This window comes from Carassius carassius, chromosome 15 (assembly GCF_963082965.1).
Source record: "Carassius carassius chromosome 15, fCarCar2.1, whole genome shotgun sequence".
In the NCBI taxonomy this organism is placed as follows: domain Eukaryota; kingdom Metazoa; phylum Chordata; class Actinopteri; order Cypriniformes; family Cyprinidae; genus Carassius; species Carassius carassius.
Window position 1 is genome coordinate 28,340,972 of NC_081769.1, and position 61,006 is coordinate 28,401,977.

Sequence of the window (61,006 nt, forward strand, 5' to 3'; positions counted from 1 at the left end):
AATAAGCAGTTTGATTAATTTGACCAAGAACCATGACTAAACTTTTGTAATATGATTTATTACTGCAGTTACTAACTTCAGGTCAAGAATTTTGGCAAGAAGGACAGACCTTTGGTTAAGTGATGTTAAAATGATCATATAGTGTATTAAAGATCATATCACTAAAGTATTTGCTGTGTTTGTAGCAGATGGGCCTAAGCTTAGCGCAACAGGCCAAACTCTTCCAGGTAAACTCATTGTTGTCGTCTTGGGACACAGCAGCACACAAAGCTTTCCAGGGCTTATCTGGATGCCCTCTAGCCCACTTCGTGTAGCTCACACTGTATTGGGTGTCATTGCCTTTCTGCCAATACCACTCAGACATGGATTGACTGCGTCGCAGACCGATCCAGAAGTATCTGCGACTTCCGATGTTTCGCAAAAAGTTGGTCATCTGTTTTTGGACCATTTCACTGCTTGGTGTGCTCAGCTGGTAAAATATATTTAGGCAGTATTGATGGGATTGCTGCCATGTCATGACATTAGTAGTGGTCTTAAATTGTACAGAATCTGCCACACATCCATCACGATCTGTGAGCACACAAACACATGTTAACACATTTACAGTATGCACTGTGAATTTTGATGTATTGGCATTTTAATGTAACTTAAAGTAGGATGATGTAATGTATATTAGTCAGCTAATTTAAAATGTATTTATTCTTGGTCTTGCATGATTCATCTGTGTATGTTACATCGAAGATAATTTGTGATATACATTCATAAGAAAAAGTCAGGAACAGATTTTTAATTAAAATACATTTTCTGAGCAATTAATTTCCATTAAAATAACAAAGTTATTTGTTTACACTACTGTTCAAAATATATATTTTTACTTAAAATAACAGTTTTTTTAATTTAATGTATTTTAAAATGTCATTCATCCTTGTGATGGCAAAGCTGAATTTTCATCAGCCATTATTTCATTCTTCAGTTTCATTTGATCCTTCATAAATCATTCTAATATGCTCGGTATTTTTTTTTTAGTTTTTTTTTTTTTTTGCAAGAAACATTTCTTATGTAAAACTTACAATACTGTGGTACACTTTGTTTTTAATTTATTAAAGAATAGAAAATTTAAAAGTACAGCATTTATTTTCAATAGTTACTTTTCATAACATCTTTGCTGTACCAAACAAATATGGATTTCTTAAAATTATTTAATTGTTATAGTGTTTAACAGTATTATTATGCATCATAAATAAATATAATTCTATAAAACGCATTGCAAATTAATCCAATTTCATGTCATGTGCCATTAAGACATTCAATAATATATACAATTTTGCCAATCCAATCACAATTCAATCAACTCCTGATTTCATAAACCAAATAAAATTGAATTCTTCCAAAAATTGAAGTACAATAGGTTGTAACTTGTAAGTAGAATTTGATGTTGACTTTAACTTACTCTTGGATAAAAAAATATATATATAATTTTACCTGGGTCTTTGTTTAAAATGATAGCCGGGCTTCCATAAGGAATTCCACTCTCCATCTTTTCAAACCTGTACACTCCGATCCTGGAGGTTGGATGCCAGATGACATGCACACCATTAAGCGACACAGATATGGAAGAGTAGTTTGAATAGGGAATGGGTTTCCAGCCAGTGGAGTTCAGTAATTGGCCACCTATATACACATTGTCCATACTGGCTGTTTCAGCTATGATAACAGCCTCACCTTCTGTCGAGTTCATCTGAACCAGGTAACAAGCGGCGTACATGGTTTCTGGTATGAGCTCTAAGACGAGGCCTGGACTGATAAGTCTGATGGACACCTCATTTGATGCACTGATGAACTGAGATGCATTCTTAAGTTCTGGGAATGGAATTAGCTCTGAGGAATTGGACTGTTGAGTTTTTATATTTCTGCCATTCAGCCATACTTCCGCTGTGTTAGTCACTTGCAGCCAGGAGGTATTCAGGTTCTTCACCAATGGCACAACAAACGTGTCACCCCACAGCTTTTGGGGGAGAACGTTGCTCACCACCATATTGCAATCACATTCAGTAGTTTCTACACACGGGTGGGTTAACAGCACAGCTATGCTGGCCTTAGAGTACAGTTTAATGTCCGAACCGTTAGTTTGGAACTGGTAAAGTTCGTAAGGCCTGAGCATAATTTTAAATGCTTTTTGACCATCCGCGCTGATACTTTGGACTGTGATTAAGTTCACAGCATGCTCGGCATTGATAACGATCAGCCTGAACGAATTGTATCTCCAGTTGTCCGGAGCTAACTGATCTGACATATTGTAAAAGGACGCCATCATCTGATTGTAATTGATAAATGGGATTGAATACCATGTTCCGAGATTTCTTACAGGTTGAACGATGTTAGACTGCACGCTGTTGCTGCGTTTACTGAGCCAGTGCACCACAATATTTTCAGTGCTGTTGACTTTGACTACAAGAGGGGAGTTTGTGAACTGATATTGCTCAATGTGCTTGGGGAAATGCACAATTTTAGTCTGCCCAGACTGTAGCGTATCATTATATACGTTTTTGTAGTTGATGCTGATTGAGACGAGGGTGTGGTTGTAGAAAGCAGAAATTTGGAGCGTGTTTGAGGACTCCTGTGGATGGTAGTAGGCAATGTTTTCTGGGAATGCCGTGATGAAGTCTTTCCCATAGCTCTCCACTGACAGTCCTGTCAAATCATAAGTTTAAAATGAATTATTTTTTGTACAAATATAGATATTCTGATATAACATTCCCATGCACAGTTTCCTACAGTTTACTAGTTTCTAACGTATTTCTCTGCACTCTTTCATCTCAAGAAACTTCATTTTATTTGCAGTAAAATGGAGAGCAAAACAAAACAACAATGAAACCAGTAAAACTTATATATGTAGTGATTAAAAAAACTTTGTACATACGCTTGTGTGCAGTTGTGAGAGATGATTTACCAGAGCAAACCAAAGACATGAAGAGAAGAAGAAACAGCATCATGGTCACTCCGTGGTTCTCAGAAGAGACCAAGCTAGAAAATCAGATGGATAAATAAGACAATCTGATACATAAAAACTGGTCCTTTTTCCTCTTTTTTGTCTTTTATGACTCCTTTGCTGGGAAAAACTACCTGATATGGTTTGTTGATCTGGTTTAGGCTGGTCTGGTTTGTTTAGGCTGATTTTCAAAGGTTTCCATCGTTTTCCAGAGATAATAGTTAACAATTATAGCAGAGATAATAATTCTGTCTGAATTTTAAAGAGTTAATTAATACGTGTAATGTAAACTAAAATATATAAGAGTTTCATAAAGGATATATGAAGTGGTGCAGTTCTTTTGTGAAGATATTTCTTCCTGATTCAGTCATATTAATATAATTTACTTAAACAAAACTGATTAATGTCGATGTTACATCTGTAAGTTTTATAAAATTTTACATATAAAGAAGTCACAAAAATAACCAATGCATAATTGCTAAGTTTCTAAACTTTTTGAAAGAATCCAAGTCATAGTCAAACATTTTAATTAAAGCTCTTCCTAAATTTGTTATTCCAATACAATGTCAGACAGAAATTATTGCCATATAGTGCTTTTTCAACAACAGCAGACAGATCATAAACATTCTCATGTAATTGAGTAAAACTTATGACTTACCTGATGCTTCAAGACCACAGATCTTTCACTCTCTGAGCAAAATAATCTTCTTTTGTGTGTTTTTCCAGCAACTCAGGACTATTTTGCATTCAAAACTCATTTAGTGTCTCCATGCAAGTTTGCATAATGAGCTTTTGACATATGACTATTAGTCATAACACATGCTGTATAATCTCACAGCACAATCATCACTCAATTCCTCACTCCTCTACACTCATAAAAAAGGTACAAAAGCTGTCACTGGGTGGTACCTTTTCAAAAGGTATTAATGTGCCCATTTTAGTTACTACTTATTAGTTTAAGGTACCAAAATGCACCTTTTAGGGGTAAATAAGTTAACAGGTGTATTTTTGAAAAGATGCCGCCCTAGTGACAGTTCTCACGCCTTTTTTCTGACAATGAATTGCAAGTCACTTTGAATAAAAGCATCTGCTAAATGCATAAATGGAAATAGAAAGGAAATACAATGCACGCACGAGGTCTGAGGTGTGAAAGTTGGTTTATTTGGGCAAAAAAACTTTACCAGACAATGATATGCAGATTGTTTTAATGTATCCTAAAATCTTACTATTTTTTTTTTAAAGTATATATCTTTATTTTGGAAATATAAAGTGCTAATAACAATTATAAAGTATTGTTAGAAAAACAGTGTGGACATCTTTTTTTGGAGAAGTAGTTATACCCTGTGTGAGCAAAATCAGTAGGTTTTAGTCTAATGCGATTACATTAACAAGCATTTTCAGGAAAAAAGAATATACTCTCTAGGTGAAACATAACATGAGGGTTAATGAAGTTTGTATATTAGCAGTATGTAAATTCATGATGTACACAGCTATAAATTCTAAACTAAATTCTGGCAAGTGGTTTTCTTTGGCCATTCATTATTTTTTGGAACATTAGAATTACTATCCGTCTCATTTGACCACATCTGAGATTGGAACGTACAGGGGAAAGTACTGAGGCCTTGTGTAGCAGATAGACTTCAGTAGAGTACAGCAGTGTGTAGTTTCCCACTGGAAATCCATGCTTGGGTTTGGGACTACTGAAGCACACATGCCATTCGCAGCAACACCTGGCTCCCCAGTTCCCCACCGCGTATATGACAAGTTTTGTGAGCTGTTACCCTTCTGCCGGTACCAGTCTAAATTCAGCAGACTGCGACGCACGCCAATCCAGAACCTCTCATTCATACTGTCATTACTCAGGATGCTGGCCATCTCCTCATGATCCGCTTCATTGCTGGGACTGAATAGCTCATCACTTATGAGCTTACAGTACTGATGGGATTCAGGCCAGGTTTGAGGTGTGACGATGATATCAAACTTAGAAGGAACCAACGCACAGCCTAAAGAGTCTAAATGCACACAAACACAAGTGTACATTTTTAACAATAACGTTTCCTAAAAGGAAACCTTTTTTTATTTTTTGGTAGTGATGCCACAGAAGAACCGTTATGACAATTATTAAAATAATACTCTTAAAAATTCTGGTACTTCATTGAGATCCATGGAACCTTTCCATTGCACAAGGTTATTTATAAAAAGTTTCATTATACTATAAAATGTTCTTCACACTAAGGGGAGCCCAGAATGAATCTTATTGGTATCGCTGTGAAAACCAACTTTTGCAACATGTATTTTTTAAGAGTGAACCATTTTTCACTTTAGTGACGCCAATGCATCTTTATTTTTAAGAGTGTTTGCCAAACCCACAACAAAAATCTAATGTTTTCTTTAGCAGTGGTTTTGTAAGTTCATTTTGAAAGCTTTTTGTATAATACGGCCATAAATTGGAATCATTTTTCTCAATTTACTTCTCCAAATTCCAATATTAGCATATTTTACTTTAATTCCAAGAGAACACAATAAAAGCACACTAGTACACTTCAGGATAGTGTTAACTATGGCAGATTTTAACCAATAGATTTAACTTTGCTCTTACGACAAGTGCAGATCAGGACATGTTGTATTTTATTCATTAAAAGTTAAGTTAGCAAAAACAACGGTTTTTGTATTTTATGTTCTACTTTTTGCTGTTGAACTGTTTTACAGTTTTTGCTGAAAATCATTAATAGTTATATTGATGGGAGGTTTTTATTGTGAAACCTTGATTTGCTGTACTGAGACAGCATTCAATGAACTATGAACTTTTTCCTGTGCAATAACAGTGGTAAGATAACAATGTGTGTGTACAGAATAAAAATCCCCAATTAAAAAAAAACAAAAAAAATTGTCATAATTTACTCTGTCTGATTTTATTCCACGTTCTATATGACTTTCTTTCTTTGGACCATAATGAAAATCTTTATTTAGAAGAACTGTTTTTGTCCTTACAATGAATTTCAACATAGGACATATCAACACTGGATTACAATGACTTTCATTATATGGACAAAAAATACGAAAGCATTTTACAAAATATTTTAATGAAAGTCATAGAGGTTTGAAACAAAAAAGATTTCAAAAAACAGGTTTTCACAGCAAGGCCAACTATTTTGGGTTCCCTAACAAGCCTTCAAGTGAACAGATCTTAAAATATTAATTTCCTTAATGTGGAGAACATATTGCCACATGGAAAGTTTCCATGAATGGTAAAGGTTCTTTATGGAACCTTCAGTACCAATATAGAAACTAGTGTAAATGACAGATACTTGTGATGATGTTAGAATAACACACTACATAATACAAAAAAGAACAATTATTAGCGTAGCTGACATCACCATTACCAGATAGCTCACATTTCTTACCTGGCTTTTCACTTAAAGGTATAGCAGGACCACCATACATATGTGTGCTCATCTCAAACACATACACAGCGATCTTTGTGGATGGATGCCAGATGACGTGCGTGTCCTTAAGACGCACTATCACTGATGAGTACACCGAATTGGCGATGGTGCTCCATGCAGTGGATGAAATCAAATCACCATCCTTATACACACTATCCTTGTAGCTTGTCTCTGCTATGATTAAGGCCTTGGCATCTGTCGAGCTGACAGGTGCTAGGTAGCACGCAGAGAACATATATTGTGAGATCGGTTCAACGATGATGCCTGGACCGACAAGCTGAAGAGAAGCAGGAGAAGATGTAATGATGAACTGGGATTCAAACTGCAGAGATGGAAGGGCCAGGAGTTCTGAGGAATAGGCATTCACAGTACTCAATCCTAGATCCCCGCCACTGGCACTGGCTTTCACGGAGGATGTCACATGTAGCCAAAAGTTGCTGGTGCTGAGTATTGAGGGTACGACAAATCTGCTATCCTGCAGACTGTCGGGATAAAGTTGGTTCAGCACCATGTTGCATCTGCATTCTTCCGTTTCTACGCAAGGATGGGTCAGCATCACAGCCACTCTATCATCAGAATAAACCGCAGTTTCTGTACCGTCAGTTTGGAGCTGGAGAGCAGTGTAGGGATTGAGCGTGTAGGTCTCATTTCTAGCCAGTTTTACAATTGTGACATTTTTAATCAAATTTTCTCCATTGATAACAACCAGCCTGAAAGAGCTGTATCTCCCGCCGACGTTATCTGCCGACTGATAAAAAGTATTAAGCATCTGATTCAGTGAAGGGATGGTATACAACGTACCGTGGTTTTTCAGGGGCTGAACAACATTAGTTTGCACACTGTTTCCTTTCTTGCTGATTGACTGCACCACGATGAGCTCTGTGCTGCTTACTCTGACAGTCTGAGATGTAGAACCGAGGCGGTATTCCTCAATATCCAGTGTCACAGATACAGGCTTTCCTGCTAGCAGTGTGTCCGAGTATGTCAATACCTCTGAGACGAAGATGTCCACCTTGGTGTCGGGAAAGAGAGCAGTGATACTGAGAGTATTGAGTGGAGTATATGGGTAGTAGAAAGCTATGTTTTCTGGGAATACTGTGACGAAGTCTGTTCCATAGCTGTCCCAAGACTGACCTGTTAAATTATGGATATTGACTTCATGTGAGCAGAACATGTCTTTTATTAGACCTTGAGAGGACAAAAACAGCAACATATAAAGATTTTAGAAAGAACTAATGATGCATGTTTTACCTTGGCCAATCATTGACGTGATCAGAAGAATAGTCAACATGATTTCCATCCTGATTTTAGTCTGTGTTTTGAAAAAGAAAAAATCCATTTGACCCATGTTAAATAATGTTTTATATTTTGCAATATACAGTTCTCATTTTACACCATTTTACACCATTTTACATTTTAGAGCTTTGCAGATTTGTAAAACAGTTTGTGCGCTTCTTTTTATATCAGTATAAAAAAAATAGCAGTGAAAAAAAAATTATAAATATATATATAAATATATATATATGAAGGCAACATTTTGCATGTGTTATTGTTGTTTTACATTTCCTAAACTTAAATTACCAAGTTATCGTGAGCTTAAATCTGCCATCACAATGACAATTAAATTTAGAATGTTATGCTAAATTGTATCAACTTAAAAAGTTTCCATGCAAATTGTTCTCTGTATTTACATGGTTTTAAATCATGCAATTAATCTAATGAAATGTATAAAGCGCATGACAGGCCACAACAAATGAACACCTGAGAAAAAAAAAACTCATGCCAGCTCACAAGAGTAATTTGTAATTTTAAGACAAACAAACTTCACAATATCAAAACACACACACACAAACATTTAAATGTAAATGTAATGCTTACATTAATTTTGTTATACAGCAGTTTCTTCAGTATTCGTGAATATTGCTAAGCACTGATATTAACTACAGCCATCCTACTTTTAACTGCTTCATTAATATTAAACTAGATATTTTTCTCCCAGGCAGGGTATACAGCACACAATCATAACTTCTTATACAATACTATAGCAACATGTAGCTATTTCTGTTTTTATAATTATTTTCAAAAAAAACAAACTAAAACTTAGTTTTAATAATACATCATGTTGTGCACTTTAATACCAGATTTTTATTACGTGTAAATAAGTTAATATATATATATATATATATATATATATATATATATATATATATATATATATATATATATATATATATATATATATATATATATATATATATATATAAACTTATTTACACGTTCAGCAAGACGTTGTCATCCTTCATTGGATTAATGACTGTTGTCTAAAATCTATCTGAAAACTTCACATAAAGATATTCTTACCTCATAAGCGTATCACAGCCTTCTCACTGAACCACATCACATCGTGTCGTTTCATTTAAAGCATATTTGTCATTCAAAATGCACTCTTTTTACAACTTTGCATAAACTGCCTCAACCCTGCCTCCCAAAAAAAAAAAAAAAACCTTAGGCTATAGCATGAAGCAACCATTTTCGAAAAGGTATCGATAATAAAGAGCAGAGAACTGCAGCAGAGAAATCCGTTAGGTTTATAATTTGTACTTTTAACATTTAAACATCACAGTGAGTTAAACTGACCAAGTCAAGGTCACAGTTCACTAATTTACACAGTGTCAGAATTGGGCACAACACCGGGAACAGTTGCCAGGGGACATTACCCGTGAATTATCTTGCATCGTCTGTGAAAAGGGCTAGACATTAGAGGTATCCATGGCAGTGTTGTGCTTAAGGCCAAGGTTTCGCTTCCGTGTAAATGTCAGCCTCACATGACAGTTAGTTTCGTTTTCCAATATTATATTGCCAATAAAATCGACATCCTGTTTGCATACATGCAGCTCGCAGACGCCTCACACACATCCGTAAGATATTTTCAATCATTTTAATATGGTTTCTTAAGTTACTTAAACATATTAGGCTACTTATCTGACCACATTTGATAGCGGAGGAATTATGAATTTGTTTAAGCTGTTGTTGTTTGAATAAATTTACGTGCCTGGACCAACGTGCTACCTATCATTATCGTGACAGTGACTTTGTGTCAAGATTTTACTCGATATAATTTTTATATAATGCATATAATGATTTGATAAAATTTCATAGAATACGTTATTACAAAATAGTTTTATACATGACATAATTAAAACAATAAATTGATAAATACTGACAATATCTCAATAATTAAAAGATGATTTATTATGTTTTCAGAGCAAGTATAAACCAAAATACTGCTGCAAGTTAGTGACATAACAACTTTGTGAACATGGGAGTTCAAGGACTGAGGCTCTTCATTGAGAGCAGCAACAGAAATGATTTAAGAAGCTGGGCTATTAGAGACAGTCGACTAATAATCGATGGATCTAACTTATACTACACCCTGTACTTTGACTGCAATTTGGATCAGATGCATGGTGGAGACTATGATGCCTTTGAGGAGATGGTCATACTGTTCTTTGAGAACCTCAGAGACTGTGACATTCACCCTTACGTTGTACTTGATGGTGGTGCTGACCACACTGACAAAAAATGGGACCCTCTTAGGAAACGAAAACAGGAGAAAATAAATGCGGCCTTTGCCTTGTCAGCAGGGAAAAGAGCCAAGGTCCTTCCTATTCTCATCAAAAATGTCTTCACACAGCTCCTTCATAAGCTTGAGATACCAATTATTCAGTGTCTTGGAGAGGCTGATTGCGAAATCGCTGCTTTGGCGAAAGAATGGAATTGTCCAGTTTTGTCTAATGACAGTGACTTCTATTTATTCAACTTCACGGCAGGATTCCTGCCAATCACACATTTCCTTTGGAAAAACGTGGAAGTGAACAGACGCACAAACAGAAAATTCATCCAAGCCAAACACTTTACAGTGGGAAAATTCTGTGAATCCTTCAGAATGAACCCTAAGCTTCTCCCAGTCCTTGCTACCATCTTGGATAATGATTATGTGAAGCTGCACAATATCAAAAGCCTGGGTTGGGAGAAATACTCAATGCCTGAGACGGAGCACACCCAGATTCATGGTATGCTTAACTGGTTATCCCAGTTCCCAGGGCCAGATGAAGCTGTAAGTGCGTTGCTGGAACTAACAAGCAACGAAGAAAAAACCCTCATCCAAGAAAAACTTTCCCAGAGAATCAAAGAGTACAAGCTCATCTCTGGCTATCTTGCCCAGTTCTTCCAATCAAAGACGATTCCACAGACAGCTTCTACAGGTCCACTGCATGTTCTGCCCGAATGGACCTTGAGCCTCCTACTTGAGGGAAAGATGAGCTCCTCCATTATCGATGCACTGGTACATCAAAGGGTTTACTTGACAATCCAGGTTGAAGATTTCCAACTCCCCTGTAGCAGTGAAACCTCTCGTCCCATACGCCAAGTGATTTACGGGTTACTTTTATTGGGAGAAGAAGACACTGCAGATAAACTAGAGTTAGCCATTAAACCATTGACTGGCACAAGCAAGAATTTTGTAGAGGAGTATTGCAGACAACAGTTTAAACTAAGCAGACAGAAAGTTGAAGCCATAAAGACCAGGGTGATGGAAGGACTTCAATTGGAAACATTATGGAAGGTAATAAAGATGTCTAAGCTCTCATTTGAAGTGAAATGAAATTGTTTGTTTTACAGTATTTGTCATTCTAATGTTTCTAGGAACCACACAACGTGCGTCTTCAGGTGCTCCTGGAAACTTTGGGTGTGTCGTCGGAGATTTTAAGAGAGATTCAACCTGATCTACAGCTGCAACTTTTCGTGACACGTTACTGGCTAGTAAACGCACAGCCTCCGCCATCTCAAGTGCATCTTTGGGGGCTGCTGCTGGGAATGGTCTATGGCCAGTTCAGCAGTACACCTAAAAAACAAAGAGGTATTTAAGATATTGTACATCATTATCTTGTTAACAGAAGACGTTCCTTGTAGCTCGCACTAAATTAATAAAACAAACTCATGCACATGCAGTGTATGCCCCCATTGTTACATAATTGTGAACAAATGATTATATAAATGGCAAAAAATGTTGCTGAAGTATGTACAGTACTGTAACAAAGTGTGAATGTATGCTATTTTTTGGTCTGGGGATTTAGACATGCTGTTGAATCTTAAGAAGCTACAAACTGGTCGAAGAAGGATCTCTCTGGAGCATGAAACAGCTCATCTATACAGCCAGTGGCAGTCCTGCCTGAAGTGGAGTCTCTGTCTCAATCATTTACTGTGTTGTCCCGTATCTGAACCAGAGGTTGCACGGTACAACATCCATTTATTACTCACAAACTATCTTAAAAAGCTTTTACTGATTATTTGATAATAATTATCATTTTGATTTGCATCGATAACAATCGTGCTTCCTGTTTGTGACTTCCCACATGTAATTTAAAATGCTTGAAAATATAATGTATGATTCCAGTTTTAGTAAAAAAAAGAAAAAGAAAAAGAAAAAAAAATATATATATATACAACCACATTAATATTCAAATAAAAGTTATTTTTTTACATTCTGTTAATCAAAGAATGCATCAAAGAAACCATGATTGTTACCAAATTAGCATATTAGAATGATTTCTACAGATTTCTAAATTTGCTATATACAAAGTGTCCACTGGTGTTGTTGTACATGAATACTAAAAGTGTTGTTCTGGTGTTGTGTTTAGTTTGTACCGTGGAAAACTGGTGCACCAGTTTGTCAAAGAGCTCAGGAGAGGAATCACTCTGCACTCTCTGCTGGTGAGGGGCTCAAGCACCGAGCTGCTCTTCAAACAGCTGAAGGAGGCAATTGTGAGCTTGGTGGGTAAAGACTTCATCAAGAAAATGAGAACCGGGCTCGAGCACAGAGCTGCTGGGAAAACACAGAGAAACTACAAAGGCCAAAATCCACCTGTAGATGAACTGAACAGTTGCTTTGAACATCTGAAGTGCAAGGATATTGATGACTGTGAAGATGACGATGATATCAGTGGGAAGAGGAAGACCAAATCCAAGGATCAAAAGACTAAAAATACTGAGGTTTCCTGCACCATCCGTACCAGACACAAAGCTAAAGATCGCAATGCTGATCATCCCTCTAAAAATCCAAGAAAAGAGGCTTCGAGTATCCCTTAAAGGACAAGAAAAAGAAACATGTTTGAAAACTATTGCAATTATAATGGAAAGTGCTTGAATAATTGTTTTTTTTAAATGCATGTCACAACATACAACAAAATCATTATAAAATATTTGTGTTAAGGTGTTGGACTTTGGGAATTTGATGAATTGGACTATTCTGCAAAGTATTTTAAGTAAAATTAGATTTTATTAAAAATGAAAGGTGTATTAAAATTTAAATATTTCTCTATTTTAAGCTTTATTATGTGTGTATATAACCGGTTTCTATAATGCTGCATAACGTATTAATAGCTGTACCTACAATAGCCAGCATTACCCAAAAGAATACATTATACTAAAAAAAAAAAGGTACGTGTATTACATTTAAATTCTGTTTGCTGTGGTTTATTGCTTGATTTTTCATATCAAAATGTTAAATGTAACAATTATGCATTAAGCTATTATAAACATTAATGTCATTAATTTCAGTGATTGAATGAAATAAAAATTGAACTTGAAAATGTATGTAGTGCATGCATAGTTAATCAGATTTATCAACATCAGAGACACTTTTTTTTTTTGATTTGTAAAAATTTTATTGTACAATTGTGTTCTGAAATGACCACAACAGATTACTGGTTTCAGCTGTGCAAACCACAATAAAATAAATACAATCTTAAAAATAGAAAAAAAAATGTTTTACCTATCACCCTTCATTTTAACACTTTTATACTGTTTAATATATCAGTGTATTATAATGTTTGTTTTCAAAGCAACAGCAATGCCAGACAACAGAATGGGCAGAAAATGATTCTCACCAATTAATAAATATGGACAACGTGATCATAAAGAACCACTATCCGCAATACAAAGTACAAACATGTTTGCATTATTCGCATACTGCAAAAACTGATATATATAGTGTATCATCATTAGCTGTACCTTATTAACCAGATACAATTTTGGCAGATGGGAGTAAGACAATGCCCATGGGCTGCAATGAGGTTTTTTTGGCATTGGAGGTGGCAGGACTTCATCGAACATTTCTGTACACCCAACATGAGCATCTATTTAACGGAAAATCATTAAACCTTTAAAGGACTAAGCGTTCACCTAACCGAGCACCAAGCAGGTGAGAAAATAACACTTTAGGAAAAGCCAAAGTAAAGGGAAAAGGCAAAAGCATCTTATTTTAGATGGCCCTAATACCAGTGTATTAACATAAGAAAAGTAATAATATAATTTTGATACCATGTAAATACAGAGGAACTGATAAGTAATTGTACAAGCCAGTTGTATTAATCATCAGTCTAATATAAGAACTAATAGTGCGTGTACCATCATAAAATGGGACCCTGTAATCTCATAACACCATCATTCTGTCATCTTGTATCTTCAAATAGAAAGTCATTATAAAAAGCAGATTATGAAAAAGCTTTTGCAGTGTTTTGCTATAAATCAAAATCTAAACAGTGCCTGTTTTACCGTGTTATAAAATGAATCACGCATGTCTTCATTCACACTCTGAGTGGTCCTTTCCACAAAACAACCCTCCACTCGTGGTTTAATTCAAAATAAATGATTATTCAAGCATAATTTGGAATGCATTATCCACATTGTTTCACAAACCTCTAACAAGAAATGCTTTAACAAAATGAGATATAAACGACACAAAATCCTTTTAATAATTATAATAATAATCATAATACATCCCTAAATCATGAATTCTATACAGCCACTGTATGGACAGATACAGTATCTCATAAATAAAGTTCGCCCAGATGCTATGGGAAGCAGTACAGTCATAAAGCAGCACACCAAAGCATCTCCATGGGAAAGGGCACGTGTCAAGAGATGACATTTCATTCAGGACCAGGTCATCGATATACAGTCAGCTCCTGGTCTTGACCTTTAAAGGGTACTGTACATACAGGTCAGACCCGACTGATCACTTTGGATAGTTTTGTACGTTATGAGACCAGCCCGAGCGACATTCCAAACCACGTGCCCCAGCCCCACCCTCCATCTCCTGCACGGGACACAATGTGCGTCATACTTCATGGAAATCATCAGTGTCTGCCATCTTTTCTCCACCTCTGAGTCTCTCTAATTTCTTTATGACCTCTGATACCACGCACACAGAGGATGTGAGGCCCACCAGGAACAGCAGATCTGCACAGAGGGGATGGTGTATAAATCAGTGAGCAAATCACGTGACACGTGAAAATCCAAAACACAGTAACTGATGACAGTATGTTGTCAATAAAAATCTCATTTAATCAAGAATTTTACAATAATTTTATCAGCTCCACAAATTAAGTGAAAAAGTTTGAAGGTGGACATTAATTTCAGAATTCAGATTTGATATTTAAGTTTTGCTTTAATGACAGCAGCATTTGAGAATCCAGTTAGTTTGAGAAAAGCCTGATAAATATTCTTTAAGATTGTTGTTATTTGTATTATTTTTATTTACTAAACATATTTAAAATAATTTGTGTGTGTACGTGTGTGTAAAAACTTGAAAAATGTGCCTTGGCAACTAACTGAAATTAAATAAGCTGAATTGCTACAATAACTAAAACTGAAGTAAAATGTAAAATATATATTAAAAAAATCATAATAATAAAATGACAAAAGCACATAACAGAATTTCTCAAATTAAAATGAAAAATAAAAATACAAAAGATCCATAAATACTATTATATATTTTAATAATGCTAAAATATCACTCTATGGATGATTTGAGAATGTTCCAAAGAACAGATCTTGTGATTCAGTAGAAGATCTTTACAGATCTATACAAGGAGTTTGCATGATCAGTGTCACATATTTTCTTCCTTTTTTGTTTTAAAGGTCCCGTTCTTCATGATCCCATGTTTTAAACTTTAGTTAGTGTGTAATGTTGTTGTTATTAGAGTATAAATAATATCTGTAAAATTCTAAAGCTCAATGTTCAATGCCAAGCGGGATATTTTATTTAACAGAATTCGCCTACAACGAACGACCCGTTTGGACTACATCCCTCTAGTTTAATGTCGGATTCGCACAAAGATTATTCTTGAAAGATGGAGCTTTTCCCTCTTTGTCTGGAGAAGGCCTTGTTTATGGACCACAACCGGTAAGTGTATTTTATTAAGTTGGTGCGTTTAACAGTTTCTGTAACTTATTACACAAAGGGCAACGCTGTTTAGCTTTGTTAACTAGATGTTAGGGCTGTGCAAAAAATCGAATGCTATTTTCATGCGCATCTCGCCAGTAACAACACTCCTGTGATTATAAGTACATCTCCAGCACGTGCGTTCTTTTACTGTCTATGGTTCAGATCAGGATTGTCAGGTTTTCAAAACAAATCCTGCCCACTTGCTTCTTAAAACTAGTCCAATGGCTTTTCCAGGAGGGCAGCGTGCTCCCAGCTGGTGTTGAATCACAACACAGGAACCGCTGGCACAATCAGAACTCGTTACGTATTTCTGAAGGAGGGACTTTATAGAACAAGGAAGTCATCAGTGAAAACGTATGACAGTGAAAACAGAGGTATACATGTATATATGAATTGTGTGAAAAATACTGTTTTTTTTACACGCGAGACATGAACATGTTATATTGCACACTGTAAACACAATCAAAGCTTCAAAAAAGCACCTTTAAATCTACTGCATCTTCTGCATTTTACATAACATTTTTGGGCTCTGCTGTACATTGTGAAAAATGTTCTGTAATGATGTTTACTCTATTGTTCTGGTTGCATACCTAAAATGCTGAGGCTCTCAGTCTGAAAGACCTTCTGTAGCGGAGGGAAGTATATGACCAGGAGTTGGCCCATGATGGAGCCCAGAACTGCATAGCAGAACATCCTGTTACTGAATAAGCCCATCTCATACACCATCCGTGTCTGCAAGATGACAAAAACAGTGGACCTCGGATGAATCATTGACATTAAATCCAGGCTTAAACACTTATCAAAGACAGCATAACTTTTTAAACAACACGACTCATAAGTGCCCCTATTAAGGGTTATGGAAGGTACATTTTTTTGGTTCTGGGAGCCCCCAACAAGTTGACATGCACGCAAGGTTAAAAAAAAAAAAACACTTTCATTGTCTTATAATTTGCATTTATTTTTACCTTACTTACTCAATGAGTCCTAAACGATTCATTTTTCCAAACCTCTCCTTTGTGTGGCATTAATCTGCAGTGATTGGTCTCATTTTTATTTCATCATGCCAATAATTCCTGACAAAGCATTTTTTTTTAGGACAGTGCTGCCTTGTGTACTACTGCATTACCTGGGAAACCGTTATTTTTACCGCTCCAAAAGCAGACCCTAGTGGCAAAGAATGAATCTGCATTTACATTCAGACCAATGCGAAAAGACTAGCAAAGTGGATGGGCAATATGCTAACATTTTATGTTTACTTCAACATGAAACAGCTCAGGATGCATTTTAAAAATGGCTCATTTCAATGATTCAGTCAACTCTTTCTTTTGAGAGACAGTAACTTTATACATGGTGCACCTTCAGATTTAAAACTTTGCGGGATGTTTTCAATTACTTAGAGCTGTGTTACACACTGTATGAAAGGTCATTTTAAAAAATCCATAAAAGGGGCACTTTAAGATCCTGCTCTACCCATGGTCTTAATATGTCCCTTGAGAATATTAACATGAAACACGTATGTGCATTTTGTTCATTTTTGGTGTTGCTTATACCTGTGATCGGGAACTGAGAGCGTTGAACATATCGAAGAACACAAAACAGGTAAACGTCATGGTGGTGTCCCGTGGGGTGATCTCATTGTCCCGCAGCTAAAGAAAAAAAAAAGATGATTTATTAGACAAAGGAAGTGGTGGGGGGGGGACTAGGACATGCTTTTATGGTTCCTTGCAAAGTGTTTGGCAGTGTTTCTGCAGCTTTCAGGAAGCAATTATTTCATCAAATTTAATGTACTTCATTAACTACTTTATTTTCCAAAATGGTTTCGCTGCTACTTTACCCAGAAAAAAAAAATCATTTATTAATTTTACAGCTCTCGTTTTAAGTGTTTCTAACCAATTAGAGACTATGCAAGGTAATGGCACTTGTGTACCAAGGCTCCATGAAAAATTCATTCTCAAGCATACAAAAAATAAAAAAACACCAAATAGTTAATATACACACAGAATTGCATGATGCCTCTAAAACAAAAACAAGGCACAGTGCAAACAAATCGTTTAGTCATTTACCTAATAGTCTGTTTTGAATATATATGGAACACAAACAAAAAACAAAGCAGAACACAAATGTTCAAGAAGGCCTCGTCAGATGTACATTGCCTACCTCTCTCCAGAACACAAACAATGTGCCGCAAACAATGATGAAGGACGACACTAGGATTTTCACTATCAGACTGCGCGTGATGATGCTGTCTCGAACATTCCGTGGAGGTTTCCTGATCACGTCTGGGTCGACAGGCTCCACTCCCAAACTAATGGAAAACATTTAAGTTCATTCTTATTCTGAAATAAACAATGTAGGGCTGCAACTAACGATTATTTTGATAATCGATTAATCTGTCGATTATTTTTATGATTAATCGATTAATCGGTTCATGTACTTATATTTTAGTTTTTTCCATTTTTCCCCAAGTAAATTATTAATAAATGGTCTTTATCCTTCAGCATAGATTTTTAAGAGATTTTAACCATTTTGTCATATCCTCATCAAAAATATACCTGGAGTTGTTTTATTGTGTTAGTAATCCTTTGTCGAACTCTTCTGCAATCAGAACACTGACCCATACTCTAGCAAATTTCACAAGTAGATTTCAAATAATGTTTTCACCATGACAGTCCTTAGAGCTACTAAAGTAGTTTAACATCCCGAACAAAGCTTATTAAGGAATCTTTCAGAACATATTTTCACGAAGAATAAGGATAAAACAGAATAAAATTGCAGTGCATTGTATTTTATTATTTACTGGGAAACAGCTTTATAGCTTTTGCTGTGAAATTGTAAACAATCCTTCGAAAAAAGTGCCAATGGCATGAAACCTGAATGGAACTCACAATTGAAAGTAAAATCCATCAGAAGGTTGTCCAGAAAAAAAAATTGGACACACACAAAAAAACCTGCTGTGTGAAAAAGAGCAGTGAATACTTAGAAAAAAAAGTGCATTTCAAATATCTTTAAACATTTACCTCTCTCATTCAGTCATAATTAGGCTGCACGACTGAATTTTGAACTGGTAAACGACAAACTGATCACAGAACATGTTTGTAAAGCTTTAAATGTTAACTGTTAAAAAGCAATGTTATCAGCTTTTACGACTAAACATTTGCAAACAACATTGTACTGGAGAATCTGCACAAAGGAAAGTCTTAGGGGCCGTTCACAAATCGCGCCTAAAAACGCGTGGAAAACGCTAGGCGCACAGCTTTCTCCTTCTTTCCAAAGCGCTCGGGCAGAAGCGCCCCTGAGGCGTCTGCCTTTGCTAAGCAACCATGACGTGCTCTCTCCTTGAAGACGCGGAAATTTCAGCAAAGGATAAATGGATTTGCAGCTCAAAAAACCGCTTGCAGTAGCTCTGCTACTAAATTTATTTCAAAATGGAAATCCATATACAACTATGATCAGCTGTTCCTTTCATCTTGACTGAGCTTTTAACGTTAAGGGAAAGGATGAAGCTGATTGGTTAGTTCTTGTCACATGACCCGCGGTGCGCTTGCTGCATTCTGAAAAGTTGAAATGTTTTTAACTCGATGCGGTGCGGTGTTGGAAATAGCGAACTTGAGCGCGCAAAAGACGCGATATGTGAACGTCCCCTTAAACAGTTCAGTAGTGCAGAGTTTACAGGTTACTCTTCTTTTTTGAAGGCTCAAAGTTAAGTACTCCCACATCACGCTGAATGCTGCAGAGACGCTGTTCGGGAAGCACGTGACATAAAACAAGGCCAGCTATTGGCTATTCGCTACTTCTCCTGCTGTACTGGCTGAGTAAAACCTCCGGTGGCTCATTACTGCCACACTTTGGTCACCGCAGATTTGAAATATGCACGAAATGAGCCGCTTACGGCAAATAAAAGTTATTTAGCAACGAATCGATGACTAAATTAGTTGACAACTATTTTAATAATCGATTTTAATCGATTAAATCGATTAGTTGTTTCAGCTCTAAAACAATGTCCAATGTTCTTATACTAAAAATTGCAGTCCTGATTCAACTGCGGTGATAAATTAGTTAGTAATCAGTTTATTACCTCTGGGCTGGCGGCCCATCCATAATGATGTTGATCCAAAGGATTTGCATGGCATTCAGAGGGTTGGGGAAGTTCATGAGTGTTGCCAGGGAGATGAGGGTGAGGGCGGCAATACTCCTGAAGGAAGAGATCATTTCAACAGTATTTATAACCTGGATGAGTATCTTATTAAACATATATACATATTTATATTTATATATTAAGTAGAAATTATATAAAATGTATAAATTTGATCTTTTTGTTCATCAAAAATCCACAAAAAAAAATTAGGCAACATAACGGTTTTCTACATTAATCATAAGTAATTATTCTTGAGCTGCAAATCAGCATATTAGAATGATTTCTGAAGGATCACATGGCACGACTAGAAAGACTGGAGTATTGGCTGATGTAATTCAACCTTTTCATCATCACAGGAATAAATTACATTTTAAAATATATTAACATAAAATTATATTTGTAATAATATTTCACAATATTACCATTTTCACTGAATATTTAATCAAATTAATATAACCTTGATGATCACGAGACTGAAAGATCTTACCAACCCCAAACGTTGAACAGTAGTATATTCATAGAAATCAAACTAAAGCTATAAAAACTAAAGAAATAAAAACCATGGAGCACCACTGCCTCTGTCTGTGAGTCTCCACCAGAAAAATGTCAGAACAATAAAACAGCACAACCCATCTGGTTTCACATACACCACATATTAATGTAAAAAGAAAACGGTTTTCATTTCTGATAATGGGAGCATGCCAACTCACGTGCTCAGCTGAAAGCGCACAAAGTTCTCAATGTTGTTGTAAATCCCCTTTCCTTCTTCAATAGCAGACCTAGATTGAGAAACAAAGGCTTGAGGACATGTGTAAACTTGTCAGACAGCACATCAATAGTCCTCACGAGTCTGATAAAGCCAAAAAAGCCCAAGAAAGCATATGCTTACATGATAGTTTGAAAGTCATCGTCTACCAGGATCATGTCTGCTGCCTCTTTGCAGACATCAGTGCCAGTCTGACCCATTGCCACACCGATGTCTGCTGCCTTCAGTGCCACCGCATCATTGACACCGTCTCCCGTCATTGCAACAACAGCACCGATGTTCTGTAAGGACTGAAGCCAGAAAGAGCACTCTAAGAAACATGGTTATATGTGGAGTATGAACACAAACAATCAGTTTGCTGCACTCACCTTAACTATCTTTAACTTGTGTCTAGGGCTGGCTCTGTAGAATACCACTATCTGTGGAGACAAGTTAAAAATGAATTTCACGGCACCCACTCCTCATACCAGCTCTACACATTGGCAGATACAAATGAGAAAAGGTCTTGTGTTCACGATTCAATTACTGCATGAATCTATTTGAAACTGTTTTTACTATCACTCAAAAATTAAAAGGTACTACAAACCTCTTACCGGTACATGCCACAGTTATAAGACTGCCTACTAAAGATTTGTGGACTTGAAAACTGTCCAAACCTCTACTGTGAGTCTTTTGGATATTAGCTTAGAGTGTATGAAAGCAGGTTCATACCTTGGGCACTATCTGAGAGAGTTGCTGGATGTCCATCTGGTCGACTTCTTGTCCAGACAGAGATTGAGAACCTTTGGTATAGAGGCCTAGTCGACTTGCTGTGGTCAAGAGAGGCAACAGAATAAATTTGTGTGAGTAATTTAATCATTTATTTTAAAAAATAAGTAGATTCAGAATGCTTAATTTACAAACTAAAAAGTAAAAACTTAAAGGATCTTTTTTATATATTTATACGCTTCAAACCAGTGTTATTTTAGTATCACTGAAATACTATTATAGTATGCACTAATATTTTGAAATAGTTCTTATTTTTATATTTCCCATTTTATTTTTAAAGTTTGTCATTTTTTATTTGTTTAAGGTTTTTTTAAATGTCTACCGTATTTTTCAGACTATAAGTCGCACCTGAGTATAAGTCGCATCAGTCCAAAAATACGTCATGACGAGGAAAAAAACATATAAGTCGGACTGGACTATAAGTCGCATTTATTTAGAACCAAGCACCAAGAGAAAACATTACCGTCTAAAGCCGCGAGAGGGCGCTCTATGCTGCTCAGTGTAGAGTACAGGAGCACTGAGCAGCATAGAGCGCCCTCTCGCGGCTGTAGACGGTAATGTTTTCTCTTGGTTCATTTCAAATTAATTTTGATAAAAAAGTCACACCTGACTATAAGTCGCAGGACCAGCCAAACTATGAAAAAAAAGTGTGACTTACAGTCCGGACAATACGGTATATAGTTTTTCATTTTTATTTCAGTTTTTGCTTTTAGATAATCAATAAATATAGATTCTGATAACTAGTTGAAATTAAATATTTTTGTATTGTTTCAGTAAACTATACTAACCCTTATTCAAGCCAAATAGAAAAATGTTTTAATAAAAGTGATTCATTTTCAAAAATCATTTGTTCCATTAATTGATTCAAAACTGTGATTCCAAAAACATTCAAAATTCAAAAGCCATTTGTAATGTATGAAACTGCTTTAGTAAAAATTTAGACAAGCAAATATTAGTTATACTAGTAATATTTAAGTTTTTTTTTATTACGTGTCATTAAATTGCTGTGTCATAAAAAAATTACACATATTTCTTCTCTGTGTTCATTTACAGGAAAACAGTTCAAAATAGATTTACAATTTTTTAGATTTGACATTAATCGTTAAAGTATATTATACATGTAAAAAGAAATAGCAACTATTTTCCAGGCCTAAAATGTGAGTTGATTAAGAGTTGAAAATGTCTGTAAATGATATAAATTGTCGAAGATGGAGAGACGCGCACTGTGCCAGAAAAGGGATAACAAGCTAGAAAGGCATACCTATTGACACTGCAGTCTCTTGTGAATCCCCTGTGATCATCTTCACTGACACACCAGAGCTGATAAGCATCGCCACTGCCTCTTTAACTCCCGCTCTGGGAGGGTCGATGATGCCCACCAGCCCCAGGAAGGTAAGAGCACCCATCTCAGATCCAGAAGCAAACGCCAGCACTGCCAGAGGACAGGACAACATCATCAGCTGCAGCCAAAGTCTGCTTGATCTCAATATTATTACTGTGTCCTCTGTGAAATGCCTTTAATTAAAGGAAACTAACAGAGAGGAATGTCAATGTGTGAAAGCACTTTTTCTGCATCCTCAGAGACAACTTAATCTTATCAAAACAAGCCTAATGACATGTAGACAGCTGTAAACTGGGAAAGACTTGCCAGGGGCAACTAAGGAGGCACCATTAGAGCATTAAATATAATTTTGAAAACCATCTCATACGCAGCTATTACAAAAGGTTCAAACGGTCAAAAGAGGTGTTAAGAGCTAGGGTTGTAAACTGAACAGAATGAAGATTTGTATTTTTTATTTTCCCTAAATATCATTTTTTTCCCCTCCATTTAGTAATGCCCTTCAGAAGCTACAGAAATACGTTAACATGTTTCCCAGAAGACAAATTAAGTTCAGTTTACCCTGTTCTTCAAAATCCAATATAAAAGCTGAGACAATGTTTCAAGACTTTTGTTTCAACATCATGTATGACATTTATTAGAGAAACGAAAGTGCTGTACCTCTGAGACCCGCAGTGCCCATGTAGCTCTTCTGCTGCTGGAAGAGTTCTCTCTGCTGATGGGTCAAAGGCAGAGTGACCCCTTGACTGTTGTAGGAAGTACAGAAGCGGATGATCTGCTCATAGGCACCCTTCACAAAGAATGTGGCAGGTTTGTCCTGTCATTTAAATCAGAAGTAAGGAAAGATAATTAGTTAGATTTTTAAATCGCAGCAAAACTTCACAGCTTATTCTGACCAAGTACTGCCGAAATGACTAAACAAAAGGGCTATATTATTGATAAAGTGACCAGTTTTTTTAGACAACATTTAAGGAGTTTTGTTTTCCAGTGGACTGAAAAGCACTTGTGCACCCTGACACCCATAAACTGAAAGAAGCTAGACACTCAGATTGGATCTTAAGATTTCAAGAAAGCTCAGTATGAGTCTGAGAGTAGTGATAAATAGCCAGCCAAGAGAGAAAGCATTTGGGTGCTTTCTATCCATTTTAAGACGAGACATTTTTTGAGGGGAGCTGATTTGGTGCATGTGAATCAGTAGGATCAGCGATGTGAATGCGAATTTCAACGTGCGCTATTATAATGCTGCCAAGTCATTTTCAGCTCCAATTACAGTACCTTGCAGCAGCTATTTCTTCACATTTATGAAGAGTTGTCTACTATGTGGTCCAGCTTACCTGCTGGGTGCGATGGACGACACGGACAGCCATCCACTTCTGCTCTGAGGAGAAGGGCATTTCTTCCAGACGCACAAACTCCTGCTGCAGCCCCTCCAAACCCATCTACAAAGAACAGAAAACATGTGGTCACATACTCTGCTCACTTGAATCCTTCAAAGAAAATACAAACAGTCCGATCTAATCTCAAAGAGACCTATCAGTTCTGGCTCAATTAAATAACTACAAAACTGTATGGTTTATCATCATTCTTAAAAATATATTTTTTTGTGTTCCACAGAAGAAAAAAAGTAATGACAGCTGAGGTGAGTAAATGATGACAGTGTTTCTGGGTGAACTATCCCTTTAAGCAGTGCTTGCAGCATGTGACTGTTCTGAAATGCTTTTGGGCTGGCCCTGTGCAATTCTGTGTACAACACAGCAGTATTGTGGCAGTGAGTTTTGCGCAGACAAGAACCACCCACATTTTCTTATGAAAACATAAAAATCCAGTTCTTTTCATCCTTGGATTTGCATGATATTTCTCTCAGTTTAATCCCCATGTAAACGTCCCTGTGGAGAAAACAATGTTATTAGAGTACCAGATGTTAACACAACCGGGACCCTCAGGGGAGATGCTGTTGCCACAGTAACCTGCTCTATGGGGTGTGAAAGCGTGTCTGCTCATCTTAATTAGCATGAGCATGCAGAACCGATTCAAACACTGTCTGTTTGCCAAAATGAGGGTACATAAGGTGACAGACAGTACCATGCAGTCATCATTCCCACAGGCTGCTGCCTCTTGTTTGCACTAGTGGACAGAGCCACCAGGCACGTCCAACCACATTGCTTGGGTTTAGTTATGATACAATATTTGCATGTAGTACCACAAAAGATCAACAATTAGCAGCATATCATGCAGAACAGCAACATATTGTACCTTCATAGCCAGGGCGATGAGGGCACCTTCGGTAGGACGGCCCATCAAGGTATTGCTCCTGATTACAGCATCATTGCACACACAGCCAGCCTACAGGGTTTCAGACGCCAAAAGAAATGTGTCACACAATGACACCCGAACAGCTCTCCATTTCATAATAATTTCTGCTCAACCTCACCTCCACAATCTTGCTGATGGAGGTGTTGGAAAAGCCATGTACCACCTCTCCATCCATCAAAACCTCGCCAGAATTGTTGTACCCAACGCCAGTGACCTGTAAAAGAAGCCAAATCAGGTCAAGGAGATCTTAACACCTTAAATTCAAAAATGAAATGGCATTTAACTTAAATAGTGTGATGTATATGAGTGAAATAGGATATAAATGTAAGATGGGACTTCACAGGTATTTGGAGGTAAGGGGTGGAAAAATAAGATTTCTTGGTGATGTCAGCCAAGGGGAAGTTCTTTCCATGGATGTTATTAAATTTTGAGGAAAGATTACAAACTTTAACAAACACACAAGGCTTAAACACTGACGCTAGATGACTTTAGCAGTCTTTTGAAAGAGCTCTGTTTGCAGCCCACAGGGATGTGAAATAAAAAAGCATGATGTAATAGACCAGGGAGAAGCGACCTAGTAAGTTTAAAAAGTGAGAGACTCAATCTACTCCTCAGCTGACTGCTTTGAAGATTTATTAGAGCAGGCCGATGGAACAGCAATGAATTCAGGACTTCATCAGGCTTCTGAGACATTCCTCCTGTCCTCAGAGAGAAACCCAGAGGCTTCTCTTCAAATGTATAGGGATCATGAACTATCACAGCTATTAACACTTAAGAAGATGTATTTCTAATGTGGTGCTGGTTTCAGGACAAATGACACCTGACAGAGCAGATTCAACATTTCTTTATGATTTTGAAAGAAGTCACCAAGGCTGTGCATTTTTTTTAAATAAAAAAAATACAGTAAAATATGTAGTATTACAAAATATTATCACAAAATTAAAAAAGTTGTTTTCTATTTTCTGTATTTTTAAATTTAATTAATTCCTGTGATGCTAAAACTAAATTTTCAGCATTAGTACTCCAGTCTTAAGCGTCACATGATCCTTCTGATATCATTCTAATACACGGATTTGCTGCTGGAGAAACATTACTTACCGTATTATTATTTCTTGTTATAATATTATCTTATTATTATTAATAACAGATAATAATAGCAATAATATAACAGAGCACAAATTCCAAGCTGGGCCCTTACCTCAGCGTGCTGTCCATCAGAGGTAAACAGGTGAGTGGCTGTCATCTCATTTTTAGTGAGAGTACCTGTCTTATCGGAGCAGATCACATTACAGCAGCCTAGAGAGAAGGAGGTTAATAAACACAACCAAGAGATTCTGATTACCATTACATCATTCATATATATTTCATAAAACAGTTTCAGTCCTGGATGGTGATTGATTGTCCTGGACACATCCCCCTAAGCATTCTTGTTTTACCATCTGCAATTAGTCAAACACGAATCTACATTCAAATATTGTTTCGTAGATAAAACTCCTCTGCAATTTTTGCTGATTTTTGCCTCGTCGTGACCACGTTAACAATATATTGTATACACAAAGGTTTTATTCCTCTGTTTGGCATAAATTTGTTTCATAATTAGTAAAGAGCCAATAAGTCAAAGACATTTGAAAATGATTCTAAAAAATGTAAAAATGTTACAGCCACCCACAAGAACATTTGGATCTGATTTAATGTGTCTACTCTGCATTAAATTAGTGCATGTTCAGTGCGACTGTGGCTGGTCATTTGACTCTGTGGGCTGACTGATTCTCATATGACTCATTATGTAATGCCACTGAGGGGAAAAAGTACCAAAGTGACTTTTGTGTTCTGCTATGAGCTGTCCAACACGAAGAAACTACACAAGAATAGATAGATTAAAAGATTTAATAAATAGATTAAAAATCATTTATGGCATTCCCTGTATTCAGTTGATCAGTGATTTGTAAACATTCATTCTTTCTGATAGGGTAATAGATAGCATGAAAATTTTACATTTTATGAATGTAAATTTAGGACTGTGTAAGACTTTTTAAGAACAAGTAAAAAAAGTTTTTTTTTTCAATAAGTCATTGTGGTCTCTTCAAAGGGAAAAAAAAATAAAAAATAGATCTCAATTACTTGTTCACTTGACATTTTTTATTTTACAAATACATTTAAATTCAAATAAATAAATTTATGCATTTAGGAGACGCTTTTATCCAAAGCGACTTACAGTGCATTCAGGCTAACATTTTTTACCTAACGTGTTCCTTGGGAATCGAACCCACAACCTTTTGCGTTGCTAATGCAATGCTCTACCACTGAGCCACAGGAACACAGATGGCCTGAATACTTGAATATCTATGCTCTCAACCACCAGAACATAGAAATAACTTTTACTGCTCTGATCAAACCAATAAAGTGATGAATATTTGTCTTGTTTTCCAGCACAAATGTCAAAAGATTCTTAAATCAAGATACATTTACTCGAGAAGCAAAAATCACATACGATAAGAAGTCTTGCTGATCTGAGTTTATGATTAAAACAATAACTAATATCTGTCATTGGGGTCAGAAAAATTAACTTTAATCAAAAGAAAAAAGTTTTTAGTTTCAAACTTGGATGAATGCACATGATTTTTGGCCACTACAGTGTATTTTGAAACTATTAGAATAAAAGAGACTAATGCACACCAATGCAGTACAACTTAATATAAATAAATTTCAAAGTTTGACTACATTGGGTCACCACATGATGTTCAGTGCAAAGTATGGGTCACGTAGAAATGTAGAACATACTCAGCGTCTCCACTATAGGCAGTTTCTTAACGATTGCCCGTTTCTTCACCATCCTCATCACTCCCAGTGCCAAAGTCACAGTCACTACAATGGGAAGGCCTTCTGGGATAGCTGCCACAGCCAGGCTGAAGAGAAGAGCAATGATGAAAAACTTTAAAAGCCAAAACCTGCACTACGTGTCAAGTCACATGCCTCACGGTAACATCTGTCTCTGTGCTGGACTCACTGTTTAAAGACATACCTGACACCTATGGTGAACATGTCTAGAATGTACTTCCCCTGAAGCCATCCGACCATCATGATCACCCCTGAAATTGGAAATACATTAGTGCCATCACATAGAACGAATACAGGATATGACAGAACAGAGATTAGGGTTTGCATTTTTAATGAGATGGCATGCATCACTAACTCATGAAAGTGCAATGAATGTTAATTGGACAATCTTAACAAGATGTCTACCGATTATCCCGAAGGAATAAAGGGAGAGCTGTTTTCCCAGCAAATCCATGCTTTTCTGTAATGGGGTTTTAGGAGCCTGTTTAAATAACAAATAGAAAAAAAATTGTGTGAAGCAAAGATGTGTTTTTTTTTTTTAATAATGTCAATCCCTCTGATTTATGCTTGATTACCTCCTCTGCTTGCATCATCTTAAAAACTTCACCAAATTCAGAGTTTTCTCCAGTGCCTATGACAATGCCCTACAATTTAAAAGCAAAATCATTAAAAATGTGTGCAAATATCATTTGCTTTTCCAAAGAAAAAAATAGAAATCTTTGAATCAGAATCTTGAATCACATTTTCTAATTATGGGAAATTTAATAAATTATTTAAATCACTAAATAAATACTATTTTAATTTAGTAACATAAATAATGCATCAATATTCAATTATTACCCACTAAATGAAAAATAAAACAACAAATGAAATATCTCAGAGCTTGGACATCAGAAAAACAAACTGTGTGATTTGATTTTAAACTGTTTATATGTCCAAAAAATTATCATAATCATTTTTTTTATATCAGTCAATATCGATAATTATCGCAATAAATGTCAAAAGTTTAAAGGCAGATTTTTGCTCCGATGTCAAAGTTGTAAAAGCCCAACAGTTAATTGTGGTTTTAACTATTCCTTATAGTCAGAACATGACAAACAATTTGTTTTTAAATTCTTTACATTTTTGCCTAAACAATGATATGATAGAAATTAAAATGTCTTGGTTCTGCAAGTTCTAATGAGTAATATTGTTTAAAATAAAGAAACCGGTTTGTCCTGCCTGTAACATTTTTATCTCTTAGAAATACACATTTGATAGTAGCTTGAGTTAGGATGTAGATGTAGGTTTATGTTCATTATCAAAAACAAAATCTTTAAAAATATTTGGTGGTACCTTGTGGTCCAATTCATCAAATTGCAGTTACAAACATGTAATGGTACCTTGGCCTTCCCACTGGGCACCAGTGAAATGTTACCTTATTTACACATGTATCTATGAAAATGCTTTCAAAATTCTGTTATGCTAAAGAAAAACAAAACAAACAAGCAAGCAGTGGGGAGTATGTACAGTTTTATGAATGATGGCAGTTTGAAGTATGAAGTCTCTAAGAAATTCTGGGGGGGTAGATTGGGGTGCAGAACTAGTGAAGTATGAGATGTAACTGTACCTTGGCCTTCCCACAGCGCACAAGCGTACCCATGAAGGCAATATTACTGCGGGACATGATATCCCCATTGGTGGCAGCCGGCTGAGGGGCAGAGGTCTTGGTGCAGGGGGAGGTCTCTCCTGTCAAACTGGACTCATCAACTGACAGATCCATTGCCTGCAGGGCAGTGAAGGGTCAGCTTCACTAACAGGCCATTAGAACAATGCAGCTATTTCAGGTACATGCATTTCTACCACTAACTGTCATTCGATTGTGCAATCTGGTACATCTTCAAGCACATATTGTTTTTGACTGCAACAATGTAATACAGTTCACATGTACATCATTTTTTTACTCAAGTCCAACTCCGGTGCCTTTTAATAACACCCAAGAATACCTTTGTTTGGACATTCAGTTACAGTGAATATTCTGGATTAAGTGTTTGTTTAGGACATTAGTAAGGTTAATGGATTTACATGATGCTTAAATAATCCAAATATGACCAAATGATCAAGATTATTGTTGTGCATATAACTGCAGTCACTATGTGCATAGAACAAGAGAAAGCAAAAAGGAGAGATGTTACTATGTGTCTATCCATTCACACCTCAAACAGGCGCAGGTCAGCTGGGACTCTCTCTCCGACTGACAGACAGACGGTGTCCCCAGGCACAAGCTCTCGTGCCAGAAGGTGCTCCAGATGTCCTTCTCGAACACTAGAGCATAGGGAGAGTTGGAAAGAGGGAAACAGAGATACTGCTTGTTGAACAGTTTGAAAAGACTGAGGTCAGATAGCTTTGTTAATGTACTTCCAATAGTCTTGGCAATAAAATAAATGCTTGCTGCAGGAAAGTTTTGCCCAATTAGGAAGAGTGACTGAAAAAAGCAGGGTAACACATGGTGGTGCATGCTGATGGTGTTCTACAGGTGTTTGGGAACAGGGCTCAAGGATGTGGCACAGCCCAGTTTTGAAGTGCAGATACGAGACTTTGTGTGTTTGAAGTGGAAATTACACCTCCCATTCTCACTCTCTCCATATGTAGTGTGAAAGGATTCCTTTTATGTATTTGGTGGGTGTGAACCTCTGTAAAATACACCTAAGACGTCAAGACCTCACACCCACTGTCCTGACATCTTTTATCATTAATATAGTAAAAGAAAGAAAAAAGAAAGAAAGAAAGGCTTCCTCATCTATTTAAGGCAAGATATGATTATAGATAATATAACTAAGAAGCTATGATGTTTAAGATTCATTTTTTTTATAAACACTGAGGATTTCAGTGGAATAAAACTGTTTTCTTAGAAGATTACAAATATCACAGTCCAATAATTTGTTTTACAGACTGTAACAGATGAGGCACATATGGTGGGATCTTCATGTGGTGGTAAAAATGTGTATGTGTCACTAATGCATGTATGTATTAACCAACATCAAAAATAAATATTTTTTTTTTCCATAAATTATTTTATTGGAACATACACTACTGCTGAAAATTTAGGGATCAGGAGAAAATTTTGTATTTTTAAGCAAATTAATACAAATTTGATGAGCATAAGAGTCTTACTTTAAAAACATTTTTTTTAAAAAGTGACCACAAAAGATTAATAGTAGTGTATGTTTTTTTACAAAGTAGAATTGAGTTTGTGCAATTTATTTGCTAAGCCAGATTCTAATAGCCATTTGTTTTAGAAATCATAGAAATCTATTAAAGCTTTCAGAGCTGTAGAAGGAAAACTGCTTTCGAGTTTTGTAAATAATGCTCACCAATGGCATTCTGGAGGCACAAGTTTCCCCAGCTCCTCCAGGGATTTTTCTGAGCGGTATTCCTGAAATGAATCAGAACAGAGCCCAAAAACCTTCAAGTTCCCTAAAATATTTGGACATTAGCTTTGATTCTAAGGTCTATCACTTTAAATTACTGATGTCGCATCAGATAACGTCACATGAAGTAATTTCCTCAGTGTATGTTGGATTTACCTGTACAAAGGCAACTGTAACAACAATAATAATGGCCTGCAAAAAGAATGATACAAAAGTGTTAATGGACCAATTCAGTACTTCAAGGAAGTCAAATATCTGACAAGGGGAGTGAGCAGGAACTTACCACGGTGATACTGACGGCATCATCAAACTGACGCATCAACACACTAATGACAGCAGATGCAAGCAGCAAAAGGATGAGCGGGTCTTTAAACTGGAGACCAAAAGAGAGAGGATAATTCAGAGACTGCATAGGGATGCAATACTTCTCAGAAGTGTTCTTCTCAATGTGATGTTTGTGTTTATCTGCCTCAGGTCTTGAGGTAGAAAAATCAATGTTAGCTACACATGACGGCAACAATTACTGACCTCTGTGTCATGTAGTCTGCTTTTTCAGATACTGCAGACACACACGTGTCTTTACAGAAACCAAAGCCCAAACAGATTTACAATATTGGTCTTCTATGCTTTAGGACTAAGTAGCTGTTAATACTAAACTAATAAAATTTCATACACAAAATGGGCAGCTAATTTTTGCTATACAGACAAAAATATTTCAGCTTACTAGCAAAAATGACATTTTCTATTTGTTGCAGTAAATCAGTTAGCTTTTAAAAAAACATTTCTATGAATCTGTCCCAACAATGATTTAACAATGTGTGTTGCCACACACAAAAAAAGAAACAATTAAGGCCTGTTCAAACCAAGAACGATAACTATAAAGGATAACGATATTAGCGTCTACACCAGTGTGGAACGTCTGTTTATTCTCAGGGCATGCTCATCTGCAGCTTTAAATTCTAAATTTGTTTTTTTAAGCAAATAAATACAAATTTGATGAGCATAAGAGACTTTCTTTAAAAACATTTTTTGTTAAACTTCCTGTCCACAAAATTTGAATAGCAGTATATGTATTTTTCCCAAAGGTAGGTTTGAGATTGTGTAATTTATTTGTTATGCTAGATCCAATTTTAATAGCCATATTATATATATATGTATGTATATGTATATAAAAGTTGACCCTCTAACACTAGCACTCTCTATTTGATTTATTTTCTATATACTTTTTCTTTTAAATAACCTTGACCTGCTAATACCAGCTCTATTCTATTCTCTATTTTTTTTCTATCCTATCTAAATTTTATTTATAAAAAAAAAAAAAAAACTTGCTACATGTACTCTGTTACCCTATCCGGGCCTTGTCACAGCACTTACATATTGTTGCTCCTTTGTTTGTTTGATTGCTTCTATTGTCCTCAGTTGTAAGTTGTTTTGGATAAAAGCATCTGTTAAATGATTAAATGTAATGTAAATGTATGTATATTGTAACATGTATATAAAGCATGTATATTATATAAATAAATATGTATACCAGTGTGGAACTTCTATTAAGTTAGATTTGTACACCATTTATTGAGCAACTACATATCACATTTTGAAAATCTGTATATCATCATGAGGCTGAAAAATATTAGTATTAAAAATATTAAGCTTCATCACCAAGCCCTGTGAGAGGCATGTATCATGCAAAAAACATCAATGAGCTTCACAGTCGACTCAAACTCAAAAAAATTCTAAATATTCAGTTCAACACTAAATGGAACGCTTTTGGTGGAGTGACACTGTTTAGACAGGAAATTGTGTCACGCATGTAATTTGGCTTATTTCAAAGTCCCCAAGGTTACCTGCTACGAATGGCAACAGAAATTGCTAATGACACACTGGTTAAGCGGTAGAAAGTGAAGATTAAAAGATGGGAGTGTGGGTTACTTTCTTTGATTGGCCACATACAGAGAATGCAGAGCTTTAATCAATAGCAGGATCTGTCACCCGTGGATCGCTGCGTTTGCATACCCAGCAATTAACAGCAACGCACAAGATGAGCTCATCATTTCCTTTGAGTGAGCAATACAGCAGCTTTTTGAAAACCAAACCACGAATGCTGAGCATGTTACACAGCATAGGAAGGCAAAAAAAACAGTGTTTGACTTTGCTGTCTGCTAAAAGTGCTTTGACTTTCTCTCACGTCTACTGTGACACATCCGGATTTATGGCATGGCTTTGTGCTTAGGGCTGGTTGCACTGTGATAAAAATACCTTTGAGAATTTGAATAAATCTGGAGGAAAAAAGAAAAATGTAAGGAAGATTATTTTAAAGCGGCGCTGGTTGTCGTGCCTGACCAAAAAAAAAAAAAAAAACATCTCATGTTCTGGTTTGTAAAGCATGGGGCGTTAAACGGGGAGAAAGCGAGACAGAATGGAGGAGAACCAAACAGAAAAGAGAGATAGAGGGAGGTCAGAACATCCCAAAGCAAAAAGAGAATATGAAGTGACAGATTAAAGAAATAACAGCTTGTTGCTTTTAAAGCGACTCTGAAATGCAGTGATAGCTCAGACAGCCTTGTTCACAAACTTGAACACATTTTACCCAAACAAGTCTTTTCCAAACAACTGCCAACTGAGCGGTGGCTGCATGAGAAAATTGATGTAATCACAGGTGTTAAATAAGACGTGAAGAAGCCTTTTAATTATTGAGAAAAAAGATTAGCAGTAATGAGAAGAAAAGAACAGTCCTTTCTTACACAGAGAAATTATCTGCATTAACTACCCTGAGAGTTGTGACGTGACATGTTTGTGCTACAGATTTACTTTGTTATGACTTACAGCTAGAAATCTTTTACACAAGCTTTGCAGTTTTAGAGAAATGGCAATGCATCTCACTCAGGGAACCCACAAAGAATGAAGGCGACAAAGTGTGTCACCTCTAAAGAGGGCCCAGGTGAATGTGGGAAAAAATATATATCCTTCCAGTTATATTACTATATTTAGCCAATCAGCACAAACCTCCTGACCAAGGTGGACTGAAAATTTTCACAGAGGACAGTGACCTGTTATGGCTATATTGGAAGACAGAACTGGATGAACTGGATAATTTTACAGCTTTAAGACATATTCACAAAATAGTTATTTTTGGCGGAAGACTTTAAATAGAAACAATGCAACCTTAAGATTACGGACCCCTTCAAAACATGTGAAAAAAAACATTTTATGTTTGACACATTTGTAGGAAACTCACAAGAACATCTAGCATTTTTTTAATAATCACAATCTTCATTTGAGAAATCTGAGATATTGATTCTGAATCTGATTCTGACAACAAAAGAAGTCCAAATTTACCTGTGCATGCAGCCTCAACATAATGAGACAAAATGGCAAAGTAATGGCAAAAAAACACAACATAATGATATCTTTGTATTGAGGTTCCCTCAGAACTTACACGTAAAAACATACATGACGACCAGTGAATTCTGATTCACAACCAATGAATCTTATGAACCAGTTATTATCAGTAAATCAAAAACATACAGAACAAAGAATGAATCACACAAATTTTAATTATTTTCATCTCATTGATTCAAATTTTTTTTCATAATTTTATTACTGACTTGCAACTTGAATAATTATTAAGCAATGCTTACACCATGTCTACACCAGATGCAACAAAGCAACCCTTGCAAATCATTTGAACTGTCTGTCAGTAAGTCATAAAATAGGGATGTTCATTTAGGATATTTTTCCTAACCGACAACTCGTTAACCGATTATTAACCGTTAACTGACAAGTTTATTTTAAATTAGAATTGAATTAAATTAGAAAGGGTAAGTGTCTGGACCTGTTAAAAATACTAACATTTGTTTCCCTTAATTTTACATGTGCAAAAAGCAACAAACAACAGAACATGAGGATTCACATGGTCTTCATAGGCAAGGCAAGTTTATTTATATAGCACATTTCGTACACAATGGTAATTCAAAGTGCTTTACATAAAAGAAAGTAAAATAGTAATGAAGAAAATTAATAACAAGAATAAAACAAGGAATTTTAAAACTTTTAAAATTATTAAAACTGTACTTATTTAAAATGAATTTAAAACAGTAAGAAAATAATTTTACATAATATTAAATAAAAAAACAGTGAAAATATATATTGCAATCAGTTCGGACATTGCACAGTGCTCATTCAATAAATGCACAGCTAAACAGATGAGTTTTAAGTCTAGATTTAAATGTGACCAGTGTTTTAGCACATCTGATCTCTTCTGGAAGCTGATTCCAACTGCGGGCGGCATAGTAACTAAAGGAGGACTCTCCTTGTTTTGTGTGAACCCTTGGTATTTCTAACTGACTCGATCCTAGTGATCTGAGTGGTCTGTTAGGTTTATATTCAGTGAGCATATCTGCAATATATTTCGGTCCTAGGTCATTTAGTGACTTATATACAAGTAAAAGTACTTTAAAATCAATCCTAAATGTAACTGGAAGCCAGTGTAAGGACCTGAGGACTGGTGTGATATGCTCATATTTTCTGGTTCTAGTCAGAATCCTGGCAGCAGCGTTCTGGATGAGCTGCAGCTGTCTAATGGTCTATTTGGGAAGGCCGGTTGAGGAGCCCATTACAATAGTCCACCCTGCTGGTGATGAAGGCATGAACAAGTTTCTCCAAGTCTTGGCTGGAAACAAAAGATCTAATTCTTGCAATGTTTTATAAATGATAGTATGCCGATTTAGTTATTGCTTGGACATTACTATTGAAACTAAGGTCTGTCTCCAGAATCACACCAAGATTCCTGACTTTATTCTTAGTTGTTTGACCCCTAGAGTTAAGGTATGCATTCACCTTGAACACATCATCTTTGTTTCCAAATGCAATGACTTCAGTTTTTTCCTTGTTTAACTGAAGAACGTTCTGGCACATCCAACTATTAATTTCATCAATGCATTGGCAGAGGGAGTCAATTGGGCTGTAGTCATTTGGAGATAGGGCTAGGTAAATCTGGGTATCATCAGCATAGCTGTGATAGGCAATTTGGTTCTTTCTCATTATTTGACTTAGGGGAAGCATATACTGGCTAAACAAGAGCGGTGCAAGAATTGACCCTTGTGGGACTCCGCATGTCATGGACGTCCACTTAGACTTATGCTCTCCTAGACTCACATAATAACCTCTCCCTTCTAAGTATGACCTGAACCATTTGAGTACCATCCCAGAAAGCCCGACCCAGTTTTCCAGTCTCTCTAGTAGTATGTTATGATCGACAGTGTCAAACGCAGCACTGAGATCTAGCAATACCAGCACCGATATTTTGCCAGAGTCACAATTTAAGCGAATATCATTTATTATCTTAATGAGTGCTGTCTCTGTGCTGTGATGCGGTCGAAAACCAGATTGAAAATTGTCCAGGTATCCATTTGAGTGTAAGTATTTGTTCAGCTGATTAAAAACTACCTTTTCTATAATTTTACCTATAAAAGGAAGATTAGATATTGGTCTAAAATTGCTCAAAATGGTGTTATCAAGATTGCTCTTTTTCAGGAGGGGCTTAACAACTGCATTTTTTAAGGAGTTAGGAAATGTCCCAGAAAGAAGTGAGGCGTTCACCACTTCTAAAAGATCTGCTTCTAAGCAGTTAAACACATTTTTGAAAAAAGATGTGGGAAGTGTGTCAAGATAGCAGGTTGACGATTTTAGGTGCTGCACTATGTCTTCCAGAATTTTGCTATCAATTGCTTCAAAAAATCGACATAGTATCTTTTTTATATTGTGGCCTAATCTGTCTGACCTCTGCATTACTTGAGGATGTGCTTATCGCCTTCCTGATATTGATGATCTTCTCAGAAACGAAGGATGCAAACTCATTGCATTTGCTGTCTGAGAGCATTTCACTGGGAATCTGACTTGGGGGGTTTGTCAGTCTCTCAACAGTGGCAAAAAGAGTACGAGTGTTATTTAAGTTACTGTTTATAAGGTTTGAGAAGAAATTCTGTCTAGCTGTGGCTAGTTTCACATTAAAAGCATGAAGGCTGTCTTTGTAGATGCTATAGTGAATTTCAAGTTTTGTCTTCCGCCACATCCGCTCTGCTTTTCTGCATTGTCTTTTCATAGTCTGAACTGCTGTTTATCTTCTCCAAACTGATTTCTGTCTGTTTGTTTTCTTTCTGATTATTATTGGAGCAATATCATCAATAACATTCTTAAATTTTGAGTTGAATGAATCAAGGAGAGTATCAACAGAGTCTGCAGAAATGATTGGTGTTAAAGATATAGCCTCCATAAATAGTACACTTGTGTTCTCGTTAATACATCTCCTTCTGACAGAGACCGATCTAGATTCAGTTGTAGCAGACAACAAAATTTCAAAGAAAATACAGAAATGATCAGATAGTGCTATGTCCTTAATAACAATGGATGAAATTTTTAGACCCCTACTGATGATTAAGTCTAGAGTGTGTCCACCTTTGTGTGTGGGTCCATGCACATGCTGAGTCAAGTCAAAAGTGTTTAGAACACTATATCACATCACGCACTTGCAGCGCTTCTGCGAGCGAAGAAAAACAAATAGGCATGTACGAGAAATATATTTTTACTTGAAATATATTTTTACGCGAAAGGAAATGCACAAAGATTTGTTGGGGTCGGGGGGTCAAGTAATTGCACCGGAGCCGCACTCGTGCACAAAGATAAGCTTTGCAACTTTGATGATGCAGCCTGTTCATTATCATTATAAAATACAGTCAGTCAAACATATGGAAAAAAAAAACACTGCTCAGTTTAAATATGTAATAAAATCTGTGCTGTTAAGTGTCATCACTGTACCACCATGATGTTAAGCAAAACATTTCGTTTTACGTGGATGTTGGAATGTGTGTGAAGTAGGCTATTATAAATAATAATTTGGCATTCAAGTACATTGCAAATATACATGAGAGACCCAACATTGGTTTCAGTTTCGTTTTAGCCTAAATTAATTAGTTTTGGCTTGTCGTTTATATTGCTATAACTTCTTATAGGCTATTTTTTTATTCTTGTTCTTTTTTAAATAGGCTAATGTTAACTGAAAGGATTTGTTGTGGAGTGAGGGGAACTAAAATAGCAAAGCTATGTTTACAGTTTATTATAATGTTTGTAAACATTTTGTGTTGGCATTAGGCCTATTTCTGAATGAAGTAATAAAATGCGACTTATTAACAGGCTACGTGACGTGTTTTTTCTCTCTCTAAAAAAACACAATCTTTTATACGCATAGTGTAGCCTATTTTAACAATGCAGCAAACCTTTTTAAATATTTTGATAAATTGCTGAAAAGAATAAATTACTTTTTAAACCATTTAAATTATTGTATAATCAGCCAAAATTCTTGTATAAATAACTTGTTAAAATGAACATCCCTATCATAAACAGAACGAGGCAGCAGTTTACTGTCAGGGAATTGTTGTGTCATGTCATACCGTCCCTCATCCAGTGTAGACAGCATCACTGATTATAATGAGTTCTATAGTGTGCGGTGTATACACAGTGTAAGAGTTGATAAATTATTTAATTTGACCATATTTGTAATTTAATTTAAAGGGCCGTGTATCATTGTGGTAGTTTTTTGCAGTGGTACCAAAAATGTTAACATTTCATTTAAATTCCTATTGCCTGAAATTCTGAAATTACCAAGTTAAGAATCAAAGTTTTTTTTTTTTTTCCTTTTGTTAATGTTTTGGCTAACCAACCTACCTGACAGATATATTTTTTCCAGAGTGGTTCATCTTCACTAATGTCAAACTCGTTCCATCCGTGGTAGGTGCGACGTCTTGTAACCTCCTCCTGGGTGAGACCAAACTGCAGGTCAGCCTAACAAAGGGAGAGACGAAGAGAACGGTCAGAAAAAAAAAAACTCAGCTTTCCCAAAATAACACTCATCTGATGTGTAACCATGACAACTGACATTAACCAGTAACAAATAAGAATGCTGGAGCCATGGAAACAACTAATAAAGCCAGTGTCCTGGAACTTGAGCTTTGGTATGTCTACTGTTAGATAACGGTCCCCAACAATGCATTTCTGCTCCCTGCGTGAAGAAAGACCTTGAGACCAGAGCACTGTATCGTGAACTGGAGAGAGCTTTAATGACTTGATGACTGTAACTACAGACCTGCTGTCTGAGCAATATTAGGAATCGTGCTGAATACAACACAATTTGACCGCTTTGTATCACTTTACAACAAACTGGGAAGCCAAAAGGTCTCCTTTGCTTTCCATCTTCAGTTTACACTAAAAAAACATGGCAGCTTCTGTGGGTGCACAAATGAAAGATACATTGTTTTATTTTCTATTAATATACTACTACCAATGTTGTATTATTCATGGTTAAAGTGCTTCCAGGAGAATGTGGCTGAATGTTGATTACAGTGGATGAATAAAGGTCTTCTGGGAGCAGATGGTCATGTCAGTGTGGTGATGGACATGGCACTACAAGCTCTATCATCCACGCTGAGACTGCAAGAGCATCCCAGCACTCTCTAATCTTCCTGGTGTGATTCATCAAGGGACACTGCACGATATCCGCAGGGATGGGCTTTGAATTCCTCTGAGTCAAAGTATACAGTCTGTGCATTTGGTGCATGAGGAAATTGTTGTTTCGATAGGCTGTGGCTAGACACACAATGTGCTTTAAATAAGCAGAACATGATCCAGGATCAACATCCTGTTTTGCTCTGGAAACAATCAAAGTCCTATGCCTTGCCCTGTCACTAAATCAGGTGCCAATAATGCTTGATGAGACTGCTGATAAAGGGACAACAAAGGATGTCGACATTTAAAGTCAACACTCAATATTGTTCCAAGAAGTCCTTCCTTGAAGTTCCTAGAAGTTGCATTGCTCAGTTGTGGCATTCTGCAGCCAAATATTTATTTAGTATTAGTATAATGAATACTTCACACTGGTATCATATTATTTTGCAATAATGGCAGAATATCTCTTATGTCAAAATTGACTTTAATTTGAAAGTTCTAGAAAGATTTGCTGATGCATTTTACCAAGTTGTACTAATTCAACTATAAATGTAAGTAAAGACTGTCTTAGTTTAATGTGATCCCTTTTACATAGCTCATATAAATCATTGTGAAAAATGTCATGTAAACCAAAGAGGTCTTTTTGGCTTGCATTATAAAATTAATTGTAGATTTAATGATGTTGTGATATTAAATAAAGTAAAATAAAAGGTTCTTAAAATGTTCTTTCATCCCTACAAATCCCTCCCCAAAAGACAAACTGAACTTTTTTTTAGTCTCCTACTGGTTAAAACTGTGATCAATAATGATGAACATACTTCAATACATTTTTTATAAAAAGTCATGGCTCAACTTTTAAACTTGAGGTAATAATTCTATTTATATAGCGGTTACATGTACATGCTTATCTTTCAGGCTGTGATGTCTAAAACACTTGTGTATGGAACTACTCCCTTAAATAACTGATTAAGTTGCACAAAAACATTAAAGGCAACCAACAATAGTGGCAACTGTAGTATGATCAACAAAGCTTTTTGTACTCTATAACAGCGCAATTACTGAGAATGAATCAACAACCTTAAATGTGTCAACAAATCACAACAAAGTAGCGAACAATGATGCAGCAAAAATACATTTGCTCTGATAATTAAACAATAATCCATAAAATGCATCATTGCAGAGAGTTTTTGTTAATATGTTGTGCAGCTATTTAAGGTTGCCAATCAATTAAATATTTAAAGGGGTCATTGGATGCCTATTTTCCACAAGCTGATATGATTCTTTAGGGTCTGTAATATAGTTTGGTTAAAAGTTCTCAATGGTAGTGTAAAAAACACCTTTTTGTAGCAAGCCATTTTGTAGCATTTTCCTTTAAATGTTAATGAGCTTTGCTGACCCCGCCCCTCTCTTCCGAGCTGCTCTTTGAGGGACTGTTTACTTTAGCTGCAATTATAGTGAAAGTTGCTAATCAGCACAATTATTAGGAAAGGCGATTTGCAAAGATTCATTAAATAAACTTTATACTCACTTCTTGAAATATTGGATCATATTTATAATTTAAGCTTCTTAAATCTTAGCTTCTTTATCAGTCAGTCAAGCATAATATTATGGTATTAAGCACTATTAAACTTTTAGTTACACTTGAATCACTTAGGAGACATTCTTATCTACATTATCTCTGGTGGTGAAACAATGGCGGACTGATGACAGCTCACTCAGAGCAGGTCTAAGGTAAGATGCCAGTCCAATCTGTGGTGAACCACTACAGTCAATCAAGCTATCGAGGGAGGGGCCTGTCTGTGTGACATCAGAAAGATAGGAATCTGATTTCGAATCGATTTGAGAAAGGGGTAAAGATTTTAGTAAATAAAAAAATAAAAAAACACTGGGTGGATCTTTATCATTATAGGGTGGTTGTATACACACTGCCAACACACATTTCAGTTCAAACTACTTGTAAAAGTACATGTAGCATCCGATGACCCCTTGAACTAAATTTAATTATGTTTTTTTTAATTAACACATTTCCAATGAAAGCTCAGTCAGTGTATAGCGAGTGACTATAGCCTTGACTACGCACACTGGCGAGTAAAATCTATGAATTTATTAGCCAATGGCTAACAATAGACATAATTTAGTCGCCCAGAGTAAAATTTAGTCGCAAATGTTAGTGATTTACTCGCAATGTAGAGGGTTAATGAATTAACTATAGAGCCTTAATGTAAAGTGTGACTGAACAATAAAGAATCAAGACATTTTCAAACAATATCTAGGGCATGTTTTCATGCAGATTAAAATATAAACAAAAACTTTTAAAATAGCCTATTAAGTCTAAACATTTAAATATGTAGCATTGTGATGAAGACCATAGCAATACAAAAATCTGAATGGATGTTTATACCTTTCAGAAACAAAGTAGTGCAGCTTCTTTGTTTACGGGTTTCTGGGGAAATGGTTGCATTTCTGCTGTCCAGCGTCATTTGCATTATTGTGATATATCACATTACCGAACAATACCGGCACATGTCTATGTGTGACTTGAATAAAGCCTACCTGCAGTGCACAGGCAACCTCGTTCACAGGTAGTTCACTGGCTTTTTTTGAAGTCAGTACTGGAACCATGGTCTCATTTTCACAGTGGGGTTGACACTCTGCAAGCTGAAAAAAGAAAACAACAAAAATGTATTTATTTTAAACAGATTAAAACAAAACATCACCAGAGGAGAATGTTAGAATCCTGGCTAAAACTGATAACCCCTGTGATTTAAAAAGGTTACAACGTTGGAGATAATTTAAATCCAAGATTACTAATCTCTCCTCAAAAAAAAAAAAAAAGTTTTACAGGCTCAGAGAGATTGACCCATTCAAGTGCTGCACATGGAAACAATAAACAAATCTAGGCAAAGCACATGAATCATTTTGACCAGAACAACCAGTCATAGGACAGCTCCCGTAAAATCATTTGACACTTTCTCAATTTGCAAAGACAATCAGATATAAAAGATGCATTAGAGCAATCCATAGCTGTGCCTCGGTCTGACTGGAGGAAGATTGTCCGACAGTGATGATGGAGCCCAGCGGATGGATTGGAAAGCATTAGGAAACAGAATGACATTAAACTCTAGATGGTCATGAACATCAGGTTAAGCTTCACAAACAAACATACAGGCTTCATTATACACTGTGTTCCAAATTATTATGCAAGTAACATAACATATCAATAGGATTTCGGTACAATAAAGAGTCAGCTTTTTGTTTGTGTTGTTTTTCACATCATTTCAGCTAACTAGTATCAATCTCAGACAGGTTTGTTCAACACTTCTTAAGTAAATGGAAACCCTACTTAGATTGTTCCACATTATTATCCAAGTCACAGTTCTTTTGAAATATGGTGAGACAGAAAGATCTTTCTGAAGATAGAAAGTATAAAGCAATGCAATGTCTTGCAAAAGGCATCTCAAGATCTCAAGATCCTCTTCATACAGACTGGCAGTTGTGTGTAAAGCTGCGTTTCAGTCACTGCAAACCAAACCTCACAAAGAAACACATTTTCAAACGGTTTAGCAGCATGGTATTTATGCAGCATGGGATAGTGTGTTGCCCTGCATGAAAAACCTTTTATTTCCGAGATCACTATTCTTCATTTTATACCACAGTAGAAAATGGTCAGTTATGAACTTTGACACCCTAAAATGACCTTCCTCCCACTGTCTCCTTGCTGATGTTGCAGTCTCATTGGAATAGGATGGCCATTCATCAACTATCAGAAATCCATTTTATCTGGACCATCCATTGTACTGCAGCATTCGTTAATGAATTAAAACTATTTAAAAACATGTCTTTGTGCATTTCTACAGCCACTGTGCAGGTTTCTCTCTTGGCACTTTTCCACTGCATGGTAGGGATGGGTACGTTCACTTTTGGGGGGTTTTCCACTGGGTACAGTACATGGTACTTTTTTTAGTAGCATTTTTCAAGCCAACTTATAATGGCCAGGAACTACTTTTGCTGCCAGTTTGTTTTCTAATTTCTAAGTTTCGGCCAATGATTTACATTTACTGTAACTTGTGACTGTGAGAACAGAAGTTGAAATGAAATGTAGATATATTCTCAGTAGGCCTGGGCGGTAATACGGTAATATGGTATACTGCAGGATCTAAAAACAGCAACGGTATCAGTTTCAATACAGTCATAAAAAACAATGCACTTATATAGGAGACAAGGATTAAATATTAAATATATTTAATGCCTAAAAATGTGTATGTGTGGTTGTCATCACCTGGCAGCGTGGAGGAGAAAGAGAGAGAGGGGGAAAGATGGTGAATCGTGCACTGAGTGACCAAACTTCTGCAGTTTGGCAGTATTTCGGTATTTGACCGAACAAGAAGGGAGAGGGGGTTAATACAGACGAGGCAATTTGCAAATTGTGCAACAAAAAGGTGACCGCGAGAGATGGAAATACATCAAACCTAAGGTCACAAATACGAAACCACCATCCACTCACTGTTGCGATGATGGACCCGAGTTCATGCAGTGCGACAGTTTCAACGCCTCCCAATGCAAGACCAACAACTTCTAGGTCCACCGCCAGCATGCAGCTGGGCGTTTTCCGGCACAGTACCTGTGCGTCTGTGCCACAAGCACACCATCGGAGCGGGTTTTCAGCACCGCAGGTAAAGTTGTCTGTCTACAACGTGAAGGTAAACCCGGAAAAAGTAAACATGCTGGGGGTTTTTTTTGCGAAAAATCTTGACTAGATTTAATGCCACATGCCATTCGTTCCTATTCGCACTGTTAATTTTTATTTATTTAATTGATTCAGGTATTTTTATTTGGTTTTCGTTAAAAACAATAATGGAAAGAAGACTGGAAAGAAGTTGTTTTTATTTAGGCCTATTGGTTTGCAATAATTTTTATAATATGGATGTTTATGTTAATTCCACTCTGGTTGACTGTTGTGGGTCTATTTACACTTTTTTATAAGCTGCTCTTTGTTATTAAAAGTTGTTTGGAGGGTGTGATTTAATTTAATTGATTGTGTGCACGTCTCTGCGAAAACACTGTTCTGGATGTTTGTTAATTTAATTCTGTTTGACTGTTGAATTTGCGCTTTTTTATAAACTGCTATTTGTTGCTAATAAAAGTTGTTAATATTGTTGTGCATGTTATTTTGTTATTGTTTCAGTATTAGTGTTTGGTATTCAGTTTCTGAATGGTTTAGGCACAAGCCAACAGTTTGGTGACGCTGTCTGAGCCTTACGTCATAATTTTTCAATTTTTCACAGTAATACCTTATACGGAGGTAAAAAAGGGGGGAGGTTCGAAGGTATAAAAATCTGGATACCGCCCAAGCCTAATTCTCGGGTCATTCGGAATTACCAAAGGCAGCGGTTCTCAAACCTGTCCTGGAGTTCCCCCAGCCCTGCACATTTTGTATTACTCCCTCATCTATCACACCTGATTCAACTCATCAGCTCAGTAGGGGAGCCTGCAAGATCTGAAGTGGGTTTGTCAGATACAGGGAGACATATAAAATGTGCAGTGCAGGGGGTACTTCATGGAGAGGTTTGAAAACCACTGACCTAAAGGTAAATGGTTAAATGCTCAGAAATGTTGTTCAATAATCCTACACTTTAAACAAACTAGGTTACAATGGAAAGAACAAAACATTCCAGATGGTTTTTTAAATTTTTGTGCACAATATGCAAATATATACAAAATCCTGCTGTGACTGGATTTCAGGACACGACTGCAAAACATACCAGAGAGACAAGTTGCTCAGAGCATATTCTAAACATAGTCTCCGAGCATGAACTTTTAAGCGTTACCCTCAGGATGGATGTCATTGGTTGGTTTCGTTCAGGATTGACCCCCTTCTTAAAAGATGATGGAGAGAAACTGAGAAAAATGCTACAGAGAAATAGAAAATCAGGGCTACCTTTTGTAGTCTGTATCGTTGAGCATCAGATCCAGCATTTTTCTTACAGCGCCACATACATCAGCTTGGCATATTGAAGTGTTACACCAAATTCTTGCTGCACTATCACTCGGCAGGTCCAGCGTAGAGATAAAAGAAAGTATCTTACCGAAGATCTAGTGTGTCTGAGCATGAGCGGATTCCCATTATTAAAGGTGGCAAGGCAACTGCTTAAACCTAGATGAGCCAATCCCACGTTCTCACGTCTCTCTGAACAGGCTCTTTAAACTAATGAATGAGTGCTATCTGAGATATCCAGGTCAATATCCAGGTCCAGGAAAACGTAAACCGAAAATGAATGTCACTCGCCCCTCCCATCCGTGCACAAGCGCTAAGGTTTCACTCACGGTCGAGCTGTTATCACGCGTCTGCCTATCAAAGATTAAGCATGTCAAAAGGCTGTCACAATAAAAAAAAGCTTGTCACAAAAGCTGCACAATCGATCGGACCAACCAACACAAGTTTCGAAAACGAAAATAGGGAATCGATTTTAACGGCCTTCTCTCGGAGTGCGTCCAGCTCGCCACTATACGCTCGCAGCGAACGCGCGTCACACAGCAACTGCAGGTTCTGACACACACACACACACAGCCTATTAGTGCATAATATCAATGTAGCCTTCAGTAATGTTTTTCATTGATGTTATGGCAGTCCACATTGCTGACTTGTGCGCGTCTCAAGCGCCCTCTTTACGTTCGCCCTAATGCCTGTTTAGTTGTCGGTGGATTTGCCTATATTTGGCGTTGAAAAACGGATCAACGCTAAATATAGGCAATTTACTAACGATTCAATGAACACTTTGCCTATGTCTCAAAAATCGAACAGGATTTTTTTTTTCACAAAAGTGACAGCCCTATACGAGAGGACACCAAAGTTGCAATATGTAGCATTTGTTCTGCAAAATCTCCAAAATTGTGGATTTTTTTTGCACAATTTTTAAAAAACTATTTTATTTGATGGAACATAAAACTTGAAGAATAATTATTATTTATATTTATTGTTAAAAATATTTTATGTTTTGTTATGTAACTGTTAATAAAATTTTGATTATTATATTGTGATTTTTCATCTCAGATCCATTAAATCCAAGCAATATATATATACGTTTTTAAAAGAAGCCATTTTCGGCTTCAGTTTCGGTTTTCTGCCAAGTGCATCCTAAATTTTCGGTTTCTGTTTCGGCGCAGAATTTTCATTTCGGTGCATCACTAGAAAATTTCAAAAGAATCAGGATTGAAGTCACTGACACCAAACACCACCAATTCTTGTGATTTATCAGGAGGATGTAGGCGAGTTTGAAAACAATACAAAAACAATACAGCAGACAGCACATTCAATTAATGCTCTAAACTTAGTTCCTCACACAAAGCAATTGTATGGTTTTAGACAACTAAAAATGCACATGCACAAGCAGGATGGACTGGTAGATTTTGCCACTTTCTTTTATGGAAATCTTTGACATTCGACTGAAGAACTAATTTTGCACTCCGCAAATACAGAAAATAACACAGGGTTGAAACAACCCTTAACATTTCAGAGATCTAATAATAGCTCAACCTCTCATTATTCTCCTCTAACCAGTGTCAGCAATGTGACGTGAATTTATTATCACTAAGATGTGCTATTTGATTGACAGTTTTTCTCTACAACTACATCATGTTGTTAAAACTCTTAATCAATTACTAACAAGTGTGATATCGAAAGCAAGGTAAGCAATTTATCATTTTACTCAGCCAGCGACATGAATTGAAAATAAATAAATAAATAAAGCTTTAATTGTTTTCATGTCTCCCGGGTCGCCCTATCTGGGTCTCAATTACAAACTCTGCCTGGTTCTCCTGCAGACAGAATTGGGCCAAGCGCAGGTTCAAGGCCATGCTGAACAAACTGATTTCCATTAGATGATCGAGAATGATCATCTGCAGTCCACTGAGAGGCACAAGGTCATGTTCACTCTAGCAGAGCCTCCACGTAGTTGAAACCGCACTCTCCCCCATCAACCTCTCTTCACCTTTCAAACTGTTTTAGAGTAGGAGCTTATGTATGTGGTATGAAAAGAATGTAAGAAAGTACACAATAAGGAGGTGGAAAAATGCAGTTCACTAAAAACTGATAAAAACATCCTCAGGCCCTGCCATGTTCTTAACCATCATCATTCTCCGTCCTCCATCTGACAAGTTGAACATTACGCAACGCTCCTAAACAAACCAGAACACAAACACGCACACAAATTCTTTGAATGGCCACACCTGGATTTAATCTTTGTCTATGGAAATGTTTGTACTTTTGATAGTCAAAAGTCAAAACGCCTCCACCTCCCTCCATTGATTTGTGTTGATGGGCAGTCCGGATTGTTCCTCAGTACATTTCAATGACTGGGTTAGTAAAGAAACTGCAAAATGAAATACCAGAAATTTCAAGAACTTTTCAAGCACTACTTTTTTTTTTTTTTCAGAGATCTCACTTATCAAAAAATAAATGTTATTAACTTTTGAACTCTAATAAACGAATAAAACGAAATGGCACAAATAAAGTGCAGCACAAAAGAATGCATTTAACATTTGGAAGGATATTATGGCAAAGTTATCACTTTCTTTATTCAAACTGATTTTTGTATTTTATTTTTTTCATGAAAATGATTGACCTGAAGAATGAAAGCTGTATCATACACTTGGGAAATTATGAGCGGTTTCACCACTTATCAACACTAGGGTGTGTGACAATACACTTAGCTCACGAGATGAACAGATACTTGGTTCACTAGAATGAGACAATATTTTAATACTATTTTCAGATTTTTTTTTATGACAAAATATTTGTCACACAAATCAAAACAATGCAGTTGTATTTGAAAATATTTGAACTAATTTAGAGCTGTAACTGCTGATTATTTTGTTAATCAAGTTATCTACTGGTTATATTGATAATTGAGTAATCAGATATTTTTTAGTTAAACAAATAGACCTAAGTGAAAAACAGGCTTTAGTGTGACTATTTATATATAAACTAATGATATGGCAATAATAATTTGTTCAAATAAAGTACCAAAACCAAGTACATGGTCTTATTGACCAACCCTGATAAAATAGGCCTACATAATGTAATATGCAAACTTTTCACTTTTCACCTCAAGGAGTAATATCGCAAGTTCTTGTGCGCTGCTAAAAGCCACGCAAAACAGGCAAAACAACTAAATTTATATAAGAAGTGTTGCATCTTTAATTTTGCATAAAAATACACTTATTTCATATATACTCTGCCCTTTAAGAATGTAAGGACTTTTCAAGTACCTTCTGAAAAATATGGCTGTTTTCAAGGGTTTTCCAGGACTTAAATTTCAAAAAGTCAAATTCAAGTACTTCAAGCACCCTTTATGAAACCTGCAATGATCAGTCCTTTTGTTTGTGACAAAAATGTTGTACATGTATCTATGAGAGCAAGAGAAACTTCTCTCCTGCCAAGTACAAACTCAGATTATTTACAATATTTGCAACACTAGCAATAAATAAAACATTTTTAACACAGTAACCAACACTGTATTCCATATGCCATAAACACATTCTGCGCTGTATCTTATGTAATTATTTGTTTAACCAAGTTTCAAGAGAATAAAAAAATTTCTAAAAGAGTAGAAATATGACAAACCAATAAAATATGTTTGAAAGACAATGAGCTCTGACATGTACATATGTGTGTTAGTATTCCTGAAAACCTACTTCATTCAAATGATTAGTTCTTTTGAACAGTTTAAAGGCACAATATGTGAGCTTTTTTTTATTAATATATCCAAAAACCACTAGAACAGTGTTATATACACCGTGTTCCAAATTATTATGCAAGTGACATCAATAGGCTTTCAGATTTTTGTTGGGGGTTTTTTGACATCTTTTTGGATAACTGGTCAAAATTTCAGACAGGTTTGTTCAATTGTTAGCCAGGTCTAGGGTAAATAAGAACCCTTCTTAAAAAGATTGTTCCACATTATTAAGCAAGTCACAGTTCTAATGAAATACGGTGAGGAAGAAAGATCTTTCTGAAGATTGAAGGTATGAAGCAATGCAATGTCTTACAAAAGGCATCTAAAGAAACTATATTATGCAAAAAGCAAATAGAGATAATTGAACTGTCAAAAGATAGGGTAAACGTACCTACTAAGCTCATGTACCCATTAACCATACTTCCATATTTGAGATCAGATTATAAAAAGACAAAATAATGCATTACCCTACTTGATGTCTTAACCAATTGATGTGTTTGTTACTACATGCCTCAAGTCAATCAGATCATTACACACTGAGATATGGATCTCCATGTGTTCACACTGTCTGGTGTCCATTTTGAAAGCTGTCTAAAAACTTTCACCAAAAGAGTAGCAAAATGTGCTTTTCTTAGATATTTAAGCCTTTATTTTGGGTACGTTTCTGTAATTACTGTAAAATTAAGAGATTAATGTTCAGAATTTTGCACATTATAACCTGGAACTTGGATGTGGGAAATAATTCAAGTTAGATCCAAAATATAGTTTTAACAACATAGCGCAGATGCTACAGAACAGTTAGCTGACTCACTGTATAAGACTGTGCTACACTAATATATTACTTCACAAACATTACTGGCTTGTGCTTTTAAATCCATAATATTATAAATTTAGAGTTTATTGCTAGTCTGTGCTTTTGCATTGCTGTAATTTTTTAAGATTTCATTTATTTTAAGTTGACCTTAAAGGGTACACTACTATGAAAATATCACAGTTTAGTGTGACATCAATTAGAAAAAGTATAATTTTATAGATATTGTTAATAGTTGTTCATAAATATGAATGAACTTAATACAGGACAGATTATTTATTTGGCAAAATAGTCATTTTAATATGACATGAAATTGATTAAAAAAAACTGTTGCTGCTCCAATTAATCTCAGTGTACTCTTTTCCACATTGAACGTCTATGTAAATACTTCATAAACAGACTTTTACATTTTAACTGATGGTTGTCACTTTAAGTTAATCTTTATAAAATGGTTAATAACTTATTTTCACAGCTTTAAGATAACAAAATCTAGACAGAACTCTAGTTTATGTCCAAATTTGAAAGAGGCATGTAGTCCATTCAAAGAAGAAGCCATCAGAAATCTGTCGTATCTGTCCAGGAAAAAAGTGACTAAAGGCTGGAATAAACTACACGACTTTTAAAATGTGAACAGATTTTTAAAACACCAGACATCATACACTCACCGACTTTGTAAACAGTCAAAAAAGGAAAACTGGGCATCATACACTAAAAGACTGAGAATCTGTGATCATCATACACTACATATTTTTTTTATTAAATATGTTCTTTTCTATTAAATAACTCAAATCTGCAGACTGGCTCTGACCTTTGGTAACTAGTGTCAACTTCTCCAGAGTTTAAATCAGTGGAGAATCGGAGCAAAAATTGTGTAGTGTATTCCTTATGTAGCCTTAAGAGACTATAGAGAAGTCTTATTTAATCCATTTAATAAGAGGCTTCATAGTGAGGCTAGTTTCTGTGTTGATCCCCATGAATGAATGAATTTATTGGTTTGTTTTGTTATTAGATTTTTTTTATGTGTTACTGAACGTGGACTTGTCTAGATGCTGCAATGTGCTTAAATGATACTTCACTATACATATATAACTGATCAAATTGAATGCCTTGTTGCTTGATTTTAGTGTTGCATTTAATGATGTATATATTAATTTAAATGCTTTAGTCATTCAAAATAAAATGTAATTTTTTTGTGTGAGAGATTAATATTTCTTTTTAACATAAACCAATAGCTTGTGCACTAAAAATGTCTCCGTGAAGATTTTGGTGAGCTTAATAGGTACGTTTACCCTACGTGAGTGACTTAGAGCACAGAAGATCTTGGTCAGATAAAGATTTCTTAGGGAAAGTTTCTGTCAAACAAATGAACTGTAATGTATTGGCAGCTGTAAAAAAAAAAGCCACTGCTGAGCAGCAAACAGGTGTTTTAAGCTCAAGATCCTCTCCATACAGACTGCCAGTTGTGTGTAAAGCTGCGTTTCAGTCACTGCTAACCAAACCTCACAAAGAGAAACCTACACAGTGGCTGTAGAAACACAGGAAGACTTGTTTTAAAAATAGTTTTATTCATTACGAATGCAGCAGTACAATGGATGGTCCAGATACATGGATTTCTGAAGATACATGGATTTCTGAAGAATGGCCCTTCTATTCCAATGAGACTGCAACATCAGCAAGGAGACAGTGGGTGATGATTTGGGTTTGAATATTGGGAAGTGAGATGGAAAGTTATTTTAGGGTGCCATTAAGAATTCTGAAAGATATGTGAAGTTCATAACTGACCATTTTCTGCTGTGGTATAAAATTAAGAATAGTGGTATCGGATTTTCATGCAGGACAACACACTATCCCATGTTGCATAAATACCATGCTGCTAAACCGTTTGAAAATGTGTTTCTACAGCCACTGTGAAGGTTTCTCTGTGAGGTTTTTGTGAAGTCACTCACAAATCTTTTGACAGTTCAATAATTTATTTGCTTTTAGCAAAATATTGTTTGTTTAGACGCTTTTGCAAGACATTGCATTGCTTAATACTTTACATCTTCATTAAGATCTTTCTTCCTCACCATATTTCAAGAGAACTGTGACTTGCATAATAATTAGAAACACGGTGTACTTTGCTGACTTGTGCCCTTACATTATCCCAAATGTTTCAATGAATGTTTAAATCCAGAGAAATAAGCAATTTAAACTAGTGACATGGACCGTGTCAATAGTGTCATTGTGTAGCCTGCCAGTGCCAATGACGTCATAACCCCTCAAGTTCCTCCACTGCTTTTGAGCCATGTGTCGTGCTCATTCAGCAGCCTTGTTTCGCTTCGATGGCTTTCGGCCTCACCCTGCTTCATACTACTATGTTAATAAATCATTAGCTCATCCATGAATATGATTTCTGCCCGAGACCCTTTGGATTGCCTCGGCTGTGGGGATGAAGACAACAACTCCCATGATTCCACAGTCATGGCGTCATTAAACTACACCTTTGTTTCTTTGTTTTGTTTTGAATACGCAACCTCAAGCAGCAAAAAAATAAATTACATATTATGCCTTTAAATGAAACCAACTCAAAACACTGATTCAACAATTTGCACAATCACTTAAATATTGGAATTTTTGAGTGAGCTATACCTTTAAGAAGCTTTGGCTTTTGGCTTTTCTCCCGAGGCCACAAGAGGGCATATCGAGCCTATTATAACATGTGAAAGTGCCCCTATTATGCCATTTTTATGGTTGCTAATATTGTTTTTAAGTCTCCTAAAACAGGTTTACATGCATGCAAGTTCAAAAAAACATGTTAGTTTTCTCAGAAAATATACTTCATTTTACCTAATTTCTGAATGATTCATAAACAACTCCTGCGAAAGAATCAGTCTCTCTAAATCCCTCCTTTCCATGAGCCCTAACTGCTGTGATTGGTCATGTGTCAAATGTGTTACTTTGTGACATAGAGCTGTAACAGAATAAGATTAAAATTCCTGACGACTTGTTTAGGCAAATTGTGAGCAGACTTTTTTTTTTATAGACAATAACGATATTTATCTCGCACTTTATGTTCACATACAGCTACATGACACACTGCACGAAAGGTAATAGTTGAAAAGGCATAGGGGCATTTTAAAATAATGTTTATAAACCAATTAAAATTAAGTAGCTTAAACAACTATAAACAAAAAAGCAGCATGTATGTATTCTTGAAATAATACCAAGGGCCGAAAGCCAATCACAGAGAGTATATTTTTCACGAGTTGCAGTGGGATGGGAAAAAAAAAACACCATTAAGACTATAGATATGTTTTTTCAAAGTTGAACTTACATTAATTTTTAAACATGCAGCTCACTTGTGTGAGACGCGAGTGCAACGGTGATAGATGTCCCTCTAGAAAATGTGCGATATATGCATTCTTTGTAAACAGCTTGGTTTCAGTTTTGACGTAAACAAGATCTACGCATTTTCCCTTTTCCAGCAATATGTGTAATCAATTACTCATCAGTGCCTCATCTAATGGCTTCTTCACCTGGCTAACAAAAACATTCAAATGCAATGACACTTACATCATCATCTCATCTCGTGCGCCACTGACAAGGCTGCCTTCTTAATGCACACCTAAAAAGATTTTGTTACCCCTACACAGCTCTATTAATAATTATAAACAACAGTGATAATGCCTTTGTAGTCACAACTAATGAGAATGATACACATCCCGAAAAGAGGGGTCTGTTTGGGCTGTTAGTGACCATATTAAAAGAAATAATACCTTAATTTAAAGCTTACAAGAGTTGAATTCAGGATAAGAACAAACGAAAGATTAAGATTTACAATGGAATACATCCAGGCTCAGAGACCATACAGTTCAACAAAAACAAAAAGCGGTATTGTCGACTTTCTGTCCGAAGTCTGTTCTGAGAAGAGTGTTGTTGAAACAAGAACAGAGCTTCCCACAGAGAAAGATTTTTTTTTCCTCCAAAACCAAGGTAAACAAGGGACCAAACATCCAAGCCCTGGCTGATCAGTGGTGGGAAATCAAAAGATTGATTCCACTTGTGAAAATACCAAACAAAAACTTTCAGGATTGCATCACAATGTTACACTAAAACACATGCTATCAGTCGCCTTACTCCCTAATTTCACTTTTGCTGTGATTCTGAACATACCATTGGATTTACTTAAAACTCTGCATTTCTAAAAAAGTCTGATGAAGAACAAACATCAGGGAAACACACACCTCCTCCAGCTACTTCTCAATCTGTCTCCTAAAACTAATGGGAGCTTCAAAGAAAGTTAAATGCACTGCAAAGTTATAAATAGATGGAGCAGAGGCTGCTGGGACAGAGCGCGGTTTATAATCTTCCTCCTGGCTGTCCTGACAGTGCCTGCAGGCGGAGGCTCTCTGGAAATGTTAGATAGCAGAGAGATGTCAGTCCACAATTGCTGTGAAAAACAGAGAGAAACAGAGGACAGGGCAGCGAGAAAGAGGGAAATTCAGTGAAATGAAGCGTTTTTCTTCACACACAAAACCTTTTACACACACATGGAAAGTGCAAATACACCCTACACATCATCCAAGGGGTGAACAAGCAGACATCCACTAAACTCTCCCTCACCTCTGCAATCAAACACAAACATATTCTGTAATGATCAGCACTGCACAGCATTATGGGGTATTACTTTGGCCTGTAGAGTGCAGCAGTGACCACATTAGAAACCTCAGTTAAGGAAGTACTTTTCCTATTCATTGTCTCTATGGAGACTTCAAAAGCAAAGCCAACCGGCTCTAAAATGACTCACAAAATTACAAACCTGATTTAAAGCAAAAACAAAGCAATGCATACTGTGACCCAACCTTTGTGACTAAAACTGTGCCAACAGACATAACTTGTGAGACAACTTCAAGCAAACTACTTTTGTTTAATAAGGCATTTAACCTTTGTGCTCTGCTGAAAAAATGCTAGATCATCAACAAACCTTGGATTCGACCTTTCTGTCAGCCTGGTTTTTTGTTTTCATTTGTCACAGGTTTTGTATTTCTTTTTGGAAATGATTGATCGTAGGCCTTTTATTTATTTTTTAATTAATTGATTCCAGCTTTTAAATTAAAATAATATATATTATTTGTGGATAATATTAATTTAAATATTCAATATGGCAATATTCACTCATAAATTGGGCTGCATAAGCTCAGATCAATGAAACCTGTGATCAGTTACAAAAAAAAAAAAAAAGGAAATACAAATTCTGTGCTAATTGAAAGGAGTGGATAAAAAAGATTAAATCCAATATTCGGTAGTAAAATTGCAAAACAGAAGAAATGCAAAAGCTATTTTTGTAGGTGTTAATTTTTGAGCAAAGTCAGTGGATTTTAGTCCTTTAATAAGAAATACTGATGCAGTTTGAGAACAAAAATCTAAATATGTAATTGCATCAACACAAACCTGAAAATAAAGTCACCTGAGGCTTACACAAGCATATCCCAATCTCAGAGTGGTATGTCTGTTCAGTTTATCTTGTTGTTAAATTTCAAGCTAAAGATAAAGAAAGGGATTTTTACTTCCTGTAACCTATTGTTATTCTCTACAGACCATTATTATAACTAGTGACTCTCTTTGACTTTGTCAGCTGACACTACACTGGTTTTACGTTTCACCACAGACGTATTGGAATACTTTCTAAGCCACAGGACACAGTCTAACGTGACGTGTTAGATTGTACACGCTATTTTAACAAGCATGCTTGCAAATTACGACAGCGCCGGCATTGTGTGACAGAGCGATAAACCTCTCTGACTTCCCATAATTTTATCTGATCAAGTCTGCTTCAAAACTTGCCAACAACTCTGAACTGGGCTCTGTCACCACAGTTACTCTAGGTTTGTTGTCACTGTCGCACCTGTGCTTGTAAAAACCTCTAGTCAAGCACACCACACAGTGGCAGTGAACTTTAAACACCGCATTAGCCAGAGAAGGACAGCTGGTTGGCTGGGGTGCAGTTTACTACTCACGTGAAGCTTATATGTTTACTCTGAGGCCTATTTCATAAGTTCCTGCCCTGCTCTGTTTGAGTAACCACAGATAACAGATGTAGCTGTAGATAACAGCTGAAAAAACAAAGAAATAATTGACAGGATGTGACTATAAAGTGAGGGTTACTGTACACAAGACAAAACAGAGCGGTGTGCTGATATCCAATTTTCCAACGCTCTACTCCAAAATACATGTGTTATATACTACCAAAATAAACCAATTCAATTCATACACACTACAATAACTGCATGTATCACTTATTTTCACTCTCAACTCAAGTTTCAAGCTTCCTCAGCCGCAAATGCTTTTAGAGGAAAACCTACTGAATTAATCAACAACACTAATAAATGTCACGCGCCACGCGGTTAAACACGGTTAACGTAACTGTTTATTTTGCTGAAGACACTGACAGCCCAGCACATGAAGGCTGACCTTAAAGCTTCTCCTGTCGCTTTTCTCACCGGTGTACGTTGTTTTCCGTTGCAGCCGTTGATTTGAATGAGGGGCGAGTGGCGACAACAAACCGCTCACTTTCTGCTAATGTTTAAATCACACCAGCGGGTCTCTAATTATGTTTTAGCTGTGTTTCATGGCACACATTCATACCGAACGCATTGTGGAACAGCGTCTGAACAAACGGGGCTTTGTCTGAGCCTCGCAGTTGGGATTTCTGAGAGGTATAACGCCGGTACTGGGTCTCGTAATAAGGAAAATTGTTTTTTGTTGAAACTTACCAGCGGGTCCTTTTTCTTTTGCATCTTCCGCGAGCATTTGTCAGGTCTGTCTGACGGCCGTTGATGGCGTCATCGCGCAGGGCACGTAAAAGAGATGCGGGGCGGCGGAAACAGATTTGGGAACTGTTCACGTTGAATAAATGTTAATACATTTTGTCTTTTGTATATAAATGACACCTGTGTTATGTTTATTAGCATAATAATAAAAAAAACTGTTCACGTTGATCACAAGTCAAATACTTTACTGAAAGACAAGTCGCTGATGCAATTGTTCTTAGAAATCAGTTATAATGATATACAGATTAATTATTTGCACTAGGTTTAAATAGCAACCGCCAAATCTAACAAAGTATGCCAGCTTCTGTCTCGAAACATTGAATATAATACAGTCCTTAGGCAATGTTGACACATCGTTTTAGGGATCATAATAATAGACAGAGTAAATAAGGCAAATACAATAAAAAATATGCTATTTCATCACCCTATGTCGTTCTGGCAAAAAGAAAAGAAAAGAAAAAAGTAATTAATTATCCAGGAAAAGCAACACAAAGTTGTGTCCCCACTCCGTCAGTGTGGAATAGCCTACAGTTATATTATTTGTAAATATTAAAATTATTAAAATTATTTTATTTTATTGCTAAAACGATTTTTAAACAGATTTGGCTAACTGTAACAGCTCTGCACTGCATTTACTTAATTAATCATTCATTCATTCCCGCGCTATACGTTTCAAAATTCTATACAGTACCTAGTTTTCAAATATATCTGTTATAAATTGGAGTTTTCTAAACTGGTGGTGTTACTTCACCTCATGATCTTCCCTGCATCGTACCCCTAGACTGGTCGAACACTTCGGGGATGCGCTCTAACAGAACCGCAGCGCCGCCTAGCGGAGCCGCAGCTCTTTCTCGTTACCAATGTTCAAACAAATCTCCCAGAACTGAAAACAAACACAGAAATCCGACATACTGTAGCTATTTATGAATAATATAAAAAAAAAGACAGCAAATAGGCTGACAAATTCATTGTCTGCTTATCGTGTATCCTGCTTAAGGGTTATATCCACTGGTTATATCCTTGTGTATTTTTGAATTGCGTGTTGCTACTGTTCTGCATTCTTGATGACGTGATCTTTCTCTTTATCAGAGTATGGGGGAAAAATACATTGAAGTTAACGGGGACCAGAAACTGTTTAGTTGTTAACATTCTTCGAAATATTTTATTTTGTGTTCAGCAGAAGAAATTCATAGGTTTGAAACAACATGAGGCAGTCAGAATACATTACCTAAAATGTCAGAATGACAGTAATTTGTAATCAGCAAGAGACTACAATTTTTAAGTAATCTACCCTGTCCAGTTATTTACATTTAGATTTACACATTTACATTTTTTATTTTCTCCTGAGTCACTGTGCGCATAATGTTTCTGGGCTGCAAACTTTAGCCAGAGTGTGTGTGTGTGTGTGTGTGTGTGTGTGTGTGTGTGTGTGTTGCCTTCTACCAACAATGCATGTCACAGGTGAGGGCGGCACTTGACCAGTCTGTAAATACCTGTCACCAGTAACTCAACGTTGTAGTTTTTTTTATGATAACACTTACTGTTTACTAATTAGCTTCTATTTCTGCTTTTTATGTTAATGTTATGTTTATATCAATTCAATGTTTGCATGATAAACACAATATTCGAAAAATATTATCAAAATACCTCAATGTCATCACTCATCTTCGTGCCGGTAGTCTCTGAAGTCGGTTGAGCTTGTGTGTGTTCTGCCAATCTGATGTAATGTCAGGCAGGGCGGTGTGCTTTTGACGGCGTTCCGCCCGCAAGGAGGGACAAGTGTCAATGTTGTAGGCTACTTACAAAAAGTGACTGAATATCTCTGCACAGTGTAGCTACTTTTAAATGTCAATGCAATCATTGTTTTTTTCTTCTTTTTTTTCAAAGTTATAGAAATCAAAGAGACTGCATTACAAGAACGATCTAAACCATCTCTGAAATAATCAAATGTTGGCTATCCGTTTTTGTGATCGAAAGGCTTTCAAAGAAAGACAAGACAATGGTAAGACTTACAGACATTTTACAGTTTTCCCATCTGTCGTGGCAAGCCAATAAAATGTCATGATAAATGTCAACAATCAGAAGCAACAATCTAATGCCATGCATTGCAGATTATGTAAATGACAGGTTTCCAACCATGCCAGTGATGGAATAAAAGCATATGGGCGATCAAATTAGAATACACAGAGCAAACAAAACACCCATGGATGATATAAATCACTTAAAAATGTCAGTTTTGATGTTTCAGACTATGAAGCTCAATTATTCAGAGAGATCTTTCCACAGAACCAGCCAGTGCTACACATCAAGGACAATCTTTCCACTGTAAGATCAAAGGTTGTGCATACCGTGACCTTGACCAACTTCTAAAGCGTTTTTATCAAACTTAAAAAAATAACAACAAATCTTCTCTAAAAATGAGAAAGGTGAACACTCAGGCTGTGGATATTGAACATAGGGTAAGATACTTCCTTTATTTTTACAGTCTCAGGTTTCCATCCACCTACAGTATTCTTATGCGCATTTTGGATGAGCCTGTCGCATAAAAATAGCTGGATGGAAACGCCAAGATGCCCATCAATTCTAAAAATGCGCATAAAAAAACTTATGCGCACAACTGAGTAGGATAACATTTTTATCCGATAAGAAAAAATGCGCATAAACTGCAACGGAAACACGTTTACCGAATAAATTCCTCCATGCACATTGGAAAAAGTCGTGTGACTATGAGACCCGCCGATCTCGTTTTTTCTATATGTTGTTTTGGTCGTTCTGAAATTCCTGAGGAAAGAAAGTCTGTCGTCAAAGTATTTCTGTATAATTACTGTCTTGCATGACGGCGTTCCCAAACAGCAGGCAGCCACCTCTAAAAGCAATGACCGCATTTATTAAAATTATTATACTGGCTTCTCTTTGTTTTCTTAGAGATAGCCTACTTAGTGCCAGTTTATCAGGAAGTGGCGATTTTGTTCTCTTTTGACTCGTTGGATGGAAACGGTGCTTTATTCGCAAATGTTTTATGCGATATTCAAGTTCTGCACGCAAGTTAAATTTGCATCTTTGGATGGAAACATACTGTATTCAGACTTGTGTGCCTTTCAGAAGATTGCGTTCTGCAAGTGAATGTTGGTCGCTTTAGTACCGGCTAAAAACACATCTCTTTCATCTTTATTTTACCCTCTAACTCTCTATTCTAATTCTATTCTTTAAAAAAAGAAGAAGAAAAAAACCTTGCCCGTTTTAGATTTGCATTCTATTAATTTAGGGTACTGCTTGCTTCTCTAATCTTTCTCGGTTTTCTTTTTATTATACAATTAACAAAAGCAAAAAAAAGGCCTCTAACATAGCTTGCTCTATTCTTTTGTTATTCTATCCGTTTTCTTTTCGTAGCACTTGTTATTGCACTTGCATATCATTGCTCTTTTGTTGATTTGGATTGCTTTTATTGTAAGTTGATAAAAGCATCTGCTAAATGACTAAATGTAAATCTACTGTGGACTCGGTGTCTAAATCTGCTTTTCTGTTCAGTTTAAGTATCCAAGTCTGTGTTTACAATGATCAGATGTCTCCGGGTGCACAGCTCATATCATTTTTTCAGGTGTCATGTGGTATTAATTTCCTTATATTTCATGCTCAGGGCAAGATGAATGAATTGCAGTTCTGGAAGAGGAACTGAATCTTTTGCAAGAGGCAAAAGGTAATTTATTATTTATTAGACAGAAATTAAAGTTGCAGAAATATTGAGTTAGCATGATATAGACTACAATAAGATCAGTAAGAACCAATAAAGAAAACATTTTAAGTTTAAATCCCCTTTTTAAGTTCAGCATTCAAAAAGATCATCTAATGGAAATGTGTTTGTC

At 36.2% G+C, this 61,006-nt stretch overlaps 3 protein-coding genes across 5 annotated transcripts; 1 reads left to right on the forward strand and 2 right to left on the reverse strand.

Annotated features, from left to right (window-relative positions):
• The first annotated feature begins 390 nt into the window (after positions 1–390).
• LOC132158767 (protein asteroid homolog 1-like) lies at positions 391–13,085 on the forward strand. 2 transcript variants are annotated; one of them, XM_059568317.1, is made up of 5 exons: positions 391–472; positions 9,700–11,059; positions 11,140–11,353; positions 11,571–11,730; positions 12,135–13,085. In XM_059568317.1, exons 2-5 carry the CDS (start codon positions 9,755–9,757, stop codon positions 12,580–12,582), a joined length of 2,127 nt encoding a protein of 708 aa, XP_059424300.1. In that variant the 5' UTR covers positions 391–472; positions 9,700–9,754; the 3' UTR covers positions 12,583–13,085. The 2 variants fall into 2 exon arrangements, with proteins under 2 accessions (XP_059424300.1, XP_059424299.1); XM_059568316.1 differs by lacking the exon at positions 391–472 and adding an exon at positions 9,208–9,353.
• LOC132157837 (uncharacterized) lies at positions 4,533–8,922 on the reverse strand. Its single transcript, XM_059567108.1, has 4 exons — positions 8,797–8,922; positions 7,687–7,747; positions 6,394–7,569; positions 4,533–5,001 (listed from the first exon to the last, which is right to left on the reverse strand). Exons 2-4 carry the CDS (start codon positions 7,733–7,735, stop codon positions 4,562–4,564), a joined length of 1,665 nt encoding a protein of 554 aa, XP_059423091.1. The 5' UTR covers positions 7,736–7,747; positions 8,797–8,922; the 3' UTR covers positions 4,533–4,561.
• Positions 13,077–58,841, reverse strand: LOC132158765 (calcium-transporting ATPase type 2C member 1-like). 2 transcript variants are annotated; one of them, XM_059568315.1, is made up of 27 exons: positions 58,791–58,841; positions 42,343–42,447; positions 39,013–39,129; positions 31,577–31,666; positions 31,450–31,485; positions 31,237–31,298; positions 30,079–30,187; positions 29,493–29,648; positions 28,459–28,527; positions 28,289–28,364; positions 28,068–28,134; positions 27,827–27,951; positions 26,244–26,341; positions 25,164–25,259; positions 24,986–25,075; positions 24,067–24,171; positions 23,393–23,549; positions 22,655–22,825; positions 21,337–21,434; positions 20,994–21,044; positions 20,749–20,915; positions 20,570–20,638; positions 19,800–19,916; positions 17,882–18,029; positions 17,275–17,370; positions 16,315–16,456; positions 13,077–14,736 (listed from the first exon to the last, which is right to left on the reverse strand). In XM_059568315.1, the coding sequence occupies exons 1-27, from the start codon at positions 58,806–58,808 to the stop codon at positions 14,615–14,617; spliced, it is 2,757 nt and encodes a 918-aa protein (XP_059424298.1). In that variant the 5' UTR covers positions 58,809–58,841; the 3' UTR covers positions 13,077–14,614. The 2 variants fall into 2 exon arrangements, with proteins under 2 accessions (XP_059424298.1, XP_059424297.1); XM_059568314.1 differs by lacking the exon at positions 58,791–58,841 and adding an exon at positions 57,087–57,207.
• Positions 58,842–61,006: the final 2,165 nt, after the last annotated feature.

Bases quoted from the DNA above. Each gene is read 5' to 3' on its own strand.
- LOC132158767 (XM_059568317.1), top strand. From the start codon at position 9,755: ATGGGAGTTCAAGGACTGAGGCTCTTCATTGAGAGCAGCAACAGAAAT. The intron at 11,354-11,570 runs GTATTTAAGATA...CTGGGGATTTAG, and splicing joins TACACCTAAAAAACAAAGAG to ACATGCTGTTGAATCTTAAG. The intron at 11,731-12,134 runs GTACAACATCCA...TGTTGTGTTTAG, and splicing joins TCTGAACCAGAGGTTGCACG to TTTGTACCGTGGAAAACTGG.
- LOC132158765 (XM_059568314.1), bottom strand. From the start codon at position 57,110: ATGCAAAAGAAAAAGGACCCGCTG. The intron at 39,130-42,342 runs GTAGGCTTTATT...TCCCTTTGTTAG, and splicing joins AGGTTGCCTGTGCACTGCAG to GCTGACCTGCAGTTTGGTCT. The intron at 24,172-24,985 runs GTACAATATGTT...TGTTCTTTGTAG, and splicing joins TCATCGCCCTGGCTATGAAG to ATGGGTTTGGAGGGGCTGCA.
- LOC132157837 (XM_059567108.1), bottom strand. From the start codon at position 7,735: ATGGAAATCATGTTGACTATTCTTCTGATCACGTCAATGATTGGCCAA. The intron at 7,570-7,686 runs GTAAAACATGCA...ATAATTTAACAG, and splicing joins CACGTCAATGATTGGCCAAG to GTCAGTCTTGGGACAGCTAT. The intron at 5,002-6,393 runs GTAAGAAATGTG...GTGTGCATTTAG, and splicing joins ACCTTTAAGTGAAAAGCCAG to ACTCTTTAGGCTGTGCGTTG.